The sequence below is a fragment of the Corvus moneduloides genome, chromosome 1, assembly GCF_009650955.1.
Source record: "Corvus moneduloides isolate bCorMon1 chromosome 1, bCorMon1.pri, whole genome shotgun sequence".
NCBI lineage: Eukaryota > Metazoa > Chordata > Aves > Passeriformes > Corvidae > Corvus > Corvus moneduloides.
Genome location: NC_045476.1, coordinates 155392762 through 155464850, shown reverse-complemented (window position 1 = coordinate 155464850; position 72089 = coordinate 155392762). Strand labels below are relative to the sequence as shown.

General features: G+C 42.6%; 1 long non-coding RNA gene across 1 annotated transcript; it reads right to left on the bottom strand.

Annotated features, from left to right (window-relative positions):
• Positions 1-19648: 19648 nt before the first annotated feature.
• LOC116455371 lies at positions 19649-26402 on the bottom strand. The gene is made up of 3 exons (XR_004244371.1): positions 26191-26402; positions 22632-22698; positions 19649-22534 (listed from the first exon to the last, which is right to left on the bottom strand). It is a non-coding gene; the product is annotated as an uncharacterized LOC116455371 (long non-coding RNA).
• Between the last annotated feature and the right edge of the window lie 45687 nt (positions 26403-72089).

Genomic DNA, 72089 nt, shown 5'->3' with positions numbered 1-72089 from the left:
TAAAAAAACACAGCAAAAGGCAATTTGGAGAATTTAATTTGAAGACTATTTTGCAAGTAATATTCCACACATTTTCTCCAGCTCTGCTCAGCAATCTCTGAGAAGATTACAAAGTTCCCACGAAACTGATGGTAGGCAGTAACTCAACAAGTGATGCCAATCTTAAATTTGGTGCTTTTACTCTACTTCCAGAAAGAATATATATCCTTTGGAGATGTTTTCCTCCACTTCTGTGAAAGCAGAACTTTTTCAGCACAAGAGAAGGACCTGTTGGTAGCATGTTTATTCATTTAGGGGAAAGGTCTGCTGTCTGTAGGAGCAAAGCCATAATTCTCATACATATTGACAGAGTGTAGACACAGCCATGGCTGGAGGTGGCTTTTCTGCTTCCCTTGGTCATGTCCTGTGTATCACTGATCTGGAATGACGCTGAAAATCTTTTTTGTTGTTAAAAAAACCCCCCATGATCGAGTAGGAATTCTGAAATACTCATTTATGTGTTAGTGAGACTGTGGCAGCTCTTCATGAATATAACAATAACTTCAGTCAATTGGATTCCAAACCCTCCTCTTGTATCGAACCTCAGAAAAAAACCCAGATAAAACAGATAAAGCAGAATCCAGTATTCCCTTTAAATTGCTTTCTCGGTAGATTAATGATTCCATAACAGAAAAGATCATATTCAGCAAAGTATTCCTAACTCTATCAGTCCAGGAAAGATCCCTGATATCTTACCAGGTAAGAAGAGAAATCTGAACTAGATATGGATTTTGCAGCTTTTGGAGCCTTGGAAATATGAAGAAGGGAACTGATACACTGAGCTTGCCTTATGTACAATCCCACAAGTAGATGAGGAAAATTATAGGATGGCCTAAATAAAATGCATGAGCACTGCTGGTGCCTAATAAAATACCAAACATGCAAGTACTATTGATACATGGCAGCATTAAATTGCAAACACATGCCGCAGTAAAGGGCAAGCAGCCACTAATAAATGTAAACTATTAAGCAGCTCTTCAATAAAAAAAGCCACGAATCATGCCAGGACTCACTGTGAGTGCTGCAGAGCGTATCTGCAACTGCTCTATATCTGTTCAGAAAAATAATCATGGCAATGAACAAAAACAAAAACAAAAACAAAAGCAAAAGAAAACAAACCACAAAAAAAAAACAAAAAAAGGCAAAATGTATTGAGATGAAATAATGATAATAGTATAAATATTAATTCTGCTTCCTTATTAGCAAGAGTCATAAGATCTTTGAGCTGAGGGAGATATTTTTACAGGCTTCAACATTAAGCCTGATTTTTATTCTTTTCATGGTTCTTTTGAATTTTCCTGCCCACATGTAGGGCCTTGAAGTAGGAATCAGGAGCTCTTGCTCCTGCTCTAACAGTATATATATTTTTTCATAAAACTGTTTTAACCATTCAGTCTCAAAACACTTTGGAAAGCCTTTATCTCCTAAATGTGGCAACAAACTGCATAAAAAAAGCAGTTCCCCAGTCACTGCATAGAGCCCAAAGGGGATCAGCAGCAGCGCCAGTTGCAGAATGCCAGTACAATTCACTCTCCAGAAGACCCCTGTTTGCAATCCTGCCAACTGTGGAGCTGGTGATGGGAACCTGAGGGTTTGTTCCTGACATTTTTGAAGTCAAAGGCACCTTTTTCTTGTGAGAAGTGGTGCAAGATCTTTGGGAACAGGGTCTGTGTTCACAGCCCTTCTGCAGCACAACATCCTGGTGCTCACAACATCTTGGCACGGGACAAACCCAGCTGCTCTTTAGACAGGGAACTGAGGCAACTGGGAAGGAAAGCTGGGGTGAAAACAAAGAGCTGCAGTCAAAGAATACTTCTGAACAATGGGGCTACATTTTCACACAGAGCTCAGCAATGAGTTTAATTAAATACTACACATATTTACTTACTGAAGAATCCTGTTTCATTAACATAAACAGATAGGAGATCATCAGTGCATGACAACCCATAGGGCACCGGGGGAAATCTGTTTTGAATTTTGTACATCAATCAAGTGATTCATATACATGGCATTTGCAACTGATGACTGCCTGAATGGAGTCGAGTGATTTTTACACCAGGGTACACCACTAAAAACCTCTCATTAATAGATAATCACCTTCTACTGATCAACTCCTCGGCTGCATTCCAAAGCATCTGTTTCGCCCATTTTGTGATTTAGAGATGCTAAGTACGATAAAAGCAGTTCTGTGTTATTTCTTTACTCATTAACCTTATTATACTATTTCACCCTCAGCAGTGATATTTTTTTTAAAGAAAGTTGATAAAAAGCAAGTGAAAAATACATTAGCCCACTAAATGGCCCATTATTTCATTATGTTTGTGCTAACAATGTAAGAGCCATTCTAAATAAACAGAATATTTTAAAGGAAAAGCTTCTGAGAATAATTTCTTTTTTAGCTGAACTGTTTATCAATAGACTTTTAGACATCAAGATTTCTTTTCCGACTAATGTTACACAATGAAACGAATGCAAAATTAGTATATGAAAAATGGCTTAGAGGAACAACATTTTTGATTCAAACTATGTAAAATGTTTATAATTTGCTCTTCATATTGATATTCCAAACGTTGCTTTAAGCTTTTTCTTCCCACTGCATGGTAATATAAAATGCAGGGATTTTTCAAACTGTGCTATCTCTGTCTGTGACCATATGGTGGTTTCCAGCTTTGTTTTACATTACTGCACCGGAAGCTATTTATGGTCAGAACACTCACGTAACATCTATATGTTGCTTATATATTTCAATTTGCAGGTAATGTAGCCAAGGGCTAATCACACATAGATCAGATTTGCCACTAGTGTTTTCTGTTGTCTTATTTTCAGGCTCTATTAAACCTGACAAAATGATAGGTGGAAAGAGAGAGAAGACTAAATAAATAAAGCAACAGTAAGGTTTGAGGGAAAACAAGGCTCCCAGACCAGTTTGCTGTAGCTTTAATTTGTTTCTTTGAAAATCATAGCTGCTAAAAACCTAACATACAGCTGGCATCCAAATTAAACCCCTAAAGGTATCTCATGCAGGGCTCAGCAAAGCATTCACTTCTCTCTGCCTACTCTTTTTTTCCAGGTTGCTTTAGCTCTGTAGATTAGGCAACAAGCCCCAAAAGGTTTTTTGCTCCAGAAGATCTGCAGAGCTTAGCGACCATCCAGGATCTGCAGGGTATAGAGATGACATGGTGCTCTTGGTGGTCTGCTTTGCTGGTAACCCACAGCCCTCTTCTGACCAAGATGTGGTCCTTGGCCCATTTCCCAGGATGTTGGCCCAAATGGCATCTTGCCTCTCTGTGAGCTGCTGTATTCTAAATATGTTCGACCTTGCTCTGAGGGAAGGTATCCAGAGCCAACTCATGCTGGTAGGAGCTCAGACTGGGCTTCGCTCCATCCTCACGTAATTCTGCTCACATAGACAAGAAGATATATGGGAACTGGATCCCTCCTCAATAATACTTTCTGGAGTCATAAACTTGTTTCTCACTATTTCCCAGTGTATCAGAGCATGTCTTATGTCACACCTTATTATCACCATCATCCTGAAGCACTTATATTTCAATCTGCTGCAACTTCCCTCCTTAGAATCTCACAAATTCCATTTAGTGAAATACTGTCCATACTCAGTAAAGACAGCTTACTGGCAGAGCAGTTCTGTAAGTGTGAAAGGTTTAGCACAGGCTTTAAAACAGACAGATGTGGATAAATGAAAAATTTAAATAAACCCATTTCAGCAACAGACACAGAACAATTTACACAGCAGTATCACTGGCTCAGAAGAGCATCCATAACTATGGGGCTTGCAGGAGATGCAGCTGGCACATGACCCTCTTACTTTTCTGTCACTGATGCTTTCTGTGAAAGGAGTGTGACATCAACAATTCCACTTGGGTTTTCTTTGTCACTAGTGGTTATTGACAAATACATGCAAATAAAAACAGTCCTGGATTTTAATACAGTTTTATTTGCCTGTGGTTGGGCTATGCTGAGTAAAAGTGTGCTGCAGCCTGGGGTTGGGGCCATGGTCTTCAGGCTTCCTCAAGGTCCATGTGGAATCCTGAAAGTTTGTGTCTTCCAGCTGCTGTGATCTTGGAGATGCTTCTGGACTGCAGCTTCTTAAATATTTTTGTGGATTTGGCCCTTGTTATTTTGAATTTCAAGAGAGAAGTCTTCTGAAAATAAAATTATTGTTGGGGTTTTAGGAGCTCTCCTGGTTTGTTCTTTTTCCTGTTAAAGGAATTTTCCCCATACATGTTGTAAGGGGGACAAATGGCTGGGTAGTTGAGAAAAACAAAAGAGGTGGCTATGGGGAGGAGCGCAGCTGGCTACTCTTTCGTTTCACCTGGGTGTGTGGGCAGTTTGGTTCCCAAACGCTGGAGAGGGAGGCTGTTTTTTGGCGGCTGCTTTTCTTTCTGCTGGAGAAAAACCCCAGGATTCCCAGCCTCCCTTCCCTGCCCTGCTGGGAGCCGGGCCGTTTCTGCCCTGCCCCCACCGTTGCTTTGAGCCTTCACTACTTTGTAGCCATGCTCACCCTGCCTGCCCAGACCTCCAGGGGGGTTCCCCATTTGGATACATCTCGTCTGCCACCCGGGATTTGTGCTCGTCCCTGCCGTTCCAGCCTGCCATTCCAGCCTGCTGTTCCTGAGGGTCCGGCCGGACACCGGGATCGGCTGCCCAGCGGTTTGTGAAGCCTTTGTCCCATCCCTTCCCGGGATCCCAGGGCACCGGTGCCGCGTGCTCCCCGAGCTCGCTCCGGAGCGCCCCCTGCAGCCGCGGGGGAACCATCGCACCTGCCCTGCTCACCGGGAGCCGCCAGCGCCCCTGCCGGCTGCGAGCGGAACTGCACCCGAGGGGAAAGGGCCCGACAGCCGAGAAGGCTGGCACTGGGTTTGTGATTGTTTGCTGTTACTGCCAGAGTTATTGTTGCTTGTTTGACTGGTTATACACATATAGATATATAATAGTAAAGAACTGTTACTCCTATTTCCCCCATCTTTGCCTAAAAGCCCCTTGATTTCAAACTTATAATAACTTGGAGGGAAGGGGGTTTGCATCTGCCATTCCAAGGGAGGCTCCTGCCTTCCTTAGCAGACACCTGTCTTTCAAACCAAGACAATTATCATTAGTGAGATTTATCAGTACTCAAGCAAAAGACTTTCTGCTTATTAGTTTAAGTAGTAATCTGAAGGTACAGTTAAAACACCTCTTACCTGTGAGTCAGGTTCAGGTACAAACCAGTCTTCAAAACATTCTCTAGTAGCTCTGTGCATCATTTCACACTATGGGTCTGCTTTTCACACTTCATGGAATATCTCCATGTAAGTGAATTAATTTACTGCATTTTGCAACTGAATCTCTTCCCAGGCAGGGAATTATATTTTTAAAATTTATTTACCCAGTTATCAGTGAGAAGAATAATTTTTGTCAGTATAAACAGAGGCTTTGTATGCAAAAAAAAAAAAAAATTAACTGCTACCAATTTTTTTTTCTCTTCACAGAGGAAGAGAGGTATTTGTACATTTGTAATGTCACCGACTGCTTTTTGGTTCAAGCTGTGATTTATGTTCCAGAGTCTGGGTACAGAAAACTGCAAAATTTTATCACGAAATATAAACCAAGAATCTCAAAGCAAACTCCATTGCTTTGATCGCTGTTAATGAGCTAAACATCATGGACAGTGTTGCTGGCTTAACTTCATGGCATTCCATGGAGTTAGGACAGAATGAAAACTAGATATCCCTCACCTACAGGGATTTGTTATTCAGCAGGTGTGTGTGATTTTCTCCATCCACAGGACATCAGCAATGTCATTCACTGTGGGATTTCCAATGATAAGCAGTATATGCAAAATACAGGATAAAATATGTCCAGTAACCAGTAGAACAAGATGTTAAAGAAGACAGATTTTGATTCTGGGAGGTCTTTTTACAGCAACAAAGTTAACTTGGTTTCGTACCTACCTATCTTCCTACAACAAAAAGCAGACTGTCTGCTGACTTTCTGGTAGAATCCACCTAACTGCATAAACCGAACCAGAAAGAGTACTCAGAAGCTGAGAACTTCAGTCCAAATGCATGGAAGCCTCACTTCATCAGACTTGCAAGTCACTGAATATAGTCTCAGAACATTGGAGGAAGGGGAATCTTCCAAATACCCTGTTGGGGCTTTGACAGAGAACTTCAGATTTGCAAAGATTAATGTCTTTGCCTAAGATAGCCTCATAGGGATCCAAAGTTTCACTAAAAGTCATTGCCACGCTCATTCTAGTGTGCCAAAACTCACTTTTATCAGGCAAGCAAGGGGCAGTACCAGGACCATTGGCAGGAGATTTGAACAGCTCCAGGAGTGCATGAACAGGGGCAGACAAACAGAACCATGGCAGGGGCAGTTTGCACAGCAGGAAGGACACAGCCACACTCTTGGCTGCTGGTGGTGGGCTGTGTGTGAGTGTGGTGTTCTGTTTTGGGTTTTTTGTTGGTTTGGGTTGTTTTTTCCCTGCAACTTGTACAGATCCAGCAATGTTTTACAAATGGTCAAAAGCCATTGCTGCTGCTGCCAGCAAGAGTGTGCTAACCAAAAAAGAATCCCCCAAGAAGGACACAGCTGTCCAGGTCAGTGGCTGCAGGCAGTGTCTGAGCCTCGTCTTAGTACTGGACAACAGGGCAAAAGACACCTGTGTGCAGTGTGTGCAGGTGAATGTTCTGCTCTGCCTAGTGGAAGAGTTTAAGGAAGAAGTGGAAAGGCTAGGGAGTATTAGGAAGAGTGAAAGAGAAACAAGAGTGGTAGAGTTGCACAAATGAACACAGCATGGGTAGCAAACAAGAGGAGCTGGGAGCCCTGGTACAGCAGGAAAGCCGTGATGTAGTCACCAGCACAGAAAAGTGGTGGCATGATTCACGTGACTGGAGTGCTCCAGTGGATGGCTCCACGCTGTTCAGAAGAGACAGGCGAGGTAGGAGAGACAGAGGGGTGACTCTGTACCTTAGGGAGCCTCTTGAGCTTCTGGAACCTGTCCAGAGAAGGGCAACAAGGCTGGTGAGAAGTCTGGAGCACAAGTCTGATGAGGAGCAGCTAAGGGAGCTTGGGGGTCTTTAGCCTGGAGAAAAGGAGGCTCATGGGGGACCTTATCACTCTCTGCAACTCCCTGAAAGGAAGTTTTAGCCAGGTGAGGGTCAGTCTCATCTCCCATGCAACCAGTGACAGGACAAGAGGACACAGTCTTCAGCTGTACCAGGGGAGGTTTAGGTTAGACATTAGGAAGAAGTTCTTCACTGAAAGGGTGATTGGGCACTGGAATGGGCTGCCCAGGGAGGTGGTGAAGTTATTGTCTCTGAAGGTGTTTAAGGAAAGACTGCATGTGGCAATCAGTGGCATGGTCTTGTTGACAAGGTTGTGTTAGGCCATAGATTGGACTCAATGATCTCAAAGGTCTTTTCCAACCTAGTTGATTCTGTGACTCTGAGATGTAAGTTCTTACACAAGTCCAATTACTTTATTTGCAATGGAATAAAAAAATTAACAAAAGAAAAATATCACCTGTGAGTCAAGAAAATTGGCTTCTTTTAAAGACTCATTCTAATAAAGTCTAATTTCAGTTCTGACTATGACCAGGAAGATGTATGCTTTGCATCTTTTCCAAAACACTGAAACAAATACAAACTCTCCATGAGACATTCTTTGATTCTACTGATTTTTAGAATGAGAGTAAAAAAGCTCTCTTAGCTTCTCTGACATCTGATAGGCTAATTGAAATTAATATAAGCACAATTAAAATTAACTAATTGGTCTACAACCTGATCTTTAAAGGCATGGCACAGTAGGCAGCCAGGCAGAGCAACTCAGTCAGTGTTCCAACAGTGTCAGCCTTAATCATCATCCAGGCAGCTCAAATCTCTGGAAGATTTACTAGACACCTAGACACTCATTATCCCTTTCCTAAGGAAAATACCACATTCTCAGATCAATAAGAATATTTGATTGAACTATAAATACACCAAATGGAAAAATCAGCTTCAAAGAATCGTGTCTCCACATCAGTAATATCTCTCCAGAAAGTTATCTTCATTTCAGCCAGATTTCTTGGTGTGGTTTGAAATGTCACATTTTCTTCCTAATCATGTGTTTCCTGCATGAAACACACCATCAGACTGATGTGATACTAATTGCAATGGTTTCTGTCACGTTCTCTACCCTTATTTTGTCTAGGACTGAGCTTCTTTTGTTTTAAATGGTTGCAGGAAGTAAATGGCACACTGACCCTCCATAGTGTTGCTCTCCCACTAATGCATCCATTATTTACTGCCTTAATTTTTAAAGCACAATTTCTTCTGTTAGGTGTGTTTTAAATCAACAGTGTAGAAAAAAATTGCAACACAATTAATAGGAAGGCCCATGAGTAGAAGCTCTGCAGTCTTACAGTGCATTTCTCTTCCTTTTCCTGCCAGTTTTACCTGACAGTGGGAGCTTGCAGCACAGCTGAAGTGAGGATCTAGACCTGGCCTTGGTCCTATATTGTTGTGCCCCACATTTTCAGCAGTAATGGTCATTACAGGAGTGAACTACGCCTTAATATATGTCATTTCATCATGATAACACCCTAAACTTAAATAAGTTTTGAAGATTAAAAGAATTTTTTAAATAAATAAATAATACATAATGCATTCAAAAAAATATGTTTCTGTGCTTAATTCATGTGTTGGGAATAAAACCCAATCAGTATTGTTTAAATGCCACCCCAGTAAATCAGAGATCATAACTTTATTTTTGTATAAGAGATGTATAATTAAATGAGAGCCCATTTTAATCCTTAGCTGCCATCATCTGATACTATTCACTGCTTTGCCTTCTTTCAGGGATGTCAAAAGGTGCACTGACCTGACCGTCTTTTCCTTCACCCCAGAATCCCTGTGCAATCCCTGTGTCAGGTAGGAGGAATCCAGTGATAGGAAATTGTCAGTGATGGCATTGGGCATCTCATCTGCCACTGAGTAATCAGGAGCTGACATATGTGAGGTGAGATGCAGATGAAATTAAAATATTGATACTGATGTTCAATTCAGCTGGCCAGGCACAGAGGTATAAAGCTATAGGTTATGCTTAAGCTGCCTGAGGTATCTGCATGGGGATGGTAGATGTGGCAAGAGACCTATGGGAGACCTGACCTCTTTGGGAATTGTAGATGAAGACCAGGCAGGGCAAGACTGGATACCTCAAATAGTAAGAAATACTTAATGATGGAGAACAAAACTAAAGTCCTCCTCACAAAACAACATGCAGCAGTTTAACTGAGTCTCAGCCTGGTTGCCCAACATAGGTGTTCAGAACTCTTTGACATGTTTTTGGTTATTTTAGTAAGCCCTAAGGGGCTAACAAATATGGCTTGAGTTGGCCCTTGGACACCTATTTCAATCTCATCAGCTGGATTGAGTTTCTGCTGCCTCCTTAAGAGTGCTCTGAATGCTCCGTTAACTGTATTGATTAGATTGTCATGAGTTTTTGTCTTTATTACTTGTTTTTCAAGTCCTTTCTATATACTCAGTAACATTCACATTCAAATTGACCTTTTGATCCTCCTCATATTGTTAGAGAGGGTTCATAATTAGACAAAATAAAAATCTCTGCTTTTCTTTGCCCTGCTTAGTCCATATATTATGCAGTGGGAATAAAGCCCAGTCGGTATTATTTAAGTGCCACTGGAGTGAATCAAATAGCATAGTTTTCTTTTTAGACAATCACTGCAGAATTAAATAAGAGGCATGAGGTTACTCAAAAGTGGTATCTATGTAAAAAGAAGTGATTTAAGGTAAGCCTTATTGCAAATCCTTTGTGCTCATTGACAAGCAGTTTAGACATTCCACAAAAGCTTGAAATATGGAAAAGTGTTACCTGCAGGAACTGCTCTTTTAAAACATCCCCACGAGCTCCCAACCCTAATTTATCAAAAGGTGGAAGCTGAGCAATTGTAGTGGTAGTGCTCATTGCAGTAAAATTACCAGCACACACACACACAGAGGAAGCTGCTGGGCAGTATCAAAAGAGTCTCCCCCAGGTCACTTTGGAACGTTTCCTTAAGAGTTAAATATTGTTAAAACTTTGACCAAAGCAGTTAGTAAGTAAATAGGAACTTGTGGGAATATTTCCTTTTAAAGGGAAGTCTGCTATGAAACAAGTTAGATTTTTTGATGTAACCTTGTTTCTTTGCAAGGGACAACAAAGCTCTGTCTTCTGAATAGGCAGAAACAAATGACGGCACACAACTCACCCACAATTTCCAAACCTATTTTTCCAGTGTGTTACATTCCCTAAAAGCTCTTCCTGCTGTTTTTCCTCAGGGATACACTCACAGCAGTTTCTCTGGTTTTATGCTGGTTTTCTCCTGACTTCCTCCCACACATTCCATTTGTCAAACAATTTCTCAACCTCTGAGTTCATTGCCAGTGTCAGAAACCCCTTTCCCATTCTCACTATTGCTTTACTATCACTGGGTGCCACCATTCCTGCGGCAGTGACTTTTCTTACTTTTTATTACCATTGCAGTACTCAACCTTCACATGGCTCCCTTCAGTCAGCTTCAGTGAAGGCTGAAATAGACTTGACAGCTTTAAATATGTCTATATTGGTCTTGTGGTGGAGGTGCAAACTCCTTTCAATACAACATAGTTTAGGAATTGTATCACTAGGAAAGTATATGGGTGTTGGTTATACCCATCTTCCCACTCAAGCCACAATATTAATATTCAATGTTGTATTAATTACAGTCATGAAAGCAATCATAGACACGTGCACATACAAATGATATTGCAGAGGAGGATCAAAAATCAGGTATAGTCACAAAAATATTTTTCGCTGATGAATATCCAAGAAACTAAAACTATTTTTTGAAGATTGAAGGAAAGGTGATGATTCATAGGCCAAATCCTGAGGGTTTTACTCTATTTTGATGCAATACTGCTCTAAACTGAAGGAGATAGAAATTTACAGCAGGACTTGTGAATTACTTTGGATATACTGTAACCACTACAAATATACAATTCTGGAATAACTCAGATTTGCAATAGTGTTGAAAACATTCATAATTTAAAGGGTAGGAATAGAAGTTTGACAAAATGAGCTTATTTTTATCCTTGACAAAGTTTTAGACCTATTCCAGGATATTGCCATATAATGGTGTCCAAAACTGGATAAGGAATAGTCATTAGAGAGCAGACCAGGCTGAAGCTAAAACAGATCCATGGAGTTTCAGCCAATGTAGGATTCTTCTGTCAGGCTTTTCATTTGCACCTAAAAACTTGCTTATTTCAGCAACCAACCACTTCATAGCAACCTTTCCTAGCCTAACAGCATGGAGATAAGGAAGGCATCTCTGGTTCTTGCATCTGTTTCACACATCTTCTTATCAGGCACCATTTCAGGCAGTAAAAACCTTCTGCAGGCAATAGAGCTCAGATCACAGCTTTTGTATATCTGAAGTGAACAAATTCCACTGGACTTTTACAGCCATAAAGACATTCTGGTAACAAATAGTTTGGATACCATAGCCAAAATATATGGTGGCTTTGTAGCAAACAAGAGGATAGCTATGGTTCAACTTCCAACAACTGGAGGGCACATTTGTCATTAGAAAGACTTAGAACTCCACCACCTCCAACTGAAATATGTAATCTCCTGGCCAAATGTCAAAGAAGTGAAACAGAAATTGTCTTTCAGTACTAATGGTCATTTAAGAAAGCTTAGAAGCACATAAATGTGGAAATATTAGTCATCATAGATCCCATTTTATGAATACAGGCAAGCCGGGGATCCCCAGAGTATCACTAAATTGCCTTCAGGGAAAGAAAAAGCTCTACATACTTTATACTTTTGAAAGCAAAAAGGAAGCCTTTAGCTATGGTAGAGCACTGACCACCTATTCTGGTGCTATATTAGTGTTGCCTCATAGAACACTTGGCAAAGTAAAAGTGTGGAAAGGTCCTATAGAAAAGATCCCCGAAAGAATGACAGAAAATTCCCTGCAGATCTATCACAGCCATCAGGATAAGTGATTTTCAGATCCACCCATTAGAAAGAATGTTTGTAACACTCTGTCTTCTTCAGAGAGCCGAATACTAATTTAGAACTCAACTATGTGAAAAAAAATAATTATTGAGAGAGTGGTGAAAGGCTTTTCTGAAGCTAATGAATTATCTCAAATTGGAAGAGAGGGTCAGTAAATTCAAGACTTTCTGAAAGCTCACATATCTTCCTCTTTTAAAGTAGTAGCGACACTTTAATACACTTTGGGCTGTCCATTTCCTGCAAGCCTCTGAACTGCTGGAGCAGGCATGAAGAATTTGGTGTCTTTTTGTTAATTTTTATTATTGCTTGGGATTTGTACAAGGAGATTTTTGCACTTGACATTTTTCCCAAGACCATTCATTTTCTAAGATCCTCTACAGCATTAAAATATAATAACTTTTTTTTAGACATAGCTAGGCACAACTGGTGATAAAAGAAGAGGTAGTCCTGATTTACATCACAGCTGAAATAATAAAATCCTTTGCAAGAAACAAATAAAAATCCCATAATACTTCTTTATTTACAAAGGAAGATGCGGTGTGCTCTTGCTTTCTGGTGATTTGAGCAGACTCTTCTATTTTACTACATTTCTCATCTTGTAGTACTAATAACAAGAATTTTTAACATATTTCAGGATATTTTACACTAGGGACTGTGACTTAGTTTTGAAAAAACATGGTGTGACAGAATTCTGTGTTTGCTTTTTCTCATGATTTCCAGATCAAACACGCTGACTTTATAAATATTGTACAACTCTCCATGCTAACTCTACTTGGACTCTCAGAGCTCACACCAAGATCTCCCTTTCTTGTGTAGCTTTGTCAGTGGTAATAATTCAAGAGAACACATTGCATCCTCAACAGTAAGTTTTTCCTGAAAAAGGCAAAATGATACAGAAGTTCTTGAGCAATTGGATTCCTAAGGGATAAGTAATTTCACGTGGCTCTACACAACAGCCTGGGTGTGGAAATACCTTTTTGCACTAACACAGTGCTAGGCAGGCACGGCACCATGGAAACATGGTCAAGGTGCATCCAGACTCAAGCTGAGAAAACCTTCTTCGTCCCGTGTCATGCAAAGGTGTCCACAAACTCAAACTTATCCGGTACTCCTGAATTACTATGTTGCTGTATTTCTAGGTTCCCTCTGCTTTAGGGAGGGAGATAAAATAAAAGCCTAGAAAAAACACGGGTAGTTCTGGAGAAATTCCAAGTAAGGAAAAAAAAAAGAAAATCTAGCACCAGTGAAAAGGGAAGGAGAAATTAATAACTTAAAAGCTTCCCTTTACAGTAGGGTTTGTCCTTAAGGAAAGCTTGCTGATATTTCATCAGGAAGGTATTTGTCATTAATTTTGAACACTGAAATGAATAAATTGCACCCAAAAATATAATTGTATTTTAAAATCACAGAGACACGATGAGGGGCATAGGGGCATAGAAGAGATCTGTGGCCAAGTATTGTGTAGGGTGGATGCAGCCAATGTGCTCCTAAATTTGCTCACAGCAATACAGCCAAAACCAGTTCACACCACCTGGTGTGGGAGCCAGGTTTTACTCCCATGAGAATACGCACTTAGCAGTATAGATGTAATTTTCAGGTTACAGGGTATTCAGTCAAGTCAAGCAGATGTGGTTAGAGAGGGACCAGGCAATTTAAAGGCAGTTGACTGATCCTGAGCATTACATGCTTTTAAGGAGATAGGTCACTGTCTGAGAGAAAAACTATAGTTTGGATGAAAGAATCATCATAGATAAGTCTTTACTGCTTTTACTCTTCGTGCACTGTATGACACCTTTTGACAAACAAAGACTGCTTTACTTCCAAGAGATTGTTCCTGTGACATGCTATTTCCTGCCCTCAGAGGGAAAGGGCCTTTGAATGCTGGTAAACCAAGCTGCAAAGTGTGAAACTGTCATGTAATGTCATTCAATTTTGGTTTAACGGGTGAAATCTGTCCCTGTTAGGTTTAAACTGAAGAGACACTAAAATGAGTGTCTCTCATTTTAAAAAGCTTCTCTTTAAAGTGCATCTTCAACCTACACATACTATACATAGATTAATAGGTTAAAGAGATTATTTGCAGCTTCTGGATTATCTTTATGCACAGCTCGGACCACATATTTTTATACAACAGTTCCAGAAAGCAGAGATGAACGGGAGAAATTCTTTACAGACATGAAAATTCAGCTGAAAGTTTAAGAATGGAAGAGAATAAAGAACATGAAGAACACAAATATTATTTTCATCTCTGGCATAGTACTAAAGTAATAAAGGAGTGAAGCAGTCAGACAGCCCACAGATCATGTCCCTTCACTGCAGCTTGTGGAAAGGAAGAGCATGACCTTAATCAATATTAAGGTAAAATCCATTCCTAGCCTACCAGCTATTATGAGCAACCTTTTATTTGACAGATAACTCTATACCTTCAAAGGTCATCAGTCAGAAGGAAATAACACTGCTAGTGTTTAGGAATACAAGCTGCAGTGTGAGCTGCAGATGGAGCTCTGCATGGTGGGAGCCCAAGGCAGAGGCCATGAATTGGTAACCCTCTGCACAGCAAAGAGCCCAGGGACTTGTGGCTCTGGCCAGGTGACCATAGACTCAGAGACACAGCAGGATGCCGTGGCTCGGGAGGAAGAGTGACACTTCCATGAGCCTAGACTGTGAGGGGATGAAAGCCCAGAGATTCTTGTGTCCTTGGAGGCACCAGCTGGAGCTGTTTCTGTGTTACTGAGCTGTGAATAAATTGCTCTCTGGAATTGGACATCTGAGACTCAGCTATAGAAAACCCAGGGTGGAACTGGTGAGGAAACCTAGTCTGACTTTGTGTGGGGTGTGTGGGGAGCCAAGTGGGGCCTCATGTAAAGGGGCTTTGATCCCAGCAGTGAAAGGCTCCAGTGGTGGGAGTGTGACTGCCAGAGTGGCTCCTGGGTGGTCCCCCTAACTTTTGTATGACCTCAAGAGGAATTTCAGGGACAGTATCTGGAGAAACCAGCAATTAACGTTGGACAGTCCCAGAGATAATGACATTACCCAGTTTACTTCATCCTTTTGGACAGATCAATTTGTATTTCATAAGAGAAGTCATACCAATATGGGAAAAATTCAACATTAAGAATGAATTACCTAAGAACGCTCTCTCACAGTTTCTTCCTTTCTCAGGGGGTTGCAGAGAGCTGCTGACACAAATATTGCATCAGCACATACTGAAGTTTGAGAAACAGAAATATTCTCCCTTAATATGCAAGTAATGTGATCAGTCTAATAAAGAGCACAATCTTTGTCCTACTTGTCATGTTCCCAGGATGTTATCACCACTTTCTGAAACTACCAGAGACGTAAAATAAAATCTGACATTCCTTAAGCTTTGAGGGGCATTTAAATTCAAGAGGCGTAATAAATACAGAAGAGCTGTTCCTAGAGAAGCTTAGGGATTTATCTAAGCAACTTCCATTAATATATATTTGATGGAAGCTGAGCAAGTAAATCCCTCTGCACTGTGGTGAACATTAACAAGAGGGTGCTGAAACAAATATTTATGTTTGTATAAGTGTTCCCTCCTCCAGATGCTGACTACTATGTGTATTTTCCCATGCCTTTCCAAGTCCAGTAGTGTCCCTAGTATCTTCACCTCAGAGGGTCCCAAGTAGAACTGGGAGAGTCACTTCACTGATGCAATGCTGCCCACTCTGAAGAGGTGAGCAACAACCTCTTTGTGTCTGACAGAGAAATTTTGATCAAACTGAGTGGGGCAATTCAGACTTTTAATAGGTGCTGGGATTCTTGTGGAATTAATAGATAACTAAATTAGACAGAAATGAAATTTCAGACAAATAAAAAGAGCTCAGCTCACTTTTTCAAGGAATTGCCTTGAATTCCACCTTAGCAGGGCAAAAAGTCCAGGCAGTATAAATCACTGTGACTCTATTGAAATCAAATTATGCTGATCTGTACTAGTTTCAACAGAGCAGGAAGCAGGTGTTAGTTAACATTGCTGCACTTGAACCTCTGGTACCAGTGGAAGAATTTTAAAGAGTGGAAGAATCAAAAGCCAAAATCAGATATCCACACAGATCTTCCCAAAGCTTGAGAGTACTCTCAGCACAGCACATATCATCCATCTCTGCTATTACACACAGAACATAAAGTCTGTCTAGTCAGAATGACAGCCTCTATGACTTCAAGGAGATAGGCTCTTGAATTATCTGGGACAGCCTCTGTACAGCAGCATTAAACTTAAATTTATGGATATGCCACTTAAAATCTGAATGTAGCAAGCTCATTTTTACAAACAGTGAAGGGAAGAAGATAATTCCTTTGCATAATTAAACAGCCAGCAGTGTCATTAAGCAAGCTAACTTCCTTTGCTGCTTTATGGTAAGTTGTCCATCCTCAGTTCACTTTAGGGCTTGGGCTCCTAAGACAAGCTTCTAAGGTTCATAAATTAGTGAATAAAGTAAATTTTCCAGGACCATATGCATACATTTTTTCAGACATAAAAATGTCTGACGTTATTTTTTTTGTATCAGTATGGGAAAACAGAAACCCATGTGCTCTAGTCCATCAGTTCAGTTTCTGTTAGGAGATGGCGTCCCATGTTTCAGAAGGCACAACACATCCCAGACTTGGCAGATGGTTTTTAATACACCTCCAGCCTCCAGTGTCTTCTAATCTTGAACAATATTTGATTGGCTCAAATGCAGGAGGGAAAAATAAAGATAAATGTGTTCCAAAATGTTAGCTTTTACAATTTCATATCACTGTATTTTATTAGCCCTATATAGTTTCAATCCTTATTGTGACAGATCTGTGTATTTCTGGCCTCTATGCCATGGTGAAGCTGTGAGTTCAAGCATAAATTAAAAGCCGCATGAAGAAATATGTTTTTTACACAGTTTTGATTTTGCCATCTCCTTCTGTCATTGAAAGCGTCCTTGATCTGGAGTTGGCAGAAAAGCAGAAAGGAAACTCCCAGTCTTTGTCCTTTGCACTGTAATTGCCTAAAGAAGCACAAGACAGAGATCCAGTATAAAAAAAGAACTTCCAAAAATATACTGTGATTTATGTGAAAATATTAAAACGCAAGGGAGAGAGATTTTGTGAAAATGGAACTGGGCTGGATTGTATATCACTTCCTCATAACACTTCCAAACAACTACCCTTAGTGATATCAGAACAAATAGAGCAATGACTTCTTGTCCAAGAAAAGCAGCAGAGTCTGGAATGCTCAAACCAGGCAGAGATGAACAAAACTCCACTTTAAATTCCACTGTGATTCATCCAGAAGTTCTGTAGTGCCAGAGTTTTATTCAAAGAGCCATGTTTCTATTCATTCTTGTCCATCAATTACTGATTTGCTCACTGATGTCCTTCCAGATCCATCTGAGCCTATCTATAGAAGAAAAAATATCTGGACAGGTGTCACTGAACTCATAATTTGTCATTCAGGTGTCAGAACTGAGTGTAGTCCTGGCACTGTACTTTTGAGTTTTTCATGGATAAATATTTAAAGCCTCAAATGAAGAAAATAAGTTTAGGTGGGCAACTGATCCTGCCCAGCTACATTTGTAAACTTAATTGATTTTGGGATTTGCTGATTTCTCAATGTAATCCTATACAAGAGGGTTCTTTCAAATAGGCCATAGTTATATCTGCCATATTTGGATAGTTGACATTTTGGTCAAGAATCTCTCCTTGATTTCTAACGCCTGGCGTTCTTTCTATTTGGCACTGAAAAATTAATTTTCCTTGATATGAAAAACCTCTTGGAAATAGACTATGACCTCAGTTTTCATGTACCAGTTCCACTGACACTAATTAGGAATTATAGTCTGTGTCCCAGAAGATTCTAATTATCCCAGTGAGGACTTGCTTTTGCTGAGTTCACATGAAAGTTTCCAGAATGGAACCCAAAGCCCCAAAATTCCCTATCAAAGACCATATTAGAGCTCACAATCAAGTGGAAAACAGAGTTCAGGTGTTTCAACTCTTCTATTCCTTTTGTGAAGCCTTACACTGCATTGGGACTATCCCCACTGGTATTTCACTCTTGCATTCAGGTCTGTGGGCTTTGGCAGGGTATGGCATTAATGGGCAACTTCAGATCGCTTTCATCTCAGTGATGAGGGACCACGGGGAAGAGGCTTGGGGAAACAGGGGCTGGAAGAAACAGGTTCTACTTATAGAACATGATTTACAAAAGCTCTTACCCTTAGTGCAACAAATCCCATTGAAAGCAGTGACAGCATCAGAGCGAGCAGTGCTAAAGCACCTACAGGTACTTACCTGTCTTTCAGGAAAGATGTCCTTATTTAACTGTGTCACTTCATTATCCCTGGTTGTTTGCTTGAAAGCCTCTGCAACCCTATTCCGTGTTTGCATTAAGCTGTAGCTTTAAATTGAGGAAAAAAATTGTTCATTTTTCTTCATAAGAAACCAATAATCTCCCCAGCATTAGGAACTATAAGGGAAGAATTGTATAATTTGCAGCTGGCCAAGGTCAGCATTAACTTAAGTACTGGAGCTGATTGTTGGCATTTCCTCTTATCCACAGAAAGAGGAGTGGTTATAGGGTCTTTTGGAGCTCCTGTATAAATCCATCCTTCCACTCTTTAAAAGCAAGCAGCCAGGACTACATTTGTAGTAAGTCTCTGTCTCTAAACACATTTTCTCCACTTGCCAATTCCTCTGCTCACATTACCACTGCTGAAATTTGAGGGCAAGGGAGGAAGAAAATGGTGACAATTTTTATCTTGCCAATTTTAAAATGAAAATTTTTCTCCATTTTGCAGCCAGCTCCAATCTGACATTCCAGGGAGCTCAGTACAGATTAAAGCCAAGACAAATTCTCCTTTACTGCCTGTATGAGCTTGGCTGGAGCGTCTCTGGTAACTCTGTCTGCAGACAGGCAGTTCAGCCAGTGAACCTCACATGTCTGTTAGCTGAGCCTAATAAAAATATGAAAAAGATAACCAGAAGTCACAAAAATATGAGAAGATTCTAAAGATTAGATAGTCATTGATTATTTGGTATTTTGGGGTAGGACTCTAAACAACAGATTTGTTTGGAAATTTTTATTTCTGTTTTATATATTTTGACAGCATTCTTTTCATTCCAAGGTAGTTTGAAAAGTGTAAATCACAAAATAGAAAGCATATATTTTGTTATAAAGATATCTTGAACAGGTGCTTCTGGCCAGATTTTTGACAATAGTTTTCCATCTTCCACTTTCTTTTTTCCCACTGACATCACATATAGCATTTTCGTACTCACGTTTCCAAGCATAAATGTGGAGATAGATAATAACCTATGTACTTGCACAGGTAGATTTCAGAAATGTTAGCAAAAATTAAAAATCAGTTCGTAATACATGAATTGCTCACTGCTTCTCTTTTTTTTTCTTTTTTTCTCAAAGTAGTTTGACATATTGGCATGAAAAAGAAAGATTTCAATATTTTTTAAAATCCCTCTAGTATCCTGTTTTCCAAGATATTCTGTGAAAGCAATAGAGAAAATTCTCTGAAAATTCTTTTTTGTTACAAGAAAGATAACACAGCTGTCAAAATTATGACAACTCTGAATTTATTCATGTACTTTTGACCTTAGAATAGATACATTGATATTCTATTTTGTCCTTTTCTGAAGAAAGAAACCTCCTTGCCTTCATTTTTGACAGAAATCTTCCCATGGTTTTGGACTGATAAAGACAAATGTAGAAGAGAAATAGGATTCATTTTAGCTAGATGAACAGATTTGACACCCATGTCAAACATTATTATAACCTGTATGCTTCAAACGTAGACTGTAAGTTAAATGATGCACAGATTCAAGACAAGCATTACAAAAACAAAATATTTCTTAGCCCACATACTTCTTACTATATGTTCTCCATGATTCAGTAATGAACAGCATGCTGAGACAACATTTGAAGCACTGCAATGATGCACAAAGTGCACAACCCAAAAATTAATATATTTATAAACTGAAATTTGCTGCAGCCATATGAACCTTTCAAAATCAGGTTCTGCATGAGGGGAGGAGATGCTTGCAGGGGTGAAACAAATTCGCAAGCCAGACTACAGATCTGCTTGCTCTCAAACTCTCTCCCTCAGCATGCAGCAAATACAGTCCCATATCAGCCTGAGGCCCATAAAGGCCTGAGATTATTGGATCTTTGCAGATATAAATCCATGACTCTATGTGCCCTTGCCTTACTCCAGCAAGAAATTTAAGGAGGAAACCCTTCCACTTGGTGTTCTTGCGCTGTTTTCTGACCTATTTTCCCCAGGGAGATAATAAAGGGGTTCAAAGTTTTGGGTCAGCTCCCTGACACTAGCAAATGTTTTCCCACATTTAGTCACCACTGCAGATTTCTTGTGGTTTCCATTCTCTGGAGCAGTCCTTTCCAAAGAGAGATGCTCTATTGGCCAAAGCATAAAATGAGGCTATTCTTGGGGGCCACTGGGATTGCATAGCTGACACTTCATTGAGCAGATGCAGAATGGGGCAGGACTCCTCTCCCCAGCAAAGAGCCCCATCAGCACTGAAGAAAAATGACACAGCTCTGTAGAGCTTCATATGGCGCAAGTTTTGGAGTCCATGTTCAACCTCGGGCAGTGCCTGCTGCAGGAGCCCCAGTAAGAGAAACCACATATTTCACTGAAGACCAGGGCCTCAAGTCAATAACAACCATATTAAGAATGGAACATTTTGGGCCCAACAGAGCAGAGCAAGAAGGTGAATGCAAGCACTGTGAAGGGGGCTGCATGACATGGCAATGCAGAGCTTTCAGAGTACCATCTCATCTCTATTCCAGCTTTACCACTAAGCCATGCCTCAGTTTTCCCACCTGTAAAAATGTGTATCATCTCACTGCTCCCCTCTCAGGATGCAATTCACTGTCTGAGACATTATAAAGAGTAGATGCACAGTTCCTGCTCCTTTCCCCCCATATTTACACAGAGGAAAGCAGGAATTCTGTTCAAATTTTTCAAAAGAGAGGATGCTTACTGGTCTGGTGTTGATAAAATATGGCCTGCTAGCTTAGCAAAACCACAGGAACAAAATGAAAAATCTGCTCATTTTGTTTCCTGGGAACAAACACACAAAATGAATGTCACGCATTTCAATAACAATTGGCGTCTATGTAGTTCAGAGATAAACTTCTTGTCCAAGGAGACAACAGATTTTATTATACAAATTAGGAATAGCCTACCAAGACAAAGGAGTGTTGATCAGAACATGACACATGAAGAAGGAAAAAGGAACTCTGATTTAATCTGCAGAATACCAAAATTATTTCTGGTCCACGTATGTTGGGGACTTAAGCCGAAATCCTCTCTGCCTGCCTGGCTCAAGGGGTAGTGCTGATGACATCCCCCATCAACTCTGCAGTGACAGTGCTGGGGAAGCCATGCCCATCTGTCCTGGGAAGGAGTGGAGCACCTCAGCAGCAGCAGCCCAGACTCCCTGGAACTGCTCTAGTCCTGTTTTCACGGGATATCTCTAAACTGTCAATAAAAACTGTTTGCTGTCCAATCTATAATTTTTTTCTAAGTGTTATCAATACTGGAGAAAGAAAAGGTCAGATTATCTGCAGGGAGGTGACTAGCAGCAGGAGAAGCTGCCCTGTGTGGGGCCTTGGCTCCAGAGAAAAGAAATCAGTTGGGAATGAGGTCAACAGAGGGGAAACTTGCTAAATCTCCTTCCTTGCTAAATCCCTCATCAGCTAAATCTTCTGTCAAGCCTGCTTCATCTAACCATTGCCTAGTCTTCTGTGCTTGACTGGGAAGAGCAATTCCTTAAAGGAACTGGAGTAAATGGAAGATAGGAAGTACAGGATTAGCTCGTGATCATATGGGAAAATACTGGGGATGCTGTAAGAGAGCCTGCCCCACTGCATCATCATGGGCTGTTTAAACCTGCTGAGTTGTCCCATCCCTGTTCTGATTTGTACCTGAATTAGCAACACCTGAAAACAAAAAAAGGGCTTAATGAGTATATTTGGCACAAATGTCCCCATCATCTCCTCCCTGCTCCCCAGGTACATGGGCAAAATAACGTTCACACTGAGTCTTTGCTGACATACCCTTTTACAGTCTGAATACTCAGCACCATCCAGGTCCAAAGAGAGGTAAAAGGTAGTTATAATTCTACTTTGCCACACTCTACTGTAAATCTAAAGTAGAACCATTTGTCTAGTTCAGCTTAAATAATGCACATTTTTTTATGATAAAATGTAACCACATCTTTTTTGAATAATGAGGAGCATTCATTAGGCCAGTTTGGCTTTCAGGTGTTTTCTCTGCTACCTTGTCCAACCCTGATCCATCAAGACCAGGTGCAAATGGTGTTTGAGAACTCAGCTCCCCCAGCGTAGGTGGATCCTTTTTTACACGCTGTTCAGCTCCTGTCCACACACCATCCAGCTCCTGTCACAGGCTGCCAGGTCCTGCATGAGTAAGTATAGAGTAACAGAATATAGGTAATAGTGTCACCATAGCACACACAGTGCTGGTTTTAAAGTCAAGAGCAAATTTTCCACTTACTTCTTGGTAGGAAATACGTGGGGAGCAAGACAGTCTGCTGAAGAGCCAGCATGAAATCCCTTTTTCCCTGGTATAGGGGAAAAATGTTACTTTTTAAATACAACCTTTTCACCACCTTGCAGCCTACATATTAAGTTTCTCTTCTCTTGTGGTCATACAGGTATGCCATTTTCCTCCCTTTTCTTAACAGGCTTGACATCTTAAGAAAACTTAGAAATATATATATAGAAAAATGTTACTTTATATATAGAAAAATGTTACTTTTTAAATACAACCTTTTCACCACCTTGCAGCCTACATATTAAATTTCTCTTCTCTTGTGGTCATACAGGTATGCCATTTTCCTCCCTTTTCTTAACAGGCTTGACATCTTAAGAAAACTTACCCCGCCATTTTGATGAAACACATTTGAAAGGAATTTCCTTCTGTTTCCTAACACTGAGCAATAGAGCCTCTAAAGTGCTGATAGAGAGCACATTTTCCTGGGGCTGCAGGGAATGAGTCACGCCAGACAAATGCCAGATCAAATACAGCAAGCAATCAGGGAGCTGGCACTGGCAGGCCTAAGAAGCACTTCCTTTGTCAGTCTCGCCGTACCTATCTACTGCAATAATTTTCAGGGTGCTATTCAGCAAGGGGATGGACTGTCCCACAATGTCTTCCTGCTTCAAAGTCACACAAATGAGCATGAAATAGATAGCTGTACATTGGGAGAGGCCATTCAGGGATCACAGCACTGAGCTCTCTGGCTCAGGGCCGTGCTGTGGCTTAAGCACCAAGCGCTCCCCTGGCCTCTGTGGGGACTGGTGGGAGTCAGTGCCTCGGAATGTTGGGCCTCAAGGACTCGTCTTTTAAATACCATTTTAAAAGGCATTTAGGCACCTAACCCTATTCTGCAGATTTAATTACTGCATAAATCACATCTGTGCAGTAACCTCAGAGTGCTGGGATCAGAAAGAAAGACCCTCAGCTCCAAAATGGAAAGAAGCCTTTTACTTTTGTGTTTTTCTTGCAGTTGCTGGGAGGGGTGAGAGAACTCTCCGAAACAGTGTTCACTTGGTGCCCAGCTCTGCCATCCACACAGAATGGGTCACACTGAGGTTTAGGGAAGCAACTTAATGACTCTGTCCCTATGTCCCCATCTGCAAAAATTGCTTGTTCCAAGGTTCCACCATTCCTTCTGCTGGAAAAAGTCCATTAAAAGTGTGTATGTGGCTCTGAATGCAGAAAGTGATGATGAAGAGCAAAACCACATAGCTTTTTGGTAGAAGTTTGGTTTTCGCTGGTTTTTTGATTGAAGTTTTGGGGTTTTTTCTGTACTTGGAACAGAATTAATTTTTTCATTTTATTTTGCCAATTATCCACATCCCAAACCTGCTGTCCAATCTTGGCTGAACACTACCTGGGGAGAAGAGGATAAAGTGGGAAGTTGGGTGTGCTTTGTTTCCAATAATGGCAAGAACAGTATAACTCAAAAAAGATCTGTACCAGGCAGCAAAGTCCTTTTTCCCAAACTTCTCTGTCAGCCATGCTGAAGCATGGCAATTTTCCCTTTTCCCCTCTGGTCAATAGTTATGGAACTTCCATGTGTTTTGGTTCATATTTATCATCTGAAATAGGGAAAGAATATAAATATAAAAATAATTATGTTCCAATAAAAAGATTCCATAAATAATTATTTTTATATTCAAATTACCTGCATTTAAGTTACCTCAAGGTCCATTGCAAAGGTGTAGTAATTATTAGCTTAATTATTAACATGTCTCAGCAAGCTAATTAGTTGGACACCATATTAAAACCATTTTTGCCTGAGGTATAAAGGGGCTAAACCAGTAGATTATTTTAATATTTCAGGTTAAATATTCAAGGTGGCAGAATTTCTGTCTCTGGGAACCATGAGCTATTTCATGGTTGAAAATTAAATTAGAAAAGGGAAAAAAAATCATCAAACAAAAATGATGAAAATTGGCCCAGACCCTAACTTTAGGCATTGCTAAAAGATGGATGTATCACCTCTCTCTCTCAATGATGATGTTTAGCAGGCTGCAGCCTGATTTGTCCACCTATAGACCCCACCAGCATAACCTGTTGTGTCACTGTCGGAATGGACAGACTGTGGTGGCCGATTGACCTGTGGTACAAGAGACAGAGAGAGTTCTTGGTAAGACAGTCTGTGGTGCCAAAGACTTACCAGTTATGGTGAGGGATGCCGTGTTCAGTTATGGTAATGTACCCCAGTTCTGATTCCCCCGTTGGCTCCTGGTGTTAGCCACACCCCTGTACTTAATCTCGAGCTGTCACATGTTCAGAGTCATTTGCCTCTAGAACCCTTCACAAGTTGTAGCAATAAACTGCTTTCTGTGGAACTCTAAGCAAGGACCTGTTACAGCGGGGATTGCTGTAACATGCATATACCAAACCAGGAGTCCTGTGGAAAGGAAATATATATGGACGGATTCTTGGTAGATGTTTCAGAGGTGTTTATTTCTCCAGCCGTGTGGCCGGGGCCCTGCTCAGGAACTCGTCCGGTCACAGGACCTGAGGGTCCTTCCCACACAGGGGAACACAAACCAACCAATGGGGAATGAGGCTGACCAGGGGCAGAGAAACCCCATGTCTCCCCCCCAGGGGCTATCTCCCAGGGCTCCATGGCAGGTGGGGAGACCCCAACAAGGACCCTTCTTAACTCCTTGAGGTCAGCTTAATATTACTGAAGCCATCCTGCGTCTGTGTGCTCATGCATGTGAGCCACAGAGCCAGCCGTAGGGGACTCAGTAATAGACAGACCATCACTAGAGGAGACAAATCACACAGATTTCTTATCATTGCACCTTCACTGTAGACATACTGAACCCTGTGACTCCCTCTGCAGCAGAGGACACAATGTCCTACAGGATGAAACTGCTGGGGACTCATCTGTAATCATCACCAGGGATTAGATGGACTGGGTGTGGTGGAGCAGCCTTTGGAGTTTGTGGGCTGCTTTGTCCAGGGTAGGAAGGTGATCTCACAGCAAACAGCCTGTGTCATATGGGAAAGAGAACATGAGTAACTCCCCAGACCAGCCGAGCCCTCTGGACAGCGAGGGGCACAAGTATCCCTGTTTCCAGGTCCCACCTCACTTTCCTCAGAAGTGGTGCCTCTCCCACACCAGGACCCCAAATGTCACATACTGTCCTACTCACCCTGTCTGGGCCCTTCAGCCATATCCTGCATGAGGGGTCAGTGCAGCAAGTCTGTCACCCTCCCTACTGCCATGGGGCCAGTGAAAGAGCCACAACCCACACACATCCAGCAGGACCAGCTCATCCCTGTTTCCTCACTGGAAAATATAGTATGAGGAGATTTGCTCACTGTTTCTGGAAGAAGAACCCTATTCTGATTGCAAGATTAGCCTTGGGAAAAGCAAAGAGGAAAAGGGTTTTATCAGGCAAAACCCTACGTGTTAAAGGAAATTTTCCTTTTGTTAAAGGAAATTCAGCTACTTACCCATAGCTCTGGTATTTTCATTTTGTTAAAATGAGGAAAGCTCACGTTCTTTAATTCTTGTTTTACATACCTGTCTGAGCAGCTCAGAAAGGCTCTGCCTTGTCTCCACAGCAGCCAGCCTTGAGGGGTGGTGGCAGTCCTGCAATAGCAGGGGAGATCACAGGGCAAGCTGGGCCATGTAGCCTCATCCATCACCATCTCAGGCACCAGTCACAGCTGTTTGTCTCAGAAAGGAATCTGGAACAATCCCTCAAACCTGATGTCACAGCCACTGCTCCATACATGCTCAGTGGGAGGCTGACAGAGAACCCTCTCATGCTGATCCAGCACAAAAGTCTTTTCAAGGCTGCTGTTTTCCTTCTTGTGCTATGACAGATAACAGCTTCATACAAAAATAAACAGGTTTGCAAACTCTTCCTGGGCGCTAACATCATACTGGTGTAATATACCTGGGGTCTGATGCAAAGCAGCTTTTTAGCAAACAGACACACTCTGCTCATGCCTTCCCCTGATGTAAATGCTTTTTCGTGGAAAAAGCTAAAACTTTTAAAAAAACTTTTAAAAGCTGTTCTTCTTTTTAACAACTGATAATAACTAAGTTTAAAAATGAACCTCTAATCAAAAGCTAATCATCCAAATATTTAGTTGAAATACAGCAAGAAATCACTTTCTTACCAGCTGTTGATAACTGAAATGAATCAAAAACTACAAATGAGTGTAAGGAAAGACCCTGATGATTTTATAAAACAACACATACTAAGGTAAGAGGACCCACATGAAGTATAAATTGAAGCAACCAGAGAGTATTCCCCCCCCCATTCTCCTCTCCAGTGTCAAATGTTGACAGACAAACTTTTGGGACCAAGGAATTAGAAAAGGAGATTTTCACAGCAGCTCCTCATCCCCTCTGCCCTCCTGCAGTCCTGAGCCCCACATGCCCACTCCCTGCACGGTGCTCAAGCTCCCATCACAGCTCCTGCTGGGTACCAGGTGCCAGAGCTACACTAGAGGCTGGGAGGCAGGAGTGGTTTAGCTTTTTAGTGGTTTTAGTTTGTGTTGAGGCTGTTCTCGCCCATGTTGGGACCAGGCAGGTGGTTTGTTAAGGGGATGTTTCACCTCCCTTTGGGGCTCTGACCATGTACCAGGGTATCAGGACTTAAAAAGCCATTAGTTTACTATGGTGAGATACACTGAGGATGATTAATCAGAATGATCAAAGCAAAGTAGTAGAAAAATGCCCACACTAAAAATTAGGATGCAGGAGAGAGTCCATGCACAGACCAAATCTCTGGCCTCTTTTAATCCAGAGAGTTCTTTCTGTTCAAAACAGTCCTGCAATACGTCCCCAAGGTGAGTCTCACAGCCTGATTATTGCCTATTCAAACTGAAAAGACTGACTGAGGACTCTGGATATTCAGTTTCACTTGCAGCATGATAATGCTTTATCCACAGAGATCACCTATCCTGTTTCTAAGTATCTCTTGCAGAATTACAATGCTATTCAAGCAGGTCTATGCAAGACTGCAATTTTTATGAGTTTATAATTTTTTTTTAAACTGAAGCAGAATTAGTCCCTTAGTTCTCGAAGAAACAAAACATAATTATGATCAGGTATAACAAATGTCCAGATAAAATTCTGAATAAAACTTGGGCCATCAGTTGGTCAGTCAGCGTTCCTTATAAATAAAGTTCATAAATATAAAGCAATTAGGCTCGTCTTTAACCAAACATGAAAATAACAGAAAGAAAATGATGTGGCTTCTTACATACAGCTTTTACTGACAGCATGTAAGCATTTTTCCTGTATGGCTTTAAAGGAGAAAAGAAGTACATCTTAAATGGAAGGAAAGATTATTTTTTAGTTGGATTTGTGACATGCAAGGGAGACTATCATAAGAATAACAAGTTTGGGGGACATAAATGACATCTGAAATGACTCAGGATCCTCTGTGATCTAACAATGGTGACCAAATCAAACCATATGAAGAGAGAAATTGCAGGCAGCACACAAGCATTATACCCACAGCAGGGTGTTTGGATTCCTTTTGAGCTATGTGTGTTTTAGCAAGACCATCTGAACATTGCCAAATTGGTTCTGAATAGAAAATGCATACCCATAAAGTAGAAACTTATAAATAGCAACTTGCTTCCTGTCCAAGACTGCATGTCAGGGCTGCCTTGTTTGCTGCACGCCTGTTTCAGAGCATACAAGGTAAGAGTTAGCCAGGCTGCATCTGCACACCCAGCAAAGTAAGGGTTAGTAAGTTAGGTGTGGAAACCAGAGCTGGGAGTGGGGTGGGAGGAGCAGGGATAGTGACCCTGGAGTTTTGCTTTGGGAGCAGAGAGAAGGGCTGTGGACAGTGTTATCTGAGAGCTGGGGAGGAGGGAGGGCAGAAGGCTAACATTGCTCAGCTTCTTCACACATCTGGTGCCTCTTAGTCACATGCACATTTTTAGAGGTGGCAAGATAAGGCGATTGCACTTGGCCATCCCTAAAACCCCAGAGGATTAACAGTGTAAGAGGAATTTAATCTCCCGACGTGTCTGAGTAACATTTCGGTTTATGCCATTTGAAGGGTTCTTAGTGCTGTTGGCAGCCCAGCAGCAGTGAGAGGCCCCTAGTGAGCTTCCCAGATGGGAAGTGTCTCTGATATACCAGAGGGATTAACTTTGGCTCCAAAGACATTGCAAGCTCATGGACAGAAGGGTCATGCAGCAGAGCATTGACTGGCACAAAAGCAGGTTGTTCAACCCTAGAGCAGTCCCTACGTGACTACCCATTTCTCTCATAAATAGTCACACCTGTGCTTGAGCAGGACCTCTCTTCAATAATTTGAACAATATTGGTCTCCACCATTCACACAGGCTTAGGAAGAGAAGAGCATTAAATCTCAATCATCTTCTTTATCTAGAGATAATGGACATTGATAAAGCTTTGCTAGTTAAATATTTTTGATCTGTCTGTGACATTCGCCTTCTATTTCATAAGTCCTAGGTATGCAAGCAAATAAACTAGTAATTGTATGTATTTGTGTATATGTGGACATTCGTACGTAGACATCTATGCACACACTAAAGCTCCTTTGTCTTGCAGTATCTAACAGGCAAAAAAAATGCACCTGACTACACTGGCACACTGCTTATCTGGTCCTGAAGCCAAAATCAATGAAGGAACACTTTATTGCTGTTACTGGTCATTGAGTTGCCAAATCTGAATTCACACAGCCAGGCACTCTTTCTCACTAAGCGCAAAGCAGGAGTGAATGGATACTAAGCAGAGTTTGCTTTCCTCAGGGGTCCTGTGGGCCCATTTCCCACCCTGGACTAGAGCTCCTCCAGCACTCTTGGATCACTTTGCCTGTTACTGTGTGACAGTGTACGGAGCAACCACTAAGACAGCTGTTGAGTGGATTGAAAAACTATCTTAATTTCCAGGTGAATAAAGGGACTTCTGCTCGGGTCATATCTCAGTCCCATTTTTTTCCGTTGAGTTTAATCTATAAGAGTCAGTAGAAATAGGAAATTTTCAACTGACCAATTTGAAGTCTCTCACAAAGTGACAGGGGAAAGGAGAAGAATTAAGTTTCTTTCTCCTGACTTAAGGTCTAAAGCTGTGCCAACTGAAGTTAATAACTATTCCACTTATTTCAGGAGCAGAAACATCCTCGTGCATTTAAATCACTAAAATCCTAAAGTATCAAGTATATTTCCACCATATAGGCCATTCTAGCAGCATAACAGACTCTGTCAGGTGGGTAGAATATGCAATTTATTCTGTTCACATGCACAGAAGACTCTTCATTATCAGAGATACATAACATTTAATAGAAACCCAAACCATCCAAAAAAAGTGGTTGCCTCTCTGAATACTTCAGAGCAGGAAGAGAATAAAAAGGATGACAAAGCAAACTCCTTAGCCACAATTTTAATAAATATTGCACAAATTAATTAGAAATTCTAAGCACTTGTACAAGAGAAAAATGTTTCCCCCTTGATTAAACATACATTACTGCTGGAGGTGTCTGAGGGGTCTTCCTGTCATTGCACTGGAATTCAGTGCTCGATCTTCCTACCTGAGCTTAAACTCACATGCTGGCAATTCCTTGTCTTTTCAGTTTATAAGTGTGTCTCCTGTTCTTTTTAAAGAAAAGGTCAGTGCTCTTCACTTAAGTAATGTCATTTAAAAATCAAACCTAATTTTTTTCAGCTTGTGCAACTGAGCAACTGAAAGGCACAACCTCCATTTACCTCACTTCTATATTTTGAATATGAGGGAAAAAATGTCACTGCAGATAATCACAGGCAATGAAAAGTAATTTCTAGCAGTCCATCTCCAGGATTGTTCCCTACAGCATATTTTCCAACTTTTTTTCTGATCATATTAAATGACTCATTTAATAAGCTAACTTAATAAGTTCTTTCTTTTAATAAGTTCTTTCTTATCCTAGGGGAGACTATTTTGCAGTGCAAGATGTTCGTATTATGAGGGTCTCTCTGTTTAACTTACATCGTTATTCCTAGTTATATATTCTAATACCAGTCTACCTGACTACCTTTTCACCACCCTGCAACCTGTTTGTGTGTCTGTCAATACAATAAACTGATTTTGCACCAAACAAAGAAATTAAATTGTTATTAGTTTCTCCACCTCTCTAACTGTTCCATCCAGGAAGTGTTATTTAATGTCATGTACAGCACCAGCTTATTCTCATGATAAAAACGTGACTGGTTTTTTTAACTACATGAAGGCAATACTGTCTGCAAAATCAATGTCAGTTTAATATATTGTGCTGCTTTCTGGTTAGAAGGTGGATCCCTCTCTTTAAAAAGAGAGACAGCTTTTCCTTCAGTCATGAAATTAGGAAATTTTGCACCAATATGTAATATTCAAACTGAGCAATGATTCTAAAAGAGGGAGGGATGCTTCAGTTAAGCTTTTATACCTCTTTGTTAGATCAGATTTGTAGTCAAAAGCCAAGATTGAATACAAATGTTTTTAGTTATGATGCAATGACTTTTTGGAGCATAGGGCCCATGGAGAATTTGAAAATGGGATAAGACTTTAGATTGCAGTTTGGGGTTAATTGTTGTTTGTTACACCTTTAGCCTGTGGTTCATCCAAGATCCCCAGAATCCATCCATAATGTTTACACTGATGTTGCCTTTCATGAGCAGAGCCAGATTTGGACTAGGGTATAAACTGCATTGAGCTATGCCATATTCTGGCTGCTTCACACATCCTTAATTCGTGCTTTATGTGAGTTTATACAATGCTGAGGGCATTATTTTAGCAATGGCCAGTTGCCTGTTGATAGCATGACCATATCTGAGTGAAAAATTTTCTCCTTCTGGGAAATATCTTAGGATGTTTCTGTTTAGTTCAGCAAACAGCATCAAAATGTACAGGAGCTGAACTTCTGTTCACTTCAGTTATGTGATATTCTACTGCTGACAGCCTCCCTGGATGGCTTGTAGTCAACTTTCCAATCCAATAAACCCACAGTACGGGTATAAAAATGAAGCAGAGTCAGATAACCATAAATGAGAGAGCTCTGCCAAGGAAACTGATAAAGCACTCTGCAGGACCTAACAGTATAAAACAGAGAGGCCAAAGAGAAATTAAATAGGCCTGAGATATAGAAATTTTCCTAATCAATAGCTCTACAACATTTCCCCTCCCTGTCAGCACTACTTGCCTCTTTTTGGTTCCTCCAGGCTTAGAAAAATCTGGAATATGAAGCAAATCTTTTCTGTGAAATTCAATGGTTCTAATCCCATCATCTGATTCATCTGAAATTGCACCTGTTGCTTGAATCATTCAAGGGAAGATTTGGAGGGCAGAACTCTGTCATCATACAAAAGGTTGAAAATGTTAATGACATCCAGCAAAATATTTCCCCTCTCTTTGTGAGTGCTGGCTCCACCTATGCTTCTTTGTGCTGCCATCTGTAATTCCTATTTTGTTGAATTGCTGGAAGGGCTGACTGGTGCCCAAGACTTACACAAATCTCTGCCTGAACAGAAAGTGCTTGTAGCACAGGTACCTCCAGCAAGACCAGCACACATAAAGCCCACAGGTATGTGGAGAGAAAGGCTGCTGCCCTCATCAGAGAATGCAAATTTAAAAAAAAAAAAAAACCTAAGGGTAACTTACAAGAAAAATTAGCTCTCATATTTTCTTCTTAGCACAGGTTCTGCATTTGAGGTCTCCTGACATACCACAGCTGTGCACTGATGATATATATCATGCAGATAAACTATGGCAATAAAATGAATTTTTTTTTCCAATTGAATTATTTGCCAGGGCTGAAAAGAAATATGTTGCTTTCTGAAAAATACTGATTAGCACAAATCCGTGAAGACTTGATAAACCAGCACTGAAATGGCTGTTGTTTGACAAAGTAGCACTCTGAAAACAGCAAAATGTGGCACAAACACAAAAACCCCCCACCACATTTTGAAACCAGAAATGCCATGTTTCTGTGAGGTGTGTCACCCAGTCTGATTTCAGCTGGTATAAATCACTGCCATGCTGCCAACAGTGAATGGAAACAACCTCAGCTACTCCATTTCTGCAGGACTGTGCCCCTACTTCACATCACATTGGATTACATGTAGTGAAAAGGCTGGCACTGCTTTACCTTGAATTTTAATATAGCCCTAGAGCTGGCTTTAAAGATCAGCTAGAACATGATTGCCCTGATGCGACTCTATAATCTCACACACAAATTCACAAGTATGATGAGACCCAGATCCCTCCCCATCACACACACAGACAGACATTATTTATTGTGCAAGACACATTCACACAAGAATTAGGACTGCAGCAAAACTAAACACAGTGACAAGCTGGGCTGTAAAAGTTATAAAGAGTCTCTGCATAAAAAGAAGTTGCTTTAGGATCCAGGTTCCTTCCTGAAATGTAGAGGCAGTCAGATATCTTTTCAGATGCATAGAGACTTGAGCACTGAGTTTATAATGGCCACATGATATAAAGTTAAGTTTCCATCAGGTTTAGAGATTGGCCTTTATCACCCATAGCTTGCTCCATCCACTCTAGACTTCCTGTAAAACACCTGAGGAAAGCGCCATGCAACAATCAAAATGTATCTCTTTACAAAGAGAAATGGCAAGTTAGAACAGTAAAATCCTTCACTTAATGCTGAGCTTGTACTTTTTCATCTCTCTCAATACATCTTTCCACTTCCACTCCTGATCAGGAGTTAAACAAAAACAAAAGAAACCCACACTTTGCTATGCAGTCTCTGCTGCAAACCTGCCTTATCTCCTACAAAGACATAATAAAGGTAGACTCAGTTTTGTCTTAACGTGAAACCTGTTCCCTTTAAGTCAAATTCTTCAGAAAGGCTCTGAGTCAAAGTATAAACTGATGTCAAGTTTAGGTGTTCTTAGAGTCTTTAAATTTGGACAGTTCAGAAATCAGCCATAAGGAGCAGCAGGTAAGCAGTTCATGTTCCCCAGCCAACACAGCACTTCTGTGCCCCATTCTCACCTTGCATAGTGCAAACAGGAGCAGCTCCAGGAGACCCAGTGGAAGGACTCTGACAGCATAAAATGCTCTCATAGAATTTAATATGACATCATTTTCATGATCATTCATTTTACAAATAAGAAACCCCAGCAAAGTGGGGGAGCAGAGGCCTGAAACAAGACATATGGCCATCAAAACACTTCAGCCTCATGACTTCTCCAGGTACCTCAAGTCTTTGGTGGATCTGAAGACCTTGTACCTTGGTATCCACTGTTAGCAAGTGACATGGTTAACACATTTCATTCACAGAGATGTTAATTTTGTTTGGGTTTTTTGTTGTTCTTCTCCTGTTTAGTCAAATAAGAGTCAGAATATGTAAATAACGTTCAGTTCCCCTAGACTTTGATGCATATTTTCCTTTTACAAATAGCTGATGTCCACAGTGAACTGAGTGCTGTATAAAAGCTCTATAAAGACTGGCTGTTTTGAAGAACTTGCATGCCAAGGACCTGTGAGGTAAAAAGGGGATGGGGATAACAGTAAGTAAAGAACAAACCACTATGCCCTAAAACTTGCAACTAACCAGGCACAGATAACACAAACTGTTAGAAACACAATAGACTTGCTGAGACTGGAAGGTGACATTTTGTACTGATACAAGAACACAGTGTTTCGCACCAATTTCAATTCACCTGTCTTTGGCACAGTATATCATCAAGGCCAAGAGCTTCACAGCAATCAAAAAGATCCAAGGTTTTATACAAGTATCAAGAATGGGCAGAATTATAGTAGCAAACCCTAAAGAAAAAGGGAAAAAAATAAGAAAAAAAAGAAAAGCAAGACCTACAAACCTTCTTGCCTCCAGGCATAAACGAATTTTCCACTCATGAAAGCTGGGACAAAATTTCTCAAAGGTTAATTTTCAAATTGCCACTAGCTGTGGAACTTCTTGTCTGCTCTTTTGAAGCAGCTGGTGCTGTCTGCTGCCAGCTGCAGAAGACTGGCCTTCATCAACCTTAGGTCAGACCTGCTCTGGCAATTCTCCTTGTCCTATATATATCAAAGTGGAAAAAGGAGTCTGCTGTCATACAAAAAGCCACAGACAAATATGTTTTAAAAGACAAGGTTACCCATTTCTTCTTCCTTGGTGAAGGCTTGGAAATAGAGCTGCTGATATCTGGGATTTTCAAACATCCCAAATGTTTAGAAAGTAATGTATGACACTGGGAAGTCTTATTAAAAAAAAGTTCTATTCATCTTGTACATAACAGCACAACAAGGGGATATTTAATAAAAAAATATGAGTACAATGAACAGAATTTGAAATTGCCTTAGAATCTCATCTCCACTTCAACGATTAATCAATTTCAACAGCCATTTATTGCTTAATACACAGCACATCAACAGAGATTATTGCTGAAACAACAATTCCTCTTAGTCAATCCTACCAGGGGCTGAAATTTTCCAGAGAAAAACAAATTATTCACACTGACAGGCCAATGATTGTCTGCAGAGAAGGACAGGTAATAGAATATTTTCCAAAGACAAACACAACACAAATTTTGGACTGCTAAATGTGTCAAATGTGTTATCCTTTCTCAACTTTACAAAACACCAATGCAGCAGTTTCTAAATGCACTGTGACTTGCTAATTCTCCTGAAACAGAGAATAATTTTATAAACAAGTAATAGAACAGATATAATTTCCCTAGCTATGAGAAATGTGGCTCTAAGGCTCATAAATACATTTCTGAAATTTCTAGCTGAAATGCTTGCCTCATTACCCACAGCTGCTTTCTTTACAGGACTCTTTCATTCTGAATATGCATTTTAAACCCCAGATCTGCATTGTTTGGTGGAAATTGGGATAGTTCCTCTGATTTCAATAGAGCTATGCCAACCTGTATTGCCTATAAATCCAGCCAGAAAAGGAAAAAAAAGAAAAAAGAGATGATACATAACCACTGTTTCAAGCATTCAGAACAAAGTTTAAACAGCACTTCATGTAAGGGAAAGAAAAAAGACGGAAGGAAGGATCAGGATACAAAGCTGATTTTTCTCAGTCAGGCCTTTTCTTATACAGTGGCAAACAGACAGCCCCAGGTCTGTACGTACCCATCTGCCTCAGCCTTTCCTAGGTGGAGCATTTTGCAGAAGTATGCCAGGGTCCTGCAGAAGTGGAGGTCTGTCTTACACACCCAGTCCAGGAATAAATGGATGAGTCAGAGTGCAGATGAAGACTTTGAGCAAATCAGAAGAAACTTCATTACAGAAAATGTCAGCAGCAATTTTGGTCCATACCGCAGAAATTAGGCTCTTGACAAATGTTTGTTGAGACAAATTTATTTTCATTTATTCTCATCACTGTCTTTTTCTACCTTCTGTACTAAACATTGATTCTCCTCTGCAACTTTCACAACATCTGCTTCTGGCACCTCCCATACTTCCTGTGTGGTAAGAGAAATCTTGCCATGAGAGCCCTTGAAGGGTTTAATAATTCTGGAGCTGTTTACTAAAGGAAAGACTTTTAAGTACCATAAAAGTTTTCTATGCTCTTTAGAGAGACAGGTATAGCAATCCCTTACTGTAGATATAAGGGAAACACTTTCCCTCTAAGAAAAGCAAGAAATACCATCTTTCTTTGTTATGAGAAGATCCTTGAAGAGACTGGTTCAGGTGAGTGTCCCTAGCTGTGGACTTGCAGTTTATAAAGAATGGGGCAGAGCACAAGTGTGTATAAATGCAGTCAGTGTCACTTCCTGTTACTTATGAGGAATTCAGTCTCCTCAATCAGGTTTGCTCCTTTTGAGGACATGCTCTAAAACACAGGCTTCTCTGTGGTATAATTGCTATTTTTATCTGTGCTTATTGTTATCAAAAATAATGAGTTTCAAAGAATGCCATGCAGAAAAACATCTGTAGCATCTTCATCATGGACTCAGAACCCTGCAGGGGAATTAGTTAAAGGGCTGTTAGCCAAGGGTCTGATGAAGATAAAGGCCAGAAGCAGGTCACTGAACATACCACGAAGAAGGTTTTTCCACCTTCTCAGAATCTGACAAGTAGGACTGGAACCTTCTACAACAGGTGTGAGGCTCTGGAACTAGAAGGCCAGACAACTGATGAGGTGGGCAAAGGTCCTTCTGGGATAGTGGAGCCCCCTAAAGCAACACCACCTGCACCCCATATCAAATCATTCTCTGTTAAAAGGAAAAGAAGGGTGGTTGTAATAAGAGACTTCCTTGTAAGAGGAATCCAGTATGCAGACTGGACCCCACTCACAGGGAAGTCTGCTGTCTCCCAGGGCTGCAGAAAAGGGACCTACTGGAAAACTCTCCAATTCCTCTGATTACTATCTGCTATTGGTTGCTCAAACTGGCAGCAATCAAATAACAAAGGGAAGTTCAAGGGCAATCAAAAGAGACTTCAGGGCCCTGGGACGATTGGTAGAGAGATCATGAACACAGGTAGTGATTTCCTCGATTCTTCCAGTAACAAAAAATGATATTTATAGAAATAGGCAGATCCATCAAGTCAATGCATGGCTCCAAGGTTGGTGACAGCAGAAAAATTTTGGAATTGTTGACCATGGGGGGGATCTACTCAACACTTGGTCTATTGACAGCTGATGGGATGCATCTTTCTCAGAGGGGAAAAGGGTCTAGCACAGGAGCTAATGGGGCTTGTTGATAGAGCTTTAAACTAGCTTGGAAGGGAGAAAGGGAAAATAGAAGGCTTGCCATGATGAGTGCTGGGATGATGTGCCAGAACTTGGGGAAATGAGCACTAATAGGATCCCTCAATCTGCTTTAAAAGGTCTTGGCTACAAGGTGCCATACCTGAAATGTTTCTACACTAATGAGGCAGCACAAGGAGCAAAGAAGAGGAGCTTGAGACTTTGTCCCGGTCTTAGAGATTTGATATCATTGGCATAAGTGAAACCTGAATAGGTGAGTTCTGTGACTGGGAATGGCCTGAAGTTGTGTCAGAGGAGGATTAGTTTGGATATCAGAATAAGTTTCTTCACTCAGAGGTTGGTTGGACACCCAGGCTCCCCAGGGAAGTGGTCACAGCACCAAGCCTGACAGTTCAAGAAGCATTTGGGCAATGCTCTCAGGCACACAGTGTGACCCTTGGTGGTGCTGTGCTGGGCCAGGAGTTGGACTCAGTGATCCTTGTGGGTCCCTTCCAACTTTGGCATATTCTGTGATTCTGCGATCATGGGTCACCAGTTTGTGCAAGGCCCATGGTGAGTCTTGCCCCCACATCATACAGTACATATCCTACACACACACGTGTGTTCAGCACACATTTATAAAATCCACCGTTCACGTATCTCCTCCACCCCACCTCCATCCTTTAAAACCATTCAATAACAGCTTACAAAAAGATCCTGGGAATTGACTTGCTGAAGAAGACCCCACACAACTAAAATAGTACCAACAAAAAGCCCACCTGCTCCCAAATCAGGCAGCCTTGTCTTGAGTCAAAGATCAAGATGAGACTCTGCAAATGCAATGCTTAACTTGGCAAGTAATAAGAAACACAGGTGTCCCTCCAAACTCAAGTGTTGCTGCCAGAGACTCTGGATTTCCAGAGAAATATGCCCCAATGGCACAAAAAAGCAACAGTACAAGCTCATGTTTAACCACGGCTGCAAGCAGAGCGAGGAGTAACGTGCACTTCTTGAGCCTCCCTGCAAATGTTCGGAGTGATGTAGTGCACTGAGCAGCCATCTGACTCACCCTTCCCAGCACAACTGTGACTGATATTCCTGGTTTACTTTCTCCTGACACATTTTCCGTTGAATAACATTAAGTACACCCATGGTTCATCATACTCAGTGCTGTAGCTGTTCCCGATATTCTTTCTTTGAGGTAAAATTGTAGGAAACCAGCAGGAACATTTTGTCCCAAGAGGATGAGCATTTACTTTGCCTTTTCTTTTGTTCAAATCCTTTCCTACAGCTCAGAGGAGCTATACAAATGAAAAAGAATAGGGAGCAGGTACTAAATTCTATTCAAATCGTTGATAGCATTTCCTAACAGCAGTCCTGGATTAATCTTTTCAAAGACAGGGGATTGTACAAGGCTTAACGAGGTTGGAGTCAGTTTTCTTCATAAGAGCTTGTATGGTGCTGTGATTTAGATTTATGACCAAAACAGTGCCAGTAACAGACCAGTGTTTTACCTGTTGCTGAACAGGGCCTTTCTGCTCCCCACTCTTGGTGAATAGATTGGGGCTGAATGATAGGTTTGGAGGAAACATAACCAGGCAGATTCCATGAGATTTAGGGAGGTTACTTATGTTTTGCTCAGGAATTTGCTGGACATTGTGTATCACTTGTTTTGCTTGCTTTCTTCTTCCATTTCTGCTCTTCTTTTTAAGTTTGTTTTTTGTTTTTTTGTTTGGGGTTTGGTTTTTTTTCATCTTGTAGCGGGTTGAGTTCGAAACCGGGCAGAAACACCTATTAAATGTAGTGGTTTTGATTCAAAATATCCATTATTTACTTATTTTCCTTCTGTGAGATAAGAATTAGGAGAAAAGCAAAGCAGGCACAAACCTTAAACAGTTGCAGTACAATGAAAGAGCTTTATTACTAACAGAATTAAAAGTAAAGAGAAAACAACAAAACAAAATTAAAGTAAATCCCCCCCCCCTCCCCCCCCCCCCCCCGGCCAGCTCTTCTCCCCTTTTATCCAGCTCACACAAGGGATAACAGAACATGGGATGTTAGTCAGTGTTGCAGTTCTTGAAAAGTCTTTCTCTTATGCTTAAGGAAGAAAAGGTTTTCCTTCAGTTGCACGTGGTTCCCAAACTGCCACCAACAGCACACCCGCCCGGAAACAAACAGTCTGCTGTGTGTAGAACATCTCTCCCATGAAGAATTTCACAGTTCTTTCATACTACAAAACATGGGCCATCACATGGGGTTATTCATCTTTTTAAGGATAAGTTATTTTGGCCTGCACACAGAGGCTTTTCTTCGCCACAAGTCTCTAACAGCCTCTCACTACTTCTATATAGCCTGGCATAGGCACTCTTCACAAACTTCATAGGCACACGAGGATACTCCATCCCCCCATGTTCTTCAAATGGATTAAAGAGACAAACAGTTTGTGGTATTACGGTTTCTTACCACGGCATGCAAGAAGGTTTCTTTTAAGCTGCGCGCCAGAATCGCGGCACCGCCCTCTTCTCTCCTGTCGCCATTTCCAGCTCCGTCCCACGTGACTCACTTCTCTTTCTCTCTGACTCTGAAACCGCCATGTTGAAGGGTGTTCTTGTTCGGGCTTGACGGTGGGGAAAGCCTCGCTCCCTCTGTGCTGCTGGCTGCACGGTGTCCTCTTCCGTTCAGCACGAAGTGTGCTGGCTGCAGACAGGAGGCTCTGCCGGCTCCCGCTGGCTCCGCCGGCTCCGCATGGAGAGGAGAGGGACCCGCCTGTCCCCAGAAGCTGCGCTGGATGGGTTTAGCTGCGAGCAGTCCATGGCTGGTTTGAGCTGCCTGCGGCTCTGGGACAGTCCCCCCCAGCGACCCAGGGTCCGTGCCGTGGTGCTGAGAAAGGGGGAAAGGGGCAGTGGCCCCGGCCCGGCCCAGCGGGGCCGGGAGGCTCGGAGCCCCCCCACCTTCCAGCAGGCGAGCTCCGACCAAAAGGGGAAGTCCCGCCTTTCTGTGCGGTTTAAATATGTAAATTGTGAGAAGCGTAATTGGTCTTAAAGACTGTCCATCAACTCAGGGTCAACCCAACACATTCCACCCCTCGCTTCTTAAAATTTACATATCCAAAAGTTACTTAAAATAGCAAAACCAGAGCTAAAAGAAAACAAATTCCATAAACCTCCACCCCTAGAATTTTTACCACTACTACAAAGCAAATTTCTTCTATTATTCTACTTAATGTTATAACTTTCTACTTGCTCTGCTTATTATTTTCTCCTAATTAATCTTCATCTCACAGCACTCATTAATTGCCCGCATTCTCCACCATTGATGTAGCGGGTTGAGTTCGAAACCGGGCAGAAACACCTATTAAATGTAGTGGTTTTGATTCAAAATATCCATTATTTACTTATTTTCCTTCTGTGAGATAAGAATTAGGAGAAAAGCAAAGCAGGCACAAACCTTAAACAGTTGCAGTACAATGAAAGAGCTTTATTACTAACAGAATTAAAAGTAAAGAGAAAACAACAAAACAAAATTAAAGTAAATCCCCCCCCCTCCCCCCCCCCCCCTTCCAGCACTTCTCCCCTTTTATCCAGCTCACACAAGGGATAACAGAACATGGGATGTTAGTCAGTGTTGCAGTTCTTGAAAAGTCTTTCTCTTATGCTTAAGGAAGAAAAGGTTTTCCTTCAGTTGCACGTGGTTCCCAAACTGCCACCAACAGCACACCCGCCCGGAAACAAACAGTCTGCTGTGTGTAGAACATCTCTCCCATGAAGAATTTCACAGTTCTTTCATACTACAAAACATGGGCCATCACATGGGGTTATTCATCTTTTTAAGGATAAGTTATTTTGGCCTGCACACAGAGGCTTTTCTTCGCCACAAGTCTCTAACAGCCTCTCACTACTTCTATATAGCCTGGCATAGGCACTCTTCACAAACTTCATAGGCACACGAGGATACTCCATCCCCCCATGTTCTTTCATTGGATTAAAGAGACAAACAGTTTGTGGTATTACGGTTTCTTACCACGGCATGCAAGAAGGTTTCTTTTAAGCTGCGCGCCAGAATCGCGGCACCGCCCTCTTCTCTCCTGTCGCCATTTCCAGCTCCGTCCCACGTGACTCACTTCTCTTTCTCTCTGACTCTGAAACCGCCATGTTGAAGGGTGTTCTTGTTCGGGCTTGACGGTGGGGAAAGCCTCGCTCCCTCTGTGCTGCTGGCTGCACGGTGTCCTCTTCCGTTCAGCACGAAGTGTGCTGGCTGCAGACAGGAGGCTCTGCCGGCTCCCGCTGGCTCCGCCGGCTCCGCATGGAGAGGAGAGGGACCCGCCTGTCCCCAGAAGCTGCGCTGGATGGGTTTAGCTGCGAGCAGTCCATGGCTGGTTTGAGCTGCCTGCGGCTCTGGGACAGTCCCCCCCAGCGACCCAGGGTCCGTGCCGTGGTGCTGAGAAAGGGGGAAAGGGGCAGTGGCCCCGGCCCGGCCCAGCGGGGCCGGGAGGCTCGGAGCCCCCACCACCTTCCAGCAGGCGATCTCCGACCAAAAGGGGAAGTCCCGCCTTTCTGTGCGGTTTAAATATGTAAATTGTGAGAAGCGTAATTGGTCTTAAAGACTGTCCATCAACTCAGGGTCAACCCAACACACATCTTTACCCACAAGTTTTCTCACTTTTCCTCTTCCTTTTCTCTCTCTCTTCCTTCCCACTGGGACTTAGGTTTGGAGGCAGGGAGTGAGCAGCTCTGTGGTGCTTAGTTGCCTGTCAGGGTTAACCCACAACAAGGTTTTTAAACAAAGGTAATTAAAACCTTTTTGTTTCATAGCATACAACCTTCTGCAATTGGATAATGCCTATGACCAGTGGACCACACTGTCACTGGCCGTCAGCAGCTGTGCAAATGAATGTGGAAAAGGTAGAACACTGGTGTCTCTTTCTCCAGGTAGGTGCCATCCCACAGCTGATGCTTTCCCTAATTGCAACTGCAAGGTAGATGGGGAGGCTCCCCCCTGGGCACCAGCCCTTGCACTGCAGACAGCTGAAGAAAGCCCCAGGCCTCTGGTTTCAGGCACAGAGCAGCTGAGTATTCATGCCCAGAGCTGAGGAAAGCTGAGAGAAATGCTACACTGCTGGTGATGCCTTTTTGTGGTCTTAAAATCAAGAGTCATACACGGTTAGAAGGGGAAAAGGGATTTTACCTTGGTATTTATTTTAAGGATCCTTCGGTGTACACGTCCAGGTCATATGCATCGAAATGCACCCCGCCAAAATGGACCCCCAAAAGATCTGGTATAGCATTATAGGTTTTACTAATTAGCGTATCTATCAAAGATTCCCCAATGAGAGGCTCAAGTGAGCCCCCCTCCCCAAGGAACCTTCCCCTGGATGGTTCTATCTTGGTTTACAGAATGTGTTCTGGAGGGGACCTTGGGGTCTGGGGCACACTGATCCCTACCTACAAAGCTTCTAAAATGTTCAGTCTCTCAGCTTGACAAACAAGTCCAAGAATGTGGGGGAAAAGCACTAGGAATACAGAAGTTGTAAAAGGTATACCAGGGGTATAAAAGAAAAGGCAAAAAATCTTCATGGCATCACTGGAAGCTCTGTTGGATTTTCTGATTATGTCACCAGTGTACCAGCATTTTCCCACAAACTTCAGCTCCCAGAATCCTGTGACTAAATGAGATTAATTTGTTTTCTTTTAAAAAGAGAAAGTTTCTAGACCTTAGGGTCAGGCAGGAAGGGCAGAAAATGCAAGGTTCAAAAAACCCCGAAGTCAACCAAGATCAGCCTTTCATTTCTTAAATACATATTAAGCTGTGGGGTTTTATCAATGTTAGAAAACACCAAAGCAGCTGAGAACAGTCACATACAAATTAGGGCCTCTCCCTCAAAAAGGTGGAGTGCTCAATAGCCCAGTGAAGTACATCTACACCACTACACACAGGCAATGAACAGGAGGAGCCAGGAGCCATTGTGCAGCAGGAAAACTGTGACATAGCTGCCATCACAGAAACATGTTGGGATGACTCACACAACTGGAGTGCTGCAATGGATGGCTATAAACTCTTCAGAAGGGACAGGAAAGGAAGGAGAGTGATAGGTTAGCCCTGTATGTTAGAGACTGTTTTGACTGTCTAGAGCTTGATGGTGATGATCACAAGGAAGATATCACAGCAGGATTCTGCTGCAGACCACCTAACCAGGATGAAGAGGGAGATGAAATATTCTATAAGCAGCCAGGAGAAGCCTCACAGCTGCTTGCCCTTGTTCTCATGGTGGACTTCAACTTGCCGGAGGTCTGCTGGAAATACAACATAGCAGGGAGCAAACAGTCCAGAAGGCTCCCAGAGCGTGTGGAAGAGAAATTCCTGACTCAGCTGGCAAGGGAGGCAACCCATGGAAATGCCCCTCTGGACCTGCTGTTTGTGAACACAGAACTGGTGAGCAATGCAATGGTTGGATGCTGTATTGAGAAGAGACATCATGAAATGCTTGAATTTTCGTTCTTGGAGAAGTAAGAAGGGGTGTCAGCAGAACTGCAGTTTGCCTTGGATATTAGAAAAAAAATCTTCACCAAAAGGGTTTTCAAGCACTGGAACCCTAAGGACCATCCCTAGAAGTATTTAAAGGATGTGTAGTTGTGTGTAGGTGTAGATGTGGCTCCTGGGGACATGGTTTAGTGGTGGACATGGCAGTGCTGAGTTAATGGTTGGACTTGATGATCCTAAAGGTCTTTTCCAATTTAAACAATTCTGTGATTAACAACCTGATATATGAAAGGTCAGTCTTGTGATGTTGTTGGAAGAGAAGTGAGGAGAGCAGATTAACAGTTCCCAAGCCCTTTGAGCTGGGAATAAATTTGGACACTTTGGTTCTTACTCCTATGCTGTGTCTTTGCTGGAGGACAGTGGTAGCATTGATCATCTGGCATCATGTATAATGCACTGCAAATATCTCGCAGTCACTCAGACATAATGAGGAGAGTAATTCACACTTCCCCTTGCAGAGCTGTGAAGGTGTCACTGTGACCAAAGGTAGCAATGCAAATTCTTTGTAAATCAAATAGAGCAAGGTAGGTCCCTAAGCAGAGGATAATATATAAGTTGTCTATTTAACATGTATCATATGAGTGACCTACACATACATAGTGAGTATATAACGTGAAAATTTACCAGCTGGGATTTCCATCATCTGGAACAGAGCGAGAGACTGTCACTACCTTTAGTTCCTTGCACTTGCTTAAGGTGAACTATTTATAGACCAGCTTATATTGATGTTCGTGGATCACATTCTGCATATGATTGCTACAGTGTAAAGTGGAGTAACTGAAACAAATATATATATATATTATATATTTGTATAATAATGTGTAATATATATACTATATATATATAGTAATTAGAAATACTACAGAGCCATACAATTGTGAGAGCTGGGTCCCTGCCCTTCCCCACCCGCCACATCCAAGGGTCGCAGCCCCAAATGAACCAACAAAAATTTCTTGTGTGAGAGCTGCTGGTCATGGAATTTGGATCTGCTGAAGTTTGGAAAAGAAAGAAAAGCCTACGCAAACAAACACCTGCTCCTAACCTCTAATGAGTCAATCAAGAAACTGCCACAGATTTGAAGATGCAATTTAATTGACCAGTAGAGTCCCAGACCTTGACATTGTAAATGAAGGTAAACAGCAACATATTAAAAACTCATCACTGTACTTAACCTTGTTTTTAACAAAGACTAAAGTCCCACAGAAAATTATGGGTTATTTATGCCATTGATTTCATTAGTGTTGCATGGCAAAAATAAAAAATATGGTCTTGCAAGTTTATGTGAGAGTCTTAAGGACAGAGTGACACTACACTGAGTCCAGCTTGACAGTGTTGTTATTACAGCAAGAACCACATTTGTCGCACTTCTGTATCAGGGGATATTCTGAGATGGATGGGACCCACAAGGGTCAGCAAGTCCAACTCTTGGTGATGGGCCCTCACAGGGATTGAATGTGCTGCACATTCTTCAAAATGCTCTTAACAGAAATTTTGGGTCAATATTCCTACACAATACTTCCAACTGTGGGTTGCTGTTATGCTTATAAGACTATATTCAGGTATTTCTGCACTAATGTCATGAAATAACTTCTCTTATATTTGCTTTACAGCAATTAAATCAGACCTTAAAAGGTTGCAGGGTGCAAATAGGAAGGAAATTAAATATATGAATAGTAGTTACAGTTTATATGAAGCTACAGTGGTTTTCCTGCCTATAGGGAAGTCCTTGGTTATACAGTTCTGTTTGATTGTTTCAAAGTATTTTAGTCAAAGACTTTTGTTTAGTCCCCTGCTCAGATACCCTGAGTCCATTTTCTCCCTGGGTTATTTGGTGGGAGAAAAATTCAGGGCTGGAGGCAGAAAATCTTACATTTCAAGTAGTACTGGGCAGGTGGAATAAATACAGCACAGACTGCTTTAACCTTTAAGAGGTCTCTGACATATACATGTTTATATAGAAAGACAGCAAAGAGGGAGATACAAATGGAAAAGGAGAGGAATGCCTGAAGAACATCAATATGCCTATGACCTACAGACTTGTCTATGGCAAACACAAATCTCTGCCTTTCCAAGTTCTCCCAGACTTGAAAACATTTTCCCAAAGCAGAAATTTCAGTCTTCCCACACACGTGACCATCACCCTTCCTGATCTGTCTTGGGGTCTCCCCCTGTTGGGGTTTTAGTTTAGTCTGTTTTTTTCTCTGTTAAAGGAATTTTCTCCCATATGCATGTTGCTAGGGGACAAATAGCTGTACTTAAGAAAGACAAAAGGGGAGTGGGGCGGACCTGGCTACTCCTTTGTCTACACCTGGGTGTGAGTTCAGTTCGCTCTGAGCGTCCGGGGAGAGAAGCTGCAGAGAAAGGAGCTGCTGCTTCTTTCTTTTTGGCCGTTCTTTCTTCCTGCTGGAAACAACGCCGGGACCCCAAAAGCCGCTTTCCCTGCCCTGCTGGAGACCGAGCTGTGGCTGCCCTGCTCCGCTGCTGCTTCGAGCTTTCGCTACGCTGTAGCCCTGCTCGCCCTGCCTGCCTGGGCCTCCGTGGGTTTTTCCCATCTGGATACATCTCGTCTGCCACCCGGGATTTGCGTTCGTCCCTGCCGTTCCAGCCTGCTGTCCCTGAGAGCCCGGGATCAACTGCCCAGCGGTTTGTGAAGCCTTTGTTCCATCCCTTCCCGGGATCCCAGGGCACCAGAGCCGCGGGTTTCCCGAGCTCGCTCCGGAGCGCCCCCTGCAGCCGCGGGGGAACCATCGCACCTGCCCTGCTCACCGGGAGCCGCCAGCGCCCCTGCCGGCTGCGAGCGGAACTGCACCCGAGGGGAAATAGCCTGACAGCCGAGAAGGCTGGGACTGGGTTTGTGTTTGCTGTTACTGCCATAGTTGTTGTTGTTTTGTTTGACTGGTTATATACATATATATATATATAGTAAAGAACTGTTATTCCTATTTCCCACATCTTCGCCTAAAGGCTCTTGATTTCAAAATATAATAACTTGGAGGGAAAAGGGGTTATATCTGCCACTTCAAGGGGGGCCTCTGCCTTCCTTAGCAGACACCTGTCTTTCAAAACCCAGACAGATCTTGGCGCCCAACGTGGGGCCTAAGGGCATTAAGAGATAGAGGTGAAAAAGGAATAACAGTTCCTGGATAACTTTATTTTGTGTGCTGGATATTGGAACCTTGTTAGGCAGCACTATGTGGTCTAGTTTACCCTGGTTCGGGTGGCATGTAGCCGTGGCTATATTCTTCCCCTTTGCAGCTCCTTACTTGAATATGGGTCCTCTGACTAAGGCTACCATTGCTGTTATCCAGCTTGCGTTATGGGTCGAGAAGGTGAGGAATTCATGGGTTTTTAACTTCCTCCGGAATGTGGGCACATGGATAAACAGCTATCACACACTGAGCACATGTTTTTGGGGTTATGTTAACAATGGTACCTTCTGTGAGGAAATGACACCAGGAGAAGTTTTCTCCCAACCCCTCAACCAGTTCTTTGGGCCCACCCCATCAATTTTCGAAGGGTTTAAATTCCCTCTGAATACTAACCATCTGCTGCTGATAGGCCTACTCTATTTAGCATTCAAGGATAAGTTGAGATTGGCTTGGATATCTACCCGGACACCAGCCCCAGAGACTAGAGATCCTACCCCAGAGCCTGATCCTGCCCCAGAGCCTGACATGGCCCCAGAGAGTAGAGTTCCTACCCCAGAGCCTGATCCTGCCCCAGAGCCTGACACGGCCCCAGACACTAGAGATCCTACCCCAGAGCCAGAGCCTGCCACAGCCCCAGACACTAGAGATCCCGCCCCACAGACTGATACTGCCCAACAGTCCACCTCAGAAATGGACTACCCAAACTGGGTGGGGGTACTGGCAAAAGGGATGCAGGAGATGTGCCAAGAGATGGGTCAGGTGCGCCAGGGGATATGCCAGGAGATGGGTCAGGTGCGCCAGGAGATATGCCAGGAGATGGGCCAGGTGCGCAAGGAGATGTGCCAGGAGATGGGCCAGGTGCGCCAGGAGATATGCCAATTGCTAAGGGAATACACCTCCTCAGCTAGTGAAAAACCCTCTCCCTGCCCCAAAGAGGGTGAGTCCGATGGTGCAGCAGTGGAACCCACGGATGTTACAACCGTCCAGGCTTCAGCTGAACCACAAGGACAACCACAGCCAGCAGCAGTCGCCCCTGTGCAAAGGAGGAAGTATAAGACCAAATCAGTACGACCAGTTAATGATGATGGGCAACCAGGGCCCTCACAACCAGCAGGAGAGCCAGAGCCAGAAGTCATCACTGAGTCCCTGTCGCACGACAGTCTCCGTGCTATGCGAAACGACATTGTGCGAAGGGGGCGTGAGCCTTATACCACCTGGCTGCTTCGGGTTTGGGACCTTATGGGCACAAGTGTGCAACTGGATAGTGGTGAGGCAAGGTATCTGGGATCGTTGACCCAGGACCCAGGTGTGGACCAGATATTTGTGAGGGAGCCAGGGCCTCTCTCTCTTTGGGAGCGGCTCTTAATGAGTGTGAGAGAAAGGTTCATTCACAAAGAAAGAATGCAGGAGTATCATCATAGAATGCAGTGGAAGACACTCGAGCAAGGGATCCAACAGCTAAGAGAGGTGGCAATATTAGAGGTACTCTTTGGGAAGGATGGACAGCATGATAATGACCCCGATAAGGTCAGGTGCACAGGACAGATGATGTGGAACCTGGCAAGGCTAGGGCCATCACAATACACCACCTTCATTGCAACGATTGATGCTGACAATACCCGAGAAACAGTGGGCTCTGTTGCCAACAGGCTCAGGCATTATGACAGCATGATCAATGGCCCGCTAAAAGCTCATGTCTCTGCTGTGGTCCAGGACCTCAAAGAGGAGATGAAGGAGAAGATGGAGGAGATGAGGGAGGAGATGAGGAGGGTCAGTGTGGCACCAGTGCGAGTCACAGGCCCCCAAGTCAGAGCCCGTCGTCCCCCTGCTAGAGAGAGAGGGTACACCCCACGAGCTGAGCTGTGGTTTTTCCTGTGTGAGCATGGGGAAGACATGAGAAGGTGGGATGGGAAACCCACCTCTGCCCTGGCAGCGCGGGTGCGTGAACTCAAGGAGGGAGGCACTAACCGAGGGGGTTCCGCTAAGGTGAAAGTAGCCTCAGCCTCCCGTGACCGAGCTGCCAGGCATTACAGAAGGGAGGATGATATGTCGGATCCCCTTGAAGGTACCTCGAGCATGTACACCCAGGGAAAGAATGATAACCAGGGCTAGAGGGGCCCTGCCTCTAGCCAGGAAGAGGCACGGGAGAACCGAGTTTTCTGGACGGTGTGGATCCGATGGCCTGGCACATCAGAGCCACAAAAATATGATGCATTGGTTGATACTGGGGCACAGTGTACTTTAATGCCATCGGGACATGTGGGGGCAGAACCTGTATCCATCGCTGGGGTGACTGGGGGATCACAGCAGTTGACCCTTTTGGAAGCTGAGGTGAGCCTGACTGGGAAGGAGTGGCAAAAGCATCCGATTGTGACCGGCCCAGAGGCCCCGTGTATTCTGGGCATAGACTTCCTCCGGAATGGCTACTACAAAGATCCAAAAGGACTCAGATGGGCATTTGGGATTGCTGCTGTGGAGGCAGAGGGCATTAGGCAATTGAACACCTTGCCTGGACTATCTGAGAATCCTTCTGCAGTTGGGCTCCTGAAAGTGGAAGAGCAACGAGTGCCAATTGCCACCTCGACAGTGCACCGCCGGCAGTATCGGACAAATCGAGATGCTGTGATCCCCATCCACAAGATGATCCGTGAGCTGGAGAGTCAAGGGGTGGTCAGCAAGACCCACTCACCCTTCAACAGCCCCATCTGGCCTGTGCGCAAGTCTGACGGGGAATGGAGATTGACTGTGGACTATCGTGCCCTGAATGAAGTGACTCCACCGTTGAGCGCTGCCGTGCCAGACATGTTGGAGCTCCAGTACGAGCTGGAGTCCAAAGCAGCAAAGTGGTACGCCACTATTGACATTGCCAATGCATTCTTCTCCATTCCTCTGGCAGCAGAGTGCAGGCCTCAGTTTGCCTTCACCTGGAGGGGCGTGCAGTACACCTGGAATCGACTGCCCCAGGGGTGGAAGCACAGTCCCACCATCTGTCATGGACTGATCCAGACTGCACTAGAAAAGGGTGAGGCTCCAGAACATCTGCAGTACATTGATGACATCATTGTGTGGGGGAACACCGCAACCGAAGTGTTTGAGAAAGGAGAGAGAATAATTCAAATTCTCCTGCAAGCTGGTTTTGCCATCAAGAAGAGCAAGGTCAAGGGACCTGCCCGAGAGATCCAGTTCCTGGGAGTAAAGTGGCAAGATGGACGACGTCAGATTCCCATTGAGGTCATCAATAAGATCACAGCAATGTCTCCGCCGACCAACAAGAAGGAAACACAAGCTTTCCTAGGTGCTATAGGTTTCTGGAGGATGCACATTCCCGAGTACAGCCAGATCGTGAGTCCTCTCTACCTGGTTACCCGCAAGAAGAATGATTTCCACTGGGGCCCTGAACAGCAGCAGGCCTTCGCCCAGATCAAACAGGAAATTGCTCACGCCGTAGCCCTTGGCCCAGTCAGGACAGGACCAGAGGTGAAGAACGTGCTCTACTCTGCAGCCGGGAACAAGGGTCTGTCCTGGAGCCTCTGGCAGAAGGTGCCTGGTGAGACTCGGGGCCGACCACTGGGATTCTGGAGCCGAAGCTACAGAGGATCTGAAGCCAACTACACTCCCACAGAGAAGGAAATCCTGGCAGCTTATGAAGGAGTCCAGGCTGCCTCAGAAGTAATCGGCACAGAGGCACAACTCCTCCTGGCACCCCGACTACCGGTGCTGGGGTGGATGTTCAAAGGAAAGATTCCCTCCACGCATCACGCCACCGACGCTACTTGGAGCAAATGGATTGCCCTCATCACGCAGCGCGCCCGAATTGGAAACCCAAGTCGCCCTGGGATCTTGGAAATAATTACGAACTGGCCGGAAGGTGAGACTTTTGGGTTATCTTCTGAAGAAGAAGAGGAGCAGGTGACACGTGCCGAAGAAGCCCCACCATATAACGAGCTACCAGAGAGTGAAAGACAATACGCCCTCTTCACCGATGGTTCCTGCCGAATTGTAGGCGCTAGCCGGAAATGGAAAGCCGCTGTATGGAGCCCCACACGACAAGTTGCACAGGCTACTGAAGGAGAAGGTGGATCGAGCCAATTTGCTGAGCTCAAAGCTGTCCAATTAGCTCTGGACATAGCTGAAAGAGAGAAGTGGCCAAAGCTCTACCTCTACACTGATTCATGGATGGTAGCCAATGCTCTGTGGGGTTGGCTGGAAAGGTGGAATAAGGCAAACTGGCAGCGCAGAGGAAAACCAATCTGGGCTGCTGAAGAGTGGAAAGACATTGCCACTCGGGTAGAGAAGCTATCCGTGAAGGTCCGTCATGTAGATGCTCACATCCCCAAGAGCCGGGCTAATGAAGAACATCGTAACAACAAACAGGTAGATCAGGCTGCGAAAATAGAGGTGTCCCAGATAGACTTGGATTGGCAACATAAAGGAGAACTGTTCCTAGCTCGATGGGCCCATGATGCCTCAGGTCATCAGGGCAGAGATGCCACCTATAAGTGGGCACGAGACCGAGGGGTGGATCTAACTATGGACAGTATCTCCCAGGTTATCCATGATTGTGAGACATGCGCTGCGATCAAGCAGGCCAAGCGGGTGAAGCCTCTGTGGTATGGCGGGCGATGGTCCAAATACAAGTATGGGGAGGCCTGGCAGATTGATTACATCACACTGCCTCAAACCCGCCAAGGCAAGCGCTATGTGCTCACAATGGTAGAAGCCACCACTGGGTGGCTGGAGACCTACCCTGTGCCTCACGCTACTGCCCGGAACACCATCCTGGGCCTGGAAAAGCAAGTCCTTTGGAGGCATGGCACCCCTGAGAGAATCGAGTCTGACAATGGGACTCATTTCAAGAACAGCCTTATAAACACCTGGGCTAGAGAACATGGCATAGAGTGGGTGTACCACATCCCTTACCATGCACCAGCAGCTGGGAAGGTTGAGCGGTGTAATGGACTGCTTAAAACCACCTTGAAGGCACTGGGTGGGGGGACTTTCAAAAACTGGGAGATGCATTTAGCAAGAGCCACCTGGTTAGTTAACACTCGAGGTTCCACCAGCCGAGCAGGCCCTGCCCAATCTGAACCCCTACAAACAACAGACGGGGATAAGGTTCCAGTAGTGCACATGAGAGGTATGCTTGGAAAAACTGTTTGGGTAAAGTCTGCCTTGAGCAAAGACAAACCCATCCGTGGGGTTGTTTTTGCTCAGGGACCAGGTTGCACCTGGTGGGTGATGCAAAAGGATGGAGAGACCCGATGCTTACCTCAAGGGGACCTTGTTTTAGGGTGAACTACCCATGGCTCTGTACTTGTATCAGTATCAGCATGTATATTTGTATATAATTTGGGTAATGCATAGATTTATATGGTTAAAAAAGTTAAGTTTCATGTAACATGTTAGTATGGGAAAAAATTCGGGGTGGATAATGTTGGGGTTTTAGTTTAGTCTGTTTTTTTCTCTGTTAAAGGAATTTTCTCCCATATGCATGTTGCTAGGGGACAAATAGCTGTACTTAAGAAAGACAAAAGGGGAGTGGGGCGGACCTGGCTACTCCTTTGTCTACACCTGGGTGTGAGTTCAGTTCGCTCTGAGCGTCCGGGGAGAGAAGCTGCAGAGAAAGGAGCTGCTGCTTCTTTCTTTTTGGCCGTTCTTTCTTCCTGCTGGAAACAACGCCGGGACCCCAAAAGCCGCTTTCCCTGCCCTGCTGGAGACCGAGCTGTGGCTGCCCTGCTCCGCTGCTGCTTCGAGCTTTCGCTACGCTGTAGCCCTGCTCGCCCTGCCTGCCTGGGCCTCCGTGGGTTTTTCCCATCTGGATACATCTCGTCTGCCACCCGGGATTTGCGTTCGTCCCTGCCGTTCCAGCCTGCTGTCCCTGAGAGCCCGGGATCAACTGCCCAGCGGTTTGTGAAGCCTTTGTTCCATCCCTTCCCGGGATCCCAGGGCACCAGAGCCGCGGGTTTCCCGAGCTCGCTCCGGAGCGCCCCCTGCAGCCGCGGGGGAACCATCGCACCTGCCCTGCTCACCGGGAGCCGCCAGCGCCCCTGCCGGCTGCGAGCGGAACTGCACCCGAGGGGAAATAGCCTGACAGCCGAGAAGGCTGGGACTGGGTTTGTGTTTGCTGTTACTGCCATAGTTGTTGTTGTTTTGTTTGACTGGTTATATACATATATATATATATATAGTAAAGAACTGTTATTCCTATTTCCCACATCTTCGCCTAAAGGCTCTTGATTTCAAAATATAATAACTTGGAGGGAAAAGGGGTTATATCTGCCACTTCAAGGGGGGCCTCTGCCTTCCTTAGCAGACACCTGTCTTTCAAAACCCAGACACCCCCGTGCACAGCACTAGGAATGTCCTGCAGGTGTCTTGGTGTCTGATCTCTCTCTTCTCCCATCAAATGGCACAGCTTTATCCATTTCACAAATATATTCATGAATATTGCCACAGCAGTATGGTACAGCCTACCCTGTACAATCAGCATTGAGGGCAACTGGAGGACAAATTAGTGCCGCATTTACGGTGAAGAATAACAGGAGGCTTGGGATCCTGTTTGATTCAATTCTGCTTTATGGAGACAACAGATACTTTGTAGGATAAATCATCATGCAATTATTTGCAGAATAAAATCCTTCATCGTGTGTATTAGAGCTATAAGGCAGAAAACAAGGTTGACACTGGAATGAAAAATATAACCCCTCTTTTCAAACAAGTTAGAAAGCTACTATATACTGTGCAACTCCCTATAAAGACTGCTGTTTCTATTAGAGGTGCTTACTGACTTTGAATTTCTGAATTCAAGGCATGCATGCAAGTGGAAGGACCTTATTCGTGAAATTTAATTATATTTCTCTCAGAACATGTTAAGCAAACCATACTAAATAGATGTACTTCAGTCAGTGTGTTTCAGGGAAAGTAATTCTCAATTCCTCTAAGGAAGTTAAATGATGCATTTCTAGGAAGGAAAAAAAATCATGTATTTTTTGTTACATAGTAATTCTGTCCATGACTTTAATGTTATCCAAAAAAAAAATCCAAACATGCAGGATTACATCAGCTTATCTTTTGGAGTATCTTCCTATTGCCGCAGGCCTAGGCCCTAGGGTATATCGCTGTGTCCCACAGCCATAGGGAGGAGGAGGAGAGAAAATCCAGCAGGCAGGAATTGTGCAGCAAGATTGATTGATTGATTTAATTATTTTACAAACTCTTTTATAGACTTTTTTTCTTCATAGTCTAATTGGACAAAGGATCAGCCACCCCTTGGGGGTGATTGGCTAAAATCCTAAAACATCCATTGTCAAAATATTTTTCTACTATACCATAAACAAGACTTTTCAAGGTTGCAGGTGGTTTGGTTGTTTACATAACTCTGCTACCTCTTCTGTGAGAGAGAAAAGTCTCTCACGGACTTAGAAACTAGCAAGAAAATCTTTGCTAGTAGCATTTTTGTATCTACATCTTCGCACAATTTGCCTGTACGGATCATTCAGGTCTGGAGGTCAAGTAGTTCTTAACTGGGATACACTGTCGTTGTCCACGCAGACCACTGGCCTCTCTTCCCTCCAGAGAGGTCCTCTCTGCTGCTGGAGACCAGACTGTTAAATGGGAATCCAGCTATGGAGAGAGAAGTGTGCCTTCCGGCAGCTCAGGGCCAGGAGGGCATCGCACATTGACCGTGAAGACACACAAAATTTGTGAGCAGCATCTGTTAAACAAAGATTGATGTCTCAGATGGATACAGCACAGCAGGGTGGGAAAGGCCAATGCTGGGTGTCAAGCAGACACCAGTGATTGCACCAATTGCTTGGATTCAAAGTACTTCAAGCTGTAACAAACCTTGGATGTCATGTGTTGGCTAAAGCAGGGTTCAGGTGCTGGATTTCAGTGTCCATTCAGATGTTGGTCTCTCTCTTACTTCACTTAGACCAGGTTGGTTCCCCTCCCTTCTTACAAGCATACATGCTCAGGCCTTTACACCTCTGTCAGGTCAGTTAGACATTCTGTGAGCATCTATGGGTAAAATAGGTGTCGAAGTGATGTTTTTAAGCACTGTATTTGTAATTTCTTTGAATGTAGGTGTAAACAGGGTGAACTGACTCAATAGCATATGAAGCACCTCTCTCATCCTTCTCAAAAACTGGAATTCAAGCCTACCTGAAAGCAAAGTCCTAATATGGAGGACTCCAGTCCATCGCGTGTTTATTTTTCATTTTCCTGTATGTGCAAAGTCCTAGCAGACCAGAACTCGGAGTCCCTGAATGTAGGGTTCATGCTGTGCATTTGATCTGATTAAAACCATGGAACCTAAGAAAAGATGATATTTTGAAAAACAGTCAGTATGTGCCTCCTTGTCTTGCGGTAAAAATGAAGGTTATGTGTTGGGGAAGATGAAACAGGAAAGCCTTATAAAAGATTTTGGGAATATGAAAACTACAGGCAACATCGAAATGAAAGCCACTTTTGAAATACCAAGTCTTAGTTACTGAACAACTAGAAAACAATGGTATGGCCAACCGAAGATAATCCCCTCTTGATGGAACAATACCCTCTGCTTGCAAACAGGTCCAAGGGTCAGAGCAGACCCTACTAGCTCAGCAGAAGGGGTCCAAAGAGTAGTTTTTAGAAGTTAAGATGTAACACTCTATGGTAATATAAGAACTCTTATAGGCTGTATGTAAATGCTATAGGATTTGTATCTTGTATTAGATTGGTTAGTGACAATTAGAATATTCAGTACAGAAGATGATTTATTGTATTGTAACCAGGACTTCAGACACTTCCACTTCATTCCTTTCCTTCCTTACTTCCACTCTTGCTCTTACACCCTCTCTCTCTCTCACCCACTTACTCTCTTGCTTTCTTGGGCCTGCTCAGAGCTGAGTCAAACAGCTCTGAGCAGTGCCCCAATACCCACGCCTTTTACAATAAACCGACTGTGTCCCAAGACCTGCCTATAGAGATCTCTCGTCTCCGTCTCCGTCCGTCACCGTCTGTCCCCGTCCGAACCCGCCGTAACCTACAGTTATGCTGTTGCTCTTAACTATACATCTGTATTACCATGAGAGCTGGGTCAGCTGGGTCAAAACAGAAGCCTTCCTAAAAGTCCTATATGGGATTTTTAGAAGATGTCCATGCCAAAGGTATGTAAATGCTGAGCATCCATATTACTAACAGCACCTCATAATCCAATAAAATAAACCCAAAAATCTGCATTACTACTGGAAAACAAATCAAACAACTCAGACTTTCACCAGTACTTAAAATCCTTTACATTGGAAATGACCTCTTAGATTTCCACTGAGCAGTTGATCCTGCTTTGAGTGGGAGGTGAAGCTAGAGAATCTGCAGAGGTCTCTTCCAAGCTAAATTATTCTATGAGTCCAGAAAAAGCATATCAGGTAATAAAAAGGGTAGTCTCAGAAGGATGCTGTCACCCTTGTGAATATATCACACACATCTGAGCTGTCTTTTGCTGACCTATTTTCCTTCTTCCCCATGCAGCCGGAGTCAAGATAAGACGCAGCCACAGTAACTCACACTCTGGCAAGTGTTGGCTGTAACAACCATTCCAGAGCAATTGTTAGGCTACACCCAGTACCACACAGTATAAAGGCAGTTTTGGTTCCTCTGTGCACATTCCAAGTTCATACCGTTCTTCTAATGTTCTTCACAGATAGCAACAAATTCTCTAGCTGGCTCCATGATGGGGTCTGGAGAGTCTAAATTCTTGTGATTAGAAGTAAGGATCGCTTCATCTTTCAAGCATTTCTGCTTTACTGACTCCCCTCCCTTCCCAAAAAATCAAAATCCCTTTAATCCTCTGTAAATTGCATTGGCAGCGTGGGTACAAGGGGTTTTGTTGCCATGTGAAGATAAAAATAACTCCCACCCACTCTTATCTTTCCTAAGGTAAATTATGCATGTGTAATAGCAAGATATGTGATTCCTGTCCCCTGATTTTTACTAGGAATGAGCAGCCAAAATATTATAGGTCTTAGATATGAGTACAAGAAGCAACCTCTTTTGTTTTGAACCGGCTCCAAATTTATTAGGTAAATTCCATTCTTGCAAATGAAAAAACATGGACTCAGAAATGGGATTGATGAGTCTTCATTCCACAGATTTCTGGCTATTTTATATATTTTTGGTTTTCATAAAATAAAATTTAAATGAAAAACCAGCTTCCCTTCAAATCTTTTGCTTTCAGCACAGTTAACAAGGCCTCATTTCCCCACCAAAATATAGTAAGATAAACCTACAATCAAAATTATGTCCTCTCAGCTTTCCATTTCTTATGGTCTCTTTGCTTTTTTTTGCTCTGAGAGATACAGTTTCTTTAAAAAATCTCATCTTTCTGCATCATTGTGATTTTTGTTTCTTTTCTTTTTGAAGCGTGCAATTAAGTTTGCCAAGCTGCAATGAATACAGTTTAATTGAAGGAATCAGAAAAAAGATGAAAAATTGAAACCTTTTATCTTAAGAATCTCAGGGTCTGTGGGAACCTCGCTCATGAGTTTTGAACTCATGGAATTTTGCAGGGATTAAGAAAAAAAAACAGGATTTAACATGAGCAGCTAGACTTAAAATAAATCACCTTGCAGTTAAAGCCTAAGAAAACCAAGAATTCTCTTCCAAAAGTGTCTTGGTTTGAAAGACAGGTGTCGGCTAAGGAAGGCAGGAGCCCCCCTTGGAATGGCAGATGTAACCCCCCTTCCCTCCAAGTTATTATAAGTTTGAAATCAAGGGGCTTTTAGGCAAAGATGGGGGAAATAGGAATAACAGTTCTTTACTATTATATATCTATATGTGTATAACCAGTCAAACAAACAACAATAACTCTGGCAGTAACAGCAAACAATCACAAACCCAGTCCCAGCCTTCTCGGCTGTCGGGCCCTTTCCCCTCGGGTGCAGTTCCGCTCGCAGCCGGCAGGGGCGCTGGCGGCTCCCGGTGAGCAGGGCAGGTGCGATGGTTCCCCCGCGGCTGCAGGGGGCGCTCCGGAGCGAGCTCGGGGAGCACGCGGCACTGGTGCCCTGGGATCCCGGGAAGGGATGGGACAAAGGCTTCACAAACCCCTGGGCAGCCGATCCCGGTGTCCGGCCGGACCCTCAGGAACAGCAGGCTGGAATGGCAGGCTGGAACGGCAGGGACGAGCACAAATCCCGGGTGGCAGACGAGATGTATCCAAACGGGGAACCCCCAGAGGTCTGGGCAGGCAGGGCGAGCACAGCTACAACGTAGTGAAGGCTCGAAGCAACAGCGAGCCACGGCCCGGCTCCCAGTGGGGCAGGGAAAGCGGGCTTTGGGATCCCAGGGCTTTTCCAGCAGAAGGAGGAAGCAGCCGAAGAAAGCAGCCTCCCTCTCTGTCCAAACGCCGGAGACCGAACTGCCCACACACCCAGGTGAAACAAAAGAGTAGCCAGATGCGCCCCATCTCCAATGGGTAGCTCTTTGTTTTTCTTAAATACCCAGTAATTTGTCCCCCTTGCAACACGTATGGGGAAAATTCCTTTAGCAGAAAAAAAACTAGGAGAACTCCTAAAACCCCAACAAAAAGCAAGAACAAATACACTGATTTCTAAGGGTATTAGAGATGATCCTTTCACAAGACTCAGAGTCTGGATCAGAGTTTATTCAAGCTGGGGGAGTTTAGATTTATAACTGAGAAAGACAAGGTGTGATTCTGTCCTGGTTTCAGCTCAGGTAGAGTTAATTTCTTCCCAGTAGCTGTTACAGTGCTGCGTTTTGGATTTGGTATGAGGATGGTGTTGATAACACACCGATATTTTGGGTTTTTGCTAAGTTGTGTTTATCCTATGTCAAGGGCTCTTTTTTTTCCTTGTCTCCTGCTCTGCTAGCAAAAACCTATAATATCGGTGTGTTATCCCTGGGAGGGAGCACAGCTGGGACAAGGGACCCAAAATGACCGAAGAGATATTCCACACCATAGAACACCATGCCCAGTACATAAACTGGGGGGAGTTACGCAGAAGGGGCCGATCTGGGTTTGGGAAGAGGGATCTGACATCAGTCAGTGGGTGGTGAGAAATTGCACTGTGCATAATTTTTTTCCCTTTTTATTATAATTATTATTTTCTTTTATTATTGCATTGCACTTTATTTTCAAGTAGTAAACTGTTCTTATCTCAACATACAAGTTTCATTTCAATTCTCCTCCCCATTCCAATGGGGTGGGGAGGAATAGGGAGGGGTTGGGTGAGAGGCTGTGTGGTGTTTCATCTCCGTCTGAGCTTAAAACCACAAAAGATTCAGGGTAAACTGGACCCTTAGATTTTCCCTTCAACTCCTTCCCAACCACTTATTAACTTCCCTTTTTAGGTGAAGCAGTGCTTATGGGGGTTAGTTTCTCTTAAGTAAAGCTACATACCAAATGCTAGAAGTTCCTAAGTTTAGAAGAAACAGAGTAGAGTCTTACTTTCAAATTATTGCTTTCCTTTTAGATTTGGGGTCTTAACACCACAAATATAAAAACAAGTGATTGAAACAGCTCCAAATTTGTTCCATGTGTGGATAAAATTGAGAAGTAAAGATAGATTTGTAATGGAAAATTAAGCCTGTAGCTCTTGGTTTGAAAAGTTAGTGGGGAATTAACTTTTTCTTATCATCCCTTAAGGCATTTTTTGTGCCATGGGGCTGAGCAGGTGGTATGATGCCTCTTCCCTCAGTCTCTAGCAGCATTTTGCTTCCAATAGGCACAGTGCCTTTGGAACCAGAATAGTACAGCTATTGCTGAGAATAAGGCTGCAGAGCACACCAGTACTGGGTTGTTTATATTCAGGGAGAAAAAAGAGCTGTGAGTGTGTCTGACACCTGTCTAGGGCTGTAAGTAACTAAGTAAAATTTCTTTCATTCTCTTTTTGCCAAATGTTTGCCCATACGATCACTATATTATTATTATTATTATTATTATTATTATTACTGTTGTCGTTTTTTATTTTCCTCTGTGGAACATATCAAACTGAAAAAAAGCCCTCTTTGCAATCTTAAATGTACCTATATCTTATGCTTCCCATTTAGTTTTGCCCCCCTCCCACCTTTTTTAGCACATTCATGGTTTTGGCGGTGTTTGGAACTTTGACATCATTCCTGCACCAAGCTGTCCCTTTTCTGCCCACTCCCCATGCAGCCCTCTCAGTTCACTCGTGTCATTCCACAAGAAGTGGAAGGTTTTCCATCACAAATGGTAGCCAGCATCAACTGGATCAGAGGCTGCTCCAGTCCAGATGCAGGATTTGTCTCCAGTGGTGAGCTGAGCTTTTGCCTCCCTGCCCAGAGTCCTTCAGCTCTTGCTCCAGCCTGTGGCAAGAGCTGTTGTGGAATTTGGTCAGAAACACTGGGGCAGGCTCTGTGTATCTCTGTGTAGCTGTTTCCTTCCTGAGGTGTCAAACTGAGAGCAACCCTCAAGCAGGCAGTCTCCTGTTAGTTACAGTGAAGATTTTGTATTGGCAAGAGGCTGGGAGCCTGCAGAGACTCAATTTCCATCCTAAGGACATATTTTATCAATTAATGTCTAAAAGCTTTAAGCATTTCTCACTTCTGGCAAGGCAATGGCTGAATTTACAGCCCTGAAGTAGCCAATATTTCCATCAGTTTCATCAGAACTTTTGCTAATAGATGATGTCCAAATAGGGCTATCCAAGTACACTTCCAGGAGGTTTGCTTGGGAGTTTTTGGAATATATTTAATGCAGATGAAAATAAATGGTACCTTAATGAGTAGTCAGAATCAACCATTGGCTATAAGTAACAATGAACAAACAAAACAGACTTAAGAATATGCAATGTCAATCATTTTGACACTAAAACATGTTTTATATCAGTTGGTGACACCAGACGATAGCATGATTACAAGGGGAGAGAATTGCACTGCCCACTTCTGTCTGGATAAAATTAGGCAGCTTAAATCTGCTAAGATTTGCCAGGGCAGAGACTGCCTGGTGTAAATGTACACATTGTGTCAACTACAATTGAGTTAAAGCAGCTGTAAATGCTGGGAGCAAGCTCTATGCTAATCCTCAAAAAAATTAAAAACTCTCCAGAAACCTTTCTGAACTGGATATAGTTGGGTTTTTGCCTGAGCATTGTGCAATTTTTAACTTTCAACACATTAAAAAATTTGCAATCAAACACAAGTGGTAAAAAATACGCAGTCATCCTCTGAAGTAAGATGTTTCTATTACTCTTCTATCCCTGGCATATCAGCCATGAATTCAATGAATTACAGAAAAATGCTAATCTCTTCAGCTTTTAAGGATAAACAATCTTTTCATTACAAACTCTTTCCAGTTACCTTGTGCAACTTTCCAGAAGTCATGTCAGTGTCATAGAACTCTTCATAGTTCTTGAATTTTTCTGATCCACATAAAAAGAAATTAAAACATACTTCAGAGAGATACAGATAGAAAAATTACAAAGGAGAATAAGTTGCTCCTTTCCTGCATCTCAGGGAATCCCTTTCATTACAGGATAGCACAATTTCTCTTCTTGAAACAAAGTTGGGTCTGTGTTCTCACAATCCACAGAACTCTACTGATCTACACATGGCTAAGGAGTCACAAAACAGGGCATATAACACTGGTCAGGAATTCACAAAAATTTCCTCAGAAACAGAAATCAGAAACAAAAATCAAAATGTTTGGAAGGGTATTTCTTCAATTTTCTGCTAAATTGTCTCATTTTATAGTAAGTTTGTAAGCATTCAGCTTCTTGTAACTTAATCACTTGGGGCAAAAGTGAACCTCAAGATATGCCAACATAAATTATATGTACAGCATTATTCAGTGCTCAGACACTGCAGATGGATTATGGCAGAAGGAGTCAGCTAGGTACGTTCCAGATATACAGTAAAAGCCTATAATTTTTAATTTAAGGCAGTTTATTTACAAGATAACTAAATGAATAAACACTCTACCTTGTCAGACTTTTATTCTACAAGGGAATCCTCTTCAGCACAAAGCTTCTGACTGATTGCAGTTCAGAAAACTTCCCAGAAAAGATGGTATTATGAAGTCTTGCTGTATTTGGACTATGCTACTCAAATGTTTAGCCACAATTACAGTTTCTCCCCCTCCCAATAATGCAACAGAAAGGTCAGTATCTCCACCATTAGTTTATGCAGCAGAACTTGATAACTCTGCCATCCTCATCCAGTAACATGGAGAAGCTCCTGGTTTATTCCAGGACAAACACGGACAGGGCACAGTATCAGGAGATCCTGTCTTGAGTCCCAGTTGTTCCCAGTGCCAAAAAACTTGCATGAATAAACAAATAAACCTGTGGAACCTTTGAGAGTCACAATTTTTCAGATGTGAACACACCTAACAATCTCCTACACTTGGAAGAGTAGGAAACCCTGTTTCAGTACAGTAAGTAAGGCATACACTCAATTAGTAAGGCAATTAACAAATTTTATATTGCTGGCAATATAATTCTATATTGCTGCAATATAGAAAAAAACTTGGGCTGTAGGATCAGCTCCAAAGAGTTGAGATGCTGAATGATCATGAATTGCATCAGTACTGAGAGTAGTTTTCTGTACAAGACAGTTTTGTCCACCAGGGTTTTATTCAGAGAAGAAATAAAACTGAGATAAGCAGTATTTCATCACTTTTTTTGTCAGCCTTGAGTCCATTACCACAGCAAATTGGAAGATGGAATGTCAAATAACACTAACAATAGCTAGTGAAAAATGAGAGTGGAATTGCAGACAAATAATCTATGATTGCTGAAGGTTTTTTTATGTATAACAATCAGTCACTTAGATATGCCTCATTCCCTCTGTGGCTGTTATAGGAGCCATAACTGTCAACCCTACCCTGGTTTTGCTGCACTCACTCCCAAAATCTGTTCTTGGATTAAATAGGCATTAGACATCTGTCTGAGGGTAGTGGAAAGACAATAGAGAGCCTTTGGATAGTGGAAGAAGAGTGCATACTGACAGTATGGAGGTATTTACTAGCCAAAGCTGCAGGGGGGATCTTAAATGAAGTGATGTCGCAGAACGAGAAAGACTCCACAGCTAAAACCATTCATTTACATGTCTATGCAAGAATAATGAACTTACCATGAAAAATCACGGATGATGATTCAGCTGAAAGTACAGATCTCCCTCCTGGTTAGGAGGATGTACTGACCTATAAAGTTATAATATTTTGCCAAGGGCCTTCAGAGTTAAAAAAAGCATGGTCCAGTAAAGCAAATGCAGCAGTAAAACCTCTTAAGTTACAATATAAGAAAGGAACATGAAAAAAAATCAGCACACTTCAAGGCACCAAGGTCACCAGAACCAGACTCCAATCAGACAAGAAATTAGAGAAACTAATTTAAGGTGTAGGACAAAGGGTGAGGGTGACTTTTGTAAAAGTAACCTCTGCAGTATTACATATTACTCACTCAGAGCGAAGGAGGGAGAGGACAGAATAGGGACTTCTCTGAATGACTGGAGAGCTAATATAAAGAAAAAAGGAAGACTTTCCTTCTGTGGTGTGTAAATGTCATTTTGAGGTAGAGAAACCCTATCCAGATGGGACAGAATTCATCCAAACAGTGATTTTAATAATAAACTCCTGAGAAAGAGCTCATGGGGCAACAGAACTACACCGAGGGAAAGAAAAGTGAAAAGCCTGAGGAGCTGGCTGGAGAAAAGCAAAAGGGATGACAGTGCTTGCAAATTAAATGAACTAACTCAGAGCTTAAATTTGGGATTTGAGAGTACTAATAAAGGAACAAGAAACAAAACCTCATGAAAGAGGTCATTAGAGGTTTAATGCCCAAACACAAAAAGTTTAGCAAAATAGAAAAGAAGGCCAGGAGTACCTATGTAAAGAGAAATGGCAACAGAATGTCTGAAACCACAGCTATGAAATCACAAAGGCATAGATATAAAGTAGGCATGGACACGAAGTGCTTGCAAGGTTTGTGAACAGTTTGTAACACAGTCCCCTATGGTGGAGGACATTCCACTGAGTTGAAGGTAGGCAGCAATATCACCACATTATCTGCTGTTCTCTGATTTTTATATTGAGGAGAAGATGGTGGTGTCTTGTCAACACTTGTAATTAAGATATTTTCTTATCTTCACAGATCTGGGAAGTTTACATTTCCCTCCAGAATCTTCTTTTCTGTTGACTAATTGTCTTGGGGTGACTTTATGATGTGTATCCCCTATCGCTGCTCTATGTCCAGAAATTAACTTTGTGCCTTTCTGTGCCTTTAAACTGAGCCTGGGAGGGGGCAGAGGAAAAAAACTGAGCAAACTTTTCAAAACAGTTGTTCAAGGACACAGATACTCCTGTGCGTTCTTCTGCTGCGGTAGCAAGAGCAGAGGAAGCACCTTTCTTGCTTTTCAGCCAGCTTTTGGCTCATTTTCTCTGGAGGGAGACAGAGAGTTGAACTTTGTTTTCCTGGGATTTCAGTTTTTTCTCCTCTTCTGGACTGTTTCAACATCAGAAGACATTGGGAGAATTTTCCACTGAGGCCCTGGAGGTGGGCCCACACCGACCCAGCTCCGAGGAGGAGGAGAAAGATTACACTTACGGAAGGACTCTGAAATCTTCCCAGGTTTCTCTCCACAACGAGAGGTTTTATTATTTAGCATTATTATTCTTTTCTTGTGTGTTTGTTAAATAAATAGGTTTTTTATCTCTTTCACTTTCCTCCAAGGAAAATTTCTTTTTTTCCTGAACCTGGTGGGGGAGGGCTGGTTGTAACCTGTCTATCAGAGGATATTTTCCTCCAAATTTGTCCAAACCAGCACACTAATGGATGAAAAATCTGCAGTCCATGGGAAATAACTCTTGTTACTAACTAGAGGATAATTCCTCTAATCTGTCCCCAGATACCATTTTTCACAAGAGCATTCCCATCTCACGAGAGTCATACCAGGCTCATGGGAGCAGAGAGGTGCTGGGAATGCAGATCAGGGCACTGCTGATAGTTACCCATCTTCCCTGAGTGGCAAGGAGGTAGCATGCAAAGGGCCTTCAGAGGAGAAGGCAGTGAACCACAAACCACATGAATTGCCTTGGCTGAAGGTAGCCCGAGCACCTCATCCTGGGGAATATGCATGGCTCAGACACCACCTGTATTAGCACAATTCATCTCAGGCCTTCAGACACCAGCAGGCAGGTGAGCAACTTGGCCACCTTCAAGAGACCATAGGCAGCTTAAGTTACCCTGTGGGCTACAAGGGACAGCCATGGAGCATTTCTTTTTTCTCTGACTGAAAGTATTCAAAATTAAAGAAGAAGGACAAAGAGGGTTGCACAAGCAGCATAATGCCAGCTAACGGACTTTTCAATCTAAAATGTTGAGATATCTTTATTGAGACACTGGCCTGCCACTTGTCTGTGCAGGTGTCATGAACTGAACTAATAGCCCTGAAGGATTAATTTCAACTACCAGATGAAGAGGTAAAGGGGGGGATGTTGCAGAGACACAACATCCCTAGATGCACATGTACCCCTGTGGATACAGCATGTAAGGTGTGCTGTCTTTGCAGAATAGACATATGAAAGCCCTCTAATGACTTCTTCCCTGGTCTTGCAGAGCACAGCTGGCTTGCAGCTGGAAAAAGCTCCTTGTAACCTTGGTTGCCCAGGCTGGTCCAGGCTGCAAACACAGAGAGTTTCCTTTAGAGCCCAATTAGTTTTCTCTGTCTTTGTAGCCATCTCTTTAAGCAATACAAATGCAACAGAAACAGAGAAGATGCAGTTCCAAAACTGCAGGATGCTTGTTTCTCTGACAGCCTGGACCAGAGGAAACACGCTTCAGTTTGTTTTCCAGTAAAGTCTTAGCAAGTTATTAGATGCTGACTTTTGCACTAAACTTCTCCGTCAATAATCTCAGCTAAGAACCCTGCCAAGAAAAATTGCTGTGAGGAAAAAGAGAGAGAGGCACATAGGATTCAGGGTGCATAGGAAGTAGCTGAAATAAATGTATATTTACAAGAGGAGATAATTTTTATGTTCATGCTGTTTTGTGGATGCCTCCAACAACTCAATTTTCCTGTGATATCACAGACTCTGGATATATTTTAGGTTTCCAGAAACTAATTTCTTCTTCAAAGACCTTACAATACAAGTATTTTACACAGTGGATTATGAATTAAACTCTGAGCTGAGTGAATGGCAAAGTCCACAAATGCAGTACATATCCTAGAAAACAGAACCAAACACTCTGAAAAAAAAAATCTACTTAATATTTGTGGGTCATTATAACAAACTATGGACTCAGCACCAGACCACGATCCTGCACTGGACCCTCCAATGTCTTTAATTCCTTGAACAAAGAAAACAAACACAGGAACAGTTCTGTGTATAAGCACAAGATGAACTACATGAAAGAAACATAACATTTTGTTGTATTAACCCTGTCTGAACTAAACTGGTATTAGAAAGCAATTTAAATCTTCACCTCAGAAATAAGCAAGAGTCCTCATTGTGGCTGTTGCTAAATTGTACCTGTTGCTGGTTACTCATTGCTTCACCATTGTGGTAAAACCTGTCGAAATACTATGAAATATAGCATAACACACAGTACCACTGAAATACATGGTACCTGCTTCCACAATATGTGTCGAATTTCTTCCCTACCAGTGCCCCACTGATTTACACTGCTTTTATAGAGACCTTTCACCTTGCCCAACTCAAGCTTCTAACTCTTTTGCTTTGTTTTCATAAGTGAAAAAGTCTCCGTTTCCCATTGTCAGAATGTTCCTTTCAAGCGTGCAGTAAAATGTTTTGCAGCCTCTCTCAATCATATTTCATCAATTTGTTGATAGTTTTTTCCACAGCTGATTTGCCTCTTAATTGTTTTCATTTCTGTGGAACAGAAAGTTTTAAAACATCAAGTATCTATTTTAGTCCATTTATCTTAGTGCTGTTATTTTGTTTGCAAATGTAATCAAGCAAAAATCATTTGTACCAAAGCAACCCTATCTTTCAGGTTTGTGATCTATTTCTCTTAATCTTTCAAAATGATGTTTCAGTTAGAGTTCCCCAGGCTTAGATGCTAAAAAATAAAGAACTTTTATCTTCTTTTTGTTCTTTCAGAACTCAAATGTATCTCACACAGTCTCCCACCCTACACGTTAGTGCAGCTTCTCTGCACTGTAAAATGAGAGATTAGTCATCCTGCTCTCTGTCTTGCCCTTGTGATCTGCTGCAGATGCTGTCAAGTTGTGATTGGTCTGGCAACTTGTAAGTGAACTTCAGGAGAATTTCTGTCTTTTTTGCATAGTCCACTCACAAAAATCACCATGGGATTATTTTCTAAAATTTTCAGTCACACAGATCTTCCTATCAAGCTTTCTAAACGTCAAGATTATTAATAAATTCTTACACAGATATTATTTCAAATCCTTTTTACTTTTCACTCTATCTCCCAGTTACTGGCATAAAGCTAATCAAAGATCTGCTTTCCACGTCTCTTGATACTTTGATTCATTTTATTCTCAAGATCTCTTTATATTATCCTGAGTTCTCCTTTTAATTCATTTTGTTATTAATTTAACCTCCTTTGGTAGCATCCTCCTTCTCCAGAAATCTGGCTGCTTTTCTGTCATTGAGGATTGAAACTTTATGATCCCCTTGTCTCCTTAGTAAGAGAATCAGTTATCCACAGCAAAAAACTAACCCTCTTATCAAGTAAGCTGCTCATTTGCAGAATGCTCTCTCTTTACTTTGGTTTCCCTTCTCCAGAAATTTCTTGAGCTCTCTTGGGTTTAACCCATTCCCCAATGTCCATACCCATCATCACCAGCAGATCCACTGCCTCCCAGAGCCAGAAGCTTTTCCAACTCTTGATTCCCATTTCCTATCATCATTCTGGAAAGCGTACAGCCCTTTTACTTGTTTCTTGAAAATATTTTCCCATGCTTTTTGGCACAGAATTGCTAACAGGACCATACTTTCTCTTTAGCCTGCTGGAGATCTCCATTTAGACACACTCAATTGCGTTGCAAACTGGGCTGCCAGCCAGCCACAGGTATGTCAGCTCATAACTGTCTAGTTCAGACAGCCAGCTGTGTCTTCAGCAGCTTCTGCTGTTTTTGTATTGGAGGCATGAAAATAGCAGGGCTACCTCAAAGTATGTTCTATTACTTTTCCTTTTTGCCAGGGTGAACCGAAGGAGCTATAAAGGAGAGTTTTACATAACATAACTTTATTGGCTGAGTTTTGATGCACATTTCCTTAGACTTTTTCTGGAGCCACAGGAAGATAATAAATTCCTTTAGGAAATTATTCAGGCACATAAATAACAGTCCTTAGGAGAGCAGTTCTTGGAGGCACTCCCTTTCCATCAGCACTGGCTAGACAGACCAAAGGAAAAGTGCTGGGCATTGAGGGATCTGGATATTCTGTTTCACAGCCACTGTCACCTGCCCTGAGCCATGTTGCATGCTTGGTTGACATACTGACATTTCAGCCTGTGTTGACCAGTGCAAATATCCTTACTGGAGTTTTGTAATTTCAAAACTGATGCATCCTCCATTTCCTTCTTCAGCAGCTCTTCAGTCATTTAGTCATAGCATGGGATATCTGCATTTGTCCTCCCAATTTTTTCTTCCAGTATGGCTATGGACTTGTATTGTGGATAGAGAAAATCTTTGCTGGCTTCAGGCAGGAAAAAGAAACCAATGAAACAAACCCAATTATAGACCCAGTCACTGCTCCATCTCAAACCACTGTATACAGAATAACATGTGGGTCATTTAAAGCAGAGTATAAATGCTGTCCTATGATATTTTCTAAATAACACAAGCATCCCAATTAGTCACTTGCTATTGCTACTGCCCTGCTCCACCAGTCCGTTGGCAGGAGGGGACTGTCCCCTCCAATACAGAGGGTGACCTCTATCTCCAAGGTCTCAGCCACACAGATGTGCCAAAGTGTCATCTGCCAGGATTCTAATCATGGGAAGATGAAGGCAGCAAAAAAAACTTGCACAAGCCTACAAAGAGGAACCGTTTTAATTAATTACCCCTCTCCCAGAAGAAGTGCCTGAGACTAAAATTATAATTTTTATAAAGAACCCAACCTATAAACAGAACTAACTAAAGCAATGTAATCCTATGGTGCACATCTCACTTATACCTGAGGACTCATAAGTGAACATGGAAGAATAAAAGTAAGAGTAAGAATAAGAATAAGAATAAGAATAAGAGTAAGAATAAGAATAAGAATAAGAATAAGAATGATTGGATCTGTAGGAGTACCAAGAATCCACAGTTTTCAACTAATAATTGACACCATTCCTCAAACAAAAAAAGACCAGGCCACTTATCTCTGGTTCCATTGGCTTCATCTGTAATTGCAAATACTGAGGCTTACTAAAGAAATCAAGTGTGACAGGTTCAGCGTCTACTTTCAGTCACCACATTTGACAGCCCCACAAATCTGTGTAATAACATTTTGGCCATAAAATACACTGCGCTATTTTAACACTCAACACGTTTATGCTTGAAACTGCCTCTTGAATTCCCAGGAAGGCATTAGAAGAAAATTAAAAAGCACAGCCAAAAAATATAACCACAGTCAGCCCCCACTCATAAAGTTTAATTGGAAAGCAGATATTAAGTATGTATCTTTATTACATTTTGAAACAATGAATAATATATATGTTGTTGGCTAAAGACTGAGCTCTGAAGAGTGAGTATATTGTTTTATTATTCAAACGCAAGTGAAAGTGCACTGTATTTTCAATTCATATGGGCACCACTTTCTGTGAAATAAATAAATACATCCACCAGCCTCAAATGGTGATTTACATACTCAAGTACCTCTAATCACCATCCTAAAAGCAAGGGTGGAAAGAACAGTAGCCAAAGCTGTTGCCAGGACAACTTATCCCTGGATTTAGCATTATCATGAAGGGAAAACCTACAAGGAATTTAATTAACCAATACCTCAAACTTGCAGCCTGCCAAGTACTGCCTACTCTCTTTTAAATCCAAAACCCTCAGGAATGACAGCACTACTGGTGGCTGCACCCGCTCAACAGAGAAGCAGCGTGGGATATGTCCACAGGACTCCTTACGAGCCAGCATGAGCCTCCCCCATGCCCTGGCCCACAGCAGGACACACGACCCAGAAGTCATGCCAGACTGGCTGTCAAACTGGAGCCAAGTCCCAGCTAATACATCCTAGAATCTAAGAATTATAGGATTGCCTATGCTGGAAAAGAGCCTTAAGATTATCAAGTCCAACGGTTCACTCAGCACTGCCAAGTCAACCACTAAACCATGTCCTTTAGTGCCACATCTACACGTCTTTTAAATAAATCCAGAGACGGTGACTCCATCACTTCCTTGGGCAGCCTGTTCCAAAGTTTGACAATGCTTTCAGTGATAGAATTTTTTCCTAATATCCAATCTAAATCCTATCTCCTTTTCTGTTAAAGAATATATTAACCTGAGTTTTATATTTCAGTGATCTGATCACACTGTCCTTGGTGACCTGAGTGAACAGGATTGCATCTGTCACTCTCTCTAGATTTAATCTTGGACATAGAATCATAGAACCATAGAATAATTTAGGCTGTGATGAATCTTAAAGTTCATCTAGTTCTTCTTTACCCTGTAATGGACAGGGACACTTTTCACTAGACCAGGGTGATCAAAGCCTCTTCAAATCTAGCCTTGAACACTTCCTGGGATGGGGCAGCCACAACTTCTCTGGCCTGTTCCAGTGCCTCACCCCTCTCACATTCAGTGAGTTTGAGGAGAAACCAGTCTATCAGACACATTTGGTTCATGCAGTTGGTTGGATGGCAGACAAAGATGTGGCAATATAGACAGGATATCCATGCTGCAGCTACTCCCTACTCCTTTATTACTGCAGTCCTAGGCCCTAGGGTATATCAATGTGTCCTGCAGCTGTAGAGGAGGAGGAGGAGAGAAGATCCAGCAGGCAGGAATTGTGCAGCAAGATTGATTGATTTAATTATTTTACAAACTCTTTTATAGACTTTTTTTCTTCATAGTCTAATTGGACAAAGGACCAGCCACCCCTTGGGGGTGATTGGCTAAAATCCTACAACATCCATTGTCAAAATATTTTTCTACTATACCATAAACAAGGCTTTTCAAGGCTGCAGGCGTTTGGTTGTTTACATACTCTGCTACCTCTTCTGTGAGAGAGAAAAGTCTCTCACAGACTTAGAAAATAGCAAGAAAATCCTTGCTAGCAGCATTTTTGTTTCCACACTCCTTCAGACTTCTCTTACATCCTGCATTTTTTGATGGGAGATGACAGAATTTGTCTCATCATTTGTGAGCAACCTTTCAGTTCTCCTCAAGATTTGGACTGCCTGATGTCTACTGCAGTGTTGAGCAATCTGCTCCAGTTGACCCTACTTTGAGTTAGCAGGTAGCTGACCACTGGGATCGTGGTTTTGTCACCACCAGAGCTGATGCTTCAAAGCAGTTATTCTTTAATTTTTCCCCCCTGCTTCAAAATAATAGTTAATAAGTGTTTGTTAATTGGAAATTAACACCATTATTAAAGTTTTAAACTGTGGTGGGCAAGAAGGCAACTTGTTAATGTCAGCATTAAAAAGGAGGATTTAAGAAGGCAAATATTAAAGCAGCATCCAAGAAAGTTTTGAATTTCAAGCATACCATCAAGCAATAAATCAATAAGTGGAGGAGGAACAACAGAAGTTTGCATTACTCATGCAAGGAAAGAACAAAAAAAACATTAGCAGGCTTTCAACACTTTCATTCCTTTCTGAGGTTTGTCATACAGTCATGTTTACATTATATGTTTTTGTAGTCTCTCATTCTTCACTTTCCTTTCAAGAGAATGTTCTGGGAGATCTAGAACACTTTTTTAACTGGCTTTTCAAAAATTTCTTCTATATTTCTCAAGACTTACTTTTTGATATTGAACCTCCTGGAACTAGTCACGGGTGTTTTTGGTCTGAGATCTTGGTGAGATGAAGGATGAAACAGAACATGCACTAGTGATAGAATGTCTCCGTGGATCCCTTGTAATCAGCGAAGCTCTTCAGGAGCATTTGTATGGTCCCATTACCCCTAAAACAGAGGATGGCCGTAATCCCGTGGCCGAGACCACGCGGCAGCCA